Here is a 72,089-nt window from a genome sequence, read left to right as displayed (position 1 = left end):
GCTCATTAGAGACACTCCTAGAAACAGATCACTTGTGATCGCACAACTGAGGCAGAGGCACTGACTGCAGAAAAGAATAAATAAGTGCAAATAGTAGAAGGAGGATTGGAAAAAAATGTACAAGGACAGAGCATCATAGCGTGCCAGTCCCTTGGTAAGTGCACACCACACGACGGAGGCCCTCTGCAAACCCACCTCTTGAGGGGAAGCCCTCAAACATAAAATTCAAGTACCCAACCCTCCTCCTCCACATATGCACATACCTCCAGGCAGCCACTGAGCACAAGCACAGTTAGGAGTGGACACAAAACTCAGGAACATCCCAGTAGCTCCTTCTACACTATCTGACCTACTCTGGATCCCACCACCAAGCCTTAGACGTGGCATGAGCACCTGTGTTCTCTCTGTGGAAAAGATACAGCAAAGTGGTGTATTTTTTTTTAAGTAAGACTCATTTAATTACTGGAAGCAATTAGTTTTATGAATTCATTCAAGGGCTGTGCTTGGGCACCTGACAAATGCTTAAATGAAACAGCCAAAAAGGGACTTGTCTTGCACATCTGCTGACACTTTTTTCCCCTATGAATTGCTGAGGGCCATGCAGGTGAATCAACTCTGATTCCAAGCACACTGCTCTCAGAAGAGGTATTATCAGCCCTACATTATTATTCAAGCCAGGCTAGCTAAGCTCACATTTTACGACCAACAGAATTAAAGCCCAAAGCTAGGAGAAGGCCTCTCCTCTCTCAGACACACCCCAAACCCAGACTCCTCAGGAGACAGTCCATGGCTGGTCATGTTCTCCTTACAAAGGTGAATCCCAAGCAGTCTAAAATTTACTTTTCATTTTTACATTATGTTTCCTTCACCAGGAGCACGCCTCAGCTCTGGGAAGTCTTGTTCATTAAGGGATTCCCTATTGCCATCACTACACTCCAGTCTCACCTGCCATCTTCTACCTGCACTACAGCCTCCTTCCTCCTGCCCACCCATTACTGAGGTAGTTAGCCACAGTGGGCAGCAAGTGCCCTGGCTGCTAGCCCGTTGGCAACCAGAGCATAGAGCGCTAATCCTGTGCACTACCTGTGCAAAAGTGACAAGATACAGAGCACTGTATGATGCAGACAGACCACAGTGCTGGCTAGCTGCTTCCCACATCTCATGGACTCCTTTTTGATAGACTCCCTGGACCACCTTGCCCCAGTGGGCATTGGTCCTTTCTGCTACAAGGATACGAGTGCTTCTTGGTTACAGCTACAGGAGGAGCTTCAGCTACTTGGCAAGTATAGCAAAGGAAAGCAAGACAAGATATTCTAGAGTCCAAACAACCAGCAGTGATTACCTGAACCCACAAAGAAGAAAGAAATGGTACAAAGAAGAGCTGCTGGACCTCTTCTGCATCTCTCATTGTAGATTTATAGAGCAAATCAGCTCCAGGACCACAGCAGAAAAGGCCTGAGCAGGAAAGCCATGGGGTGCCTACTGCAGCCCTCTATACTATCAGTCTGCTTTAATTCTGTCAGTATCACTCAAGCAAGAGCCATCCAAGCTAGACATAGGCTGATGTCCTGGGGAGGGGGTACAGATCAGGCTTTCTGTGAGCCCAGGCAGCAGATTCACAGCAACAGGGACCACTCCTCATAAACACCTATACCCCATGGCCCACCTGGGGACCCAGAGTAGATCCTGGTTGATCATAGCCAGTAGGCACTTTGCTCTATCACTTCTCTTCTGAGGCAGAGACTTGGCAGTACTGTCTTAACTTCCTGTAGTTCTACTGTTTTCATCCCCCCCCCCCCCGCCTTGTATGTGCATGTAAAACCCCACCTTCTGTGGCAGCACCATGGGAACAGAAGTTGAATCTGGGTTCCCTATTGTGCAATACAGCTTTTGTGCCCAGTCTGCAAAAGCTAACTGATCCTCCCGGGTTCACAGAGTTACTGCAACACTTCTTCCTCCATTTATGCTTGGAGAAAACCCCTGAAATCCTTGGTTTGATTTCACGATAAACTCACAAAAGTTGATCTGCAAGCATCCATCAGCATCTTCAAGCATCATTCACCACCCTCTTCACCTCTGCTTCCAGCCAAACTGAGCAACCATTTCCAAGTGAATTCTCTGTTTCTTCACTTGCAGTCTCTTCCTAGGTATATAATTATTTTGACAAGTTTGTTTAAATGTGCAGCTTGCTGTTCCAAATCATAACTTGCTGTACTGGGTTTGGCTGGGATGGAGTTAGTCTTTTTCATAGCAGGCAGCATAGTGCTGCATTTCAGATTACTGACCAAAAGAGTGCTGGTAACACATAGATGGTTCAGCTATCGCTGAGCAGTGCTTGCACAGCGTCAAGGACTTCTCTGCTTCTTATGCTGTACCCCCAGCAAGTGGGCTGGTGGTGGGCAAGAGACTGGGAAGGGACACGGCCAGGACAGCTGACTCAAACTGACCAAAGGGATGTTCAAGGACATATGATACCTTGCTCAGCAATAAAACTGGGGGCAGTTTTTCCAAAGTAGCCATTGCTCAGGGACTGGCCAGGCTGGTGTTGAGTGATTGCTTTTGCTTCCCTGTTTTTCTTTCTTTCTTTCTTTCTTTTTTTACCCTTCACTTATTAAACTGTCTTTATCTCACCCTGGAAAGGGTTTTTTTGCTTGCTTTTTGCCCTTCCCATTCTCTCCCTCATCCCACCGGGGCAGGGTGAGCAAGTGACTGGGTGGGAGCTTAGCTGCCAGCTGGGGTCAACCTGCCACAGTCACATTCACTGCAATCCATCACCAACAGTGGGATACTGCCTCTGTTCCTTGAGTGGCTGCATTTAGCAGACAAACCTGATTGCAATAGCCAACTCCAAGAAAAAAAAAAAAAAAGAAAAAAAACCCAATTACTTTTCCTGATGTACTGAGCACGTGAACAAATATCCTAAGGGCATTCACGCTACCAAAATGCAATCACATGGTGCTGGCATGAAAGCACAAAGATATACACTAACATGGATAAGCCAACTCGAACAGTGACCCGAGTGGTGCTCCTGAAGCATTTTCTGCAGCATTAAGTACTCCCTGATTCAACAGACTAGTAGTGTTGGCATTTCTCTGCCTCTTGAGGGTTCAGTGCCTGGAACAGCATCAAAGTCGTCACTGACACCAGTGATTCTTGGCATTCAAGTATTTGTGCATCAAACCCCAGAAAGCCAAAAGATTGTAGAAAATTATAGAACTGGTAAAGACTGTTGTCTTCGGATTTGTGGATTTTATAGTTCACATTTATGTCTCACTGACCATTTTAAAAGGGCTTACAGCAAGCTTTTGTGGTTTTTCTTGCTTTTGAGCAGAGATTCCCAAACCGCAAGAGGCAAGGCGTTAAGGGAAATATGCTGTCACAGGTCTTAGAGCAAAAGCTATCCAAAGCAACTAATTCTATACAAGTACAGTTCCAGCAAGGTAGGAATGCTTAGTGTGTTCAAGTTTCCCTGAAGATGACATTTGTGGGAGTCAGCTATGAAGTGTTCCCAATCTAAGCCCATCGGCAAGTATTTACAAAGTTACACTCTAGGATAAGCATCAAGACCCCATCAGCACACACATACAAGCCAAGTACAAAACACTGCACAAAACATCCTGAATACTTCATAGCTCAAATTCTACACTAATAGCAGTCACAAAACAAAACAAAAAAACATTTCTAATATCCAAACAAAAACCTCTTAGAAATAATGTCTATTTGCTCGCTATTTTGTGAGCAGAAAAGGAAAGATGAAGTTTGTGAATAAGTTATTCATTACAAATTAGCCCTTTCTTTTAGCAACTGGGTGCACTCCAGCCAAAATGGGGCATGCTGTAGAAACCAAGAAACACTTCACCTCTAGCAGTTCTGCTGCACTCAGTAGAGCCACGTGGTTACAACCTCATTCTGCATTTTTGCTCCTGCTGAAACCATCCTGTATTTATGAATCCTAGATTTAACAGAAAGCAAATTTATTCCAATCAAGATTTAATTATGGCCCATGATTAATTTCTATATTACATAAATCCTTTTTCACAATACCTGCATACCAGCTACCAGCCTAGGCAAGCAGAATGCTTTCAACCTTCACTTCCCCATATATCCTTGCTTGAGCCAATATTTTTAACCGTATGTCATTTTAGTGTCTCCCAGACCAAGCCCACACTGCAGATAAGACAGTGTTTTTCAGCTATTTACCATGAAGAGCAAATCTACATCTTTTAAGCAAATACCTCTTAAAAAAAAAAAAGCATTTTATATGATCCTGTTAATATTCCTTTTCACAAGAAAGATTTCCTGATAGCAGAAAACTCATATCATAAATTAACAGGGAGATTATTAGATTTACATATTTCTTAGATGACAGTTTTACAATGTTGTTATTGGAAATACATTAACATCCTACACAAAAAAAATAATAGGAATGGCATAAAGCAAGAGGTACTACCCACTTATACTGGGGCTGCAGGAAAATAACTCAACACAAAGTTGCCTTGAGACAGTATCATATCAATGTTTTAAATCAAATTAATAATGGAAAAGCAGGAGACAGCCAGGGGCAAAAACATGTAAGCCACCTTCTCTGTGAGGAAACACAGACTGGCTTATTTACAACACCCAGGCACTGCTCTCATGCCGAGATTCCTATGGCAGGCTCCAGCGTCCCTCCTGACCAAGGGGCACAGCCACAGGCATTGCCTGCTCCTCCAGCAGCCTCGAATTATCAGCAGTGGGCCATGATGCATTCTCCCGTCCCTGCGGTTCTCCAGCCCCTGCCAGGGCCCCCACCCCTGAAGACAGACGTAGGACATTTCTGCAGGAAAACAACTTGTACCACAAGATGTGGATGGCATCCATCGGGTTAGGGGAGACCCAGCAGAACGGGTATATCCTGAAGGACAACTGAAGGAACATCATTGTGCTTGACACGTAGGTACCCATGCAAGCTTAAAATCAGCTGCCTCAATTTCCAGGACAGCCCAGTCTTGACCAGCATCCACCTGCGGATAGAGGACTGCTAGGAGGTTTTGCTGGGACCCAGGGTGACAGGACTGTCTGTCTAAAGCACAATCTGCGTACACGTAGTACCCCCTCGCATATCCACAACAGTCTAGCGTCATCCTGAAACCAGACACACTCTCATATGTCAACAGAGAAGAGCAAACAACATTCAGCTCCTTTCAGGATGTCTAAGCTGTGCTTGTTTAAGAATGTGCCCCAATTTTAAGGTCTGCTAATGCCCAGCGGTAACAGCTGCCAAAAATGCCTACCTCATTCTCTTCAAGAAGCACAGAAAGGGCCAATTAGCAGGAAGCTTTGGGAGCCAAACCTTCCAACCCTTTCCTGAGGCCAGGGACACATCAAGATCAGCTGGTGCCATGCAGAGAAGGACTCTCCAGGGTGCATGGCCCATGCATCTCAGCTCTGTGCTGGCTCCGGGCCAGAGCAGCTTCCACCAAGGAAGAGGCTGTGACAAACCCTCCATCTGTCTGCAACCATCTTCATCTGCACAGAAGAGGTGGCACAGGCCTAGAGAGATCAGGCACAAGAATATCATGACACTAAATTCATGTATCCCCAGTTTAGATTAGCGTGTAATGGAAGTAAAAAGCAGGACGGATCCATCACCTCCTGGGTCACAGCAGCAAAGCCAGGCAAATGCATATTACCTAAAAAAAGCCTAAATAGATGTGTGTAAGCGTGTGGGTAAAGGCCTTTTAATTCACAGCTCTCACTGCTGTACTGAACTGACCATGTCCCAGGAGCTAGACAGCCACCATGACAGTGTATTTAATGTTGAATAATTCACTGACAGCAAAGCAGTCATTTCACCCGGCAGGAACCTTTTGGGAAGCAACCCCCATTCCTCCAAAGGGATTGACCCAAATCAATAGTTTTCTTGGGGAAAACAAACATACACTTAAGAAACCCTTGCAAGACTGAATTACTTAGTCCTTTCAGAACAGGCATTCTAGCTCTTACTTCTCCAAGTGTGTTTCCAGGTGTAGGTTCAGACTTAAAGCCCCAGGCCCCCTGCAAACACAAGCTGGCTGCTGTCTTCTTCACATGTCTGAACTCCTGCCTCCAGTCATGAGAGCAAAACCAGTCTGTTCTCAGTGAGAGACCAGATGCCAGTTCCCACAAGATGCTCTTTTAAGCAACATCCAGGATTCTCTGCTGTGCATATGGCATTTTTCATGCTTGCTCTGAACAGTCTTTGGACAATAGAGCACAACCTGGCTCAGATCTGGTGTCAGCAACCCCCAAATACTGGTAGAGGAAGAAGCAGCAGCTGTTTTGCAGTAATGTCCAAGACAGACTAGAAGGGTCCCCTACCTCTGGTCTCATTTTGTTTGATTTCTGACTATGGCTTATGCAGGGGCTGGGGTTCTTGAATTGTGGGGTCCAGAACTGGACACAGTACTCCAGGTGCTGCCTGACAAGCGCTAAACAGAGAGGGACGGTCATGCATCTGTCCCTGCTAGTAATGTCCCTGCAGATGCAGCCCCGGATCCGATTTGCCCGCTGTTGCAGCAGCGCACTGCTGACTCCCATTCAGTTTGTTGTCCACCAGGACCCCCAGGTCCCCTTCAGCAAGGCCACGCAGATCCTAGCCTGTCCTGGGCTCTTCTGTTATTCTGTCCTCAGTACCAGACTTCGCACTTGTCTTTGTTCAACTTCATACTGTTCTTGCTAGCTCACTCTTCCAGCCTGCCCAGGTGTCTCCATAAGACAGCTCTCCCTTCTGACATATTCACCTCACCACCCAGTTTGGTGGCATCAGCAAACTTGGTGAGAGTGCTTTCAATCCCATCATCCACGATGTTGAACGGCATGGGGCCCAGTATCTATCCCTGGGGACCCCACTTGTGACAGGCTGCCAGCCTGAGTAAAAAAAACATTGATTTTCACCCTCTGAGTGTGACCTCTTAGCCAATTTCCTACTCATCTCACAGATCACCCATCCAATCTGTTTCTTGCCAGTTTGTCCAGGAGAAGGCTGTGGGAAACACTGTTAAACACTTCGATGAACTCCAGGTAAACAACATCCACTGCTCTCCCCATGTCAACAGATGTTATTTTGTTGTAGAAAGTGATCAGGGTAGTCTGGCACGGTTTGCCCTTGGCAAATCCATGTGGGCTTTTCCCAGTCACCTGCTTCATTTGGTTAGTAAAGGTTTCTAGGAGGACTTGTTCAGTTATTTTCCCAGGGACTGAAGTACGACTAATGGGCCCTTCTTGTAGATGGGTATGACATTTGCCCTCTTCCAGACATCAGGGACATTCCCTGATCTCCACCGCTTTTCAAATATTATAGATAATAGCCTTGCAACAATGTCAGCCACTTCTCTTAAAACCCTGGCGTGGATTTCGTCCAGGCCCATAGATTTATATGGGTTGAGCCCTTGCAAGACCCCACAGACCAGCCCTTCCTCCACTACTGGTGGGTCAACACACGCGTTATATGTGTCAACATAGCTACTTGATCTTGTGATTTGCAGTCCAGCTACGCTGGTAAAGACAGAGGCAAAGAAGGCATTGGGAATGTCTGCCTTGTCAGCATTATTAGTGGCTAACTTCCCTGCTGTGTTTAGTAATGGGTCTATGTCTTTCCTGTGTTTCTGTTTACTGCTCATATATCTGAAGAACCCTCTCTTGTACTTGACATCTTTAGCCAATTTTCTAGCTGAGCCTTAGCCTTCCTGACTGCATCTCTGCATGCCCTAGCAAGGTTCTTGTAGTCCTCAATAGCTATCTGGCTGCCTTTTCACAGCTAGGATGCTTTTTTTTGCTTTTAAGCACACTCAAAACTCATTGTTAAGGCAGGGTGGTCTCTTGTTCTGTCTTCTTCCTTTCCCTTTGTAGGGGATGGACTGTTCCTGTGCTTTCAGGAGGCTGTTCTTGAATAACTCCCAGCATTCACAAGGTACTTTGTCCTCTGTGGATGCTTCCCATGGAATCCCTTGCAACTGGGCTCTGAGCATATTGAAGTTGGCTCTTCTAAAATCCAGGCTATTTGTCCTACTACTGGTCTTCAGTGTGTTCAGCAAGATCTTAAACTCCACAATGTTGTGGTCAGTGTATCCAAGGATAATGTTGGTAGTTATGTTGTCAAGTAAGTCTTCTTGATTTGTGAGCAGTAAATCTAACAATGCCCTGCTCCTAGTCAGCATGTCCAGCATTTGTAGCAGGACACAGTCCTCAATGCATTCCAGGAACCTGATGGATGGCTTGTACACAGCTGTATTGTTTTCCCAGCAAATGTCCAAGTAACTGAAGTCACCTGGAAAGACCAGGTTCTGTTGGCCCACACAGAAAAAGAAGTAGGGAACAGTAGTCGGCGCTTTTTTACCAGTTGTGGCAGTCTCTCTGTGACATCCCAGATCTTGGCTCCTGACAAGCAGCAAACTTCCCCTGACTGTATATCAGGCCGGCAGATGGGTGCCTCAGTGCCTCTCAGCAGAGAGTCACCCACTAGTAGCATTGGATGCTTCTTCCTTTTGCAGCTTTTAGTATGTGCTGCTGGTGCAGTTTCTTTCTGTGAATCTTGCTCATTGGTTTTGTCCACTGCCAAGGCTTCACATCTGTTTCTGGCTGGTACATATGAGGAAGGGGAGTGAAACGATATCCTGGTCCCACAGGTCATTAGAGACCTTGGCACCTTCTTCTCCAAGGTGCTGTCTGTTTGCTGTTCAAGCTCTTTGCCTGGTGGTCCTTGGATGTCAGTGAAAAAAGGGCCCTAGTATTTCTTCTCGCAAAGCCTTGAGTAATACTCTGTTTCTTGTTCACCCTCCCTAATACAGCATAGCCTGCTAATTTCCTTCTGCAGCTCCTCCACCCACTGCCTGAGTGACCCCACCAGAGCACACCTTGCACAGGTGGAGCTTCCACCCTCCTCCACCCAGGAGGCCAGGTGCAGTCTCTGCAGCCCTCCACCTGGGCAGCAGCTTCCCAGACAGAAAGGTCTGCCAGGGTGGCCACCTCCACTCACCCCAGGCTATCCTGGCCAGGTAGCTGATTCCTGGCTGCTGCAGAGCACAGCCCTCACCTGGTCTCTACTGCCATGCTTCCAAAAACATTAAAGCACTGCCTAACAAGCTTTTCTAATTCCCTGGAGACCTTAAGCTTCTGGGTAGGCTTGTACAGCCACCAACTTGTGGACACATATTTAGCTAACAGTCGCAAGAGCATTTCAGATGCCTTTAGAAGACCTTGAACAGAATAAACAAGAAGACAAAAAAAGAAAGATGCCAATTAGAACACAGGTGCGCATTCCACAATAAAGGGAACTTGGCACAAAGAACCTCAATTCGGTAGTTTATCTTGACCAATTAGACTGAGACAAGTTTCGCATGTTTTAGTTGGTATAACCAATTATGTCCTATGTTTATGTGCGTGTACAGAGTTGGTATAACCAATCATATTTTACGCTTGTGCACATGTACAGTGACTTTGCAGAATACGTGATTATAAATATGTGTGTGTTTTAGCAATAAACATCGTCTGCTTTCAACTTTACAGGCGACCATTTATTTCTACCTCCTGCACCAACTAGCCGGGGAGCCCATCGACACCTGCAGAAGAACCTGCCGCATAAGGAAAGATTGAAGGAGTTAGGTCTTTTCTCCTTGGAGAAGAGAAGGGTCGGGGGGACATGCATCATCACAGTACTTAAAGGGTAGCTGCAAAGAGGATGCAGGCCCTCTCTTCACAAGGAGCCACATGGAGAAGACAAGAGGCAAAGGGTACAACTTGTATTGGGAGAGGTTTCATCTCTGTGGTCCTGCCCTGGGGAGCTGGGGTAGCCACTGCTCAGGGGGAGGTTCTGTCTCCTGAGAATTGTCCTTGGCTGGTGGAGGGGTGGGCAGGAGATGAAATAGTCATTCTCAGCAATGAACACCTAGGAAATATGCAGGGAATAGCAGGAATAAAACTCCAGGACTTCCTTCTCCAATGCCAGCATTCCCTTGCTCAGCACCCCAACCCATCTGCCCCTTTGTGGAGAAGGCCATTCTCCTAAAATCCACTGCCAGCTTTCTCCTCTGCAGTTTTGAGATCCAGGCCAGATGGAGAAAGATCCTCTTGCATCTGTGAAGATGACATGACATTCAGAACAGGGGCTGACCCTACTGGAGGACCCTTCTGCTATGAATTGCCCTTGTTCCTCTCCATCTCTGCACATAGCACATGGGGCAAAAGAAAGGCAGGACCAGGGCCTGTGTGCCTCAGGGCCCAAGTTTTGCACCATTTCATTTCCAGAAAGAAAAGACACACAGATAAGGTGAAGAAGCCGGACTGTTTATTCGCAGAAGGCCGAGTGGAGGGATGAGCTGGGAGCAGATGAAGGGGACAGGCAGGGCCATAGGGCTAGAGCTGTCCCATGGGCAGGGAGAGGCCAGGAGCCACCCAGCCTTCCATGCACGCTCAGCTGTGCCGAGGATCAGCTCTGCACAGAGCTCCAGCAGCACAGAAAGCTGGTGCACGGGAGAGAAGGTCTTTTCGTCCTCCATGTCCTCCAGAGCTGTTCTTGGAGCACTGATAGTCTGAATCTGGAAGACGACTTTCTCTCTGGAGCTCTTAGCAGGAATAGGGTTTGAGACAGAGAGGCTGATGTCTTTTGTCATGCCTTGAAGGGCTGGGACAGAGAGGAAGAGAGACGAGGTCAGAACCTGGATCTGCGGGGACCCCAGGAACGCCTCCTGCCAGGGCCGCCCCACCCAGCTCCTCCCATGGCCAGGAGGGAGCAGGGGCCAACAGGATCAGCCGGAAGGTGCTGGCCACGAACGCCACGTGCCCCTGAAAGCTCTCTCTGCTCTGCCCACACTGCCCCTCATCCGTGCAAGGAGCAGAGCTCTCCCCAGCTGGGGCAGAGATCACAGCTCCCAGCCCAGGGTCTTTCCTCCTCCCTGCCAGTCCCCACTGACACCCACCCTGCTGCCCTCACTCACCCTCGTAGATGACCTGGAGCTTCACCTGCTGATGCGCCACGTGCCGCCCGGCAAGCCCTAGGAACACGCAGCCCGTCACAAATCCTGCTGGCCCCAGCAGCACTCCTCCCCTTGGCAGGGCTGAGCCTGGGGTCCTCCCAGAGCATGACGCCCAAGGGCAGGGGTGGGAGAGGGCAGCAGGGAGCCCTGTGGGTGCCCTGGCCCTGCATTGGGTAGTCGGGGCTCCACAGCCACAGGGCCAATTCCTGCTGCCAGTGCAGCAGCCGGGGCTGGGGCCAAGCTGCGGTGGGGCAGGGAGGGACCCCGGGGGAGTTGTGGCTCACCAAGGAACATGATGGCCGCCGCTCGCATGGATGCCTGTGGGCTCTGCAGGTACAGCAGGCACTGCTGCAGGTACTCGTCCACTCTGCTGCTGTACTCTGCCAGCTGGAGAGAGCACAAGGGGATGGAGGGAAGGGTTGGTGCAGACTCTGCCCCCAGGTCGGGCGCTCCCTGCACCCTGCCTTTCCTGCCAGGACAGCCCTGACGCCCAGCCAGCAGCCGGCCGGTGCCGGGGTTTGGAGGGAGCAGAGGGCTGGGTGCTCCCCAGGGAGCCGCGGTGCCACCCTGCTGCCAAAGCCCAGCTGGGCTGGGGCTCCGTCGACAGCACCCGGGGCTCGAGGAGGGAGAGGAGCCTGGAGAAGGGTCCACGGGGCCACACGCCCGAGGGAAGGGAGCGTGTGTTGGGGGGCAGGCTGGTGGCGATGGGCTGCAGCAGCGGGCAGGGGCACACTCTGGGGTTTTGAGTTTTCAGAACATGGTTCAAAGTTACATTCACCATTTTACAAAAGAACAGATCACTAGAGCTACTGGCAAGTACACTGCAGGTTTTATATATGAAAGGAATCAACTAAAAGCACAATTTTCACATTCAAAGCATACAAATGACGTAAGAAAAAATAATTTCTAGAAAGGAAACTTATCTCATTAATTTATGATGCAAGCTAACTGCCACAGAAGTCAATGAAAGCCTGAGTCCTTTATAAACTTTTTAACAAAAAAAACACAAGTATTTCCATATGTAAACAAGTAATGCTGCTATTGGTAGTGCTATATCCCCCAGATTCATGTAATGCACGGCATACAGTGAAGTTAGGTCATGTGAAGCAGGAAGAAAAAAGCGATAGCCTTTCTGATTTCACCTCATCACAGTCTTCCCTGTAAAACTATTCCATTTTCAGCTACAAAGACAAGCAGAGCAGCAGGTCCAGTAAACGATGCATGCATGTGCTGGCCTCCTCAGTCAGTAAGCTGCACCTCTATCAGCTGCATCCTAAAGTAGAAACATTCCCCATGTACAACAGCACTTCATATCCTTGTACTGCAGCAAACACCAAAACACACAAAACCAGTCTTGTCTTCCCCATATTGGACCAACATGTTTTCACAGCAGACGTGGACTGGAACATGCTCTTGTGCACAGAGGCAGGCCTGCACACAGGCTTTGGTTTCTAGCCAGGCAGCAGATGGCTGTATTCGCACTGGTCAAGGCAACTCACCTGGGGAGTGTTCTGCTTTAGCAGAAATTCCCTCTTCACCTACCTAACAACTCATCTGGAGACATCATGTCATTGTAAAGTGTATGGACTATGATAGCCATTGCCAGGCAAAAGGAAAATACCTAAACCTTCAAAATCAAACATCTTGGGAGATTGTTCCTAGACACAGGGGATGGAGACAGATACAATGCTTTGCAAGGTAAATAAATGCCATTTGTAGTGGTTTCCCTTCAGTTGGTAGTGCACCCAATTATACCACACAAAATTCGGCTGCTATTTTGGACGGAACGCAGAAAAAGCAACCTCACCATAGCAAGCATCACAATATTTAAAGCTGGCCAACAATCTCTTCTCCATTTCAAAATGCAAACATCTGCAAACAGATGTTTGAAAAAGTTAAATGAATTGCAATGCTCCCACTATACAAATTATCACTAAAGAAAGAAGCAATGATTGCACACAAGGCCTTTGGAAACACTTTTTAGATGAATTAAGTCTCCCATGCAGGGTTGTAATAGCTGAGCTTCAGCATTGCTGCACAGTTCCAGGTAGAGTGGAAAGAAGTCCACACTGTTCATGCAGGGTCTGAGATGTGGGTGCAGGGTTGGACCAAAGGCTGTCTTTCCTCCGGGGGATGATGCTGAAATACATCATATACTGGCATGCCGGCATTACAGACCTCAGCAGGTCTGACAGACAGACCATGCAAGTAACAAGCTCTATCTGGCTACTACATGAAGGAAAGGGAGATTGATTCATTAAGACAAGCAATTAGTGGCTAAAGGAAACCCATGAACAGGCCCCTTTGAGTGAAATTGAAAAGCAAAGTGATTTTGGCAGCAGCAGCAGAACTGTTGGAATTAGGAGTGCTTTTTAACAGCAGCTGACAAGGTCTAATTGCTGCCATTGAACATCAGGGGAGATGAGGAAAAAGAAGAGCTTGGGTAACACGGGAGTCCTGCCAGGAGATAAACAGTCATCTTAATGTTTTACCATCATCTTGCAACAAGCAGAAAGGGCTGTTTTATTGAAAAAATAAAAACCGAAAAAAATCCTAGTAACTCCTGCTGAGACATTGACACTCTGGTGGATCAGTTACCGTTTGCTTGGTGGTTACTGCCAGCTCAGAGAAATTACTCTTGATGAATCAGTACCTGTGTGAGCAAAAGAAAAAGATTTATTATAGAGCTCCTAGCCTGCCTCAACATTTTGCTTTCCTTTTGCATCCTCATGACATCAGCTTGGAAAATTGGATGTCTTGTGCAACACTTGGGATCAAGGAATTCTTTGCAGCACCCAGCCAGAACATGGTGTCTTAGCGGAGTAGCAGAGATACTCGTTGTCAGGAAGTGAAAGCAAAAGAGACACCTGCATGCAAAGTACCTGGAATGGCCAATCCGGCATCTCATATTGAAGATGGTCAGCACAGATCCAAGTACTCCCTTTCAGATGAGATAGCATAATGCACACATCTGCATCCTGTGAGACACTAACCTCTCTGTTCACACTATGATGTTAGTACTGTGGACTGCCAAGGGCTCAGCTTTAGAGTCAGGACAGCTCACAGGCAAAACCGTTTGATCACAGCTGGGATGTCATCTAGATAGTTTACCAAGCATAAACTGGAAAGGGACTCCATCTTTTCAAGGCACTTATTATCTATAAGGAGAGGCTGTTTCCACAAGCTCCATCATATTTAGGTATCTTCTTTCCCAGGTAGGCTAACCATAATTCATTCACTCCTTTCTACAGATTATTTGTTAAGACTTCCAGTTCCTCGTCACTGTTCTGAACACTCTCCAGCCACTCTGTCGTCTTCCTGGAAGGTTAATGCGAACACTGGGTGCTGTACCCAACAGAGGATTCACCACACTATAAGCAGCAGGAGGATTATTTCATACGTCTCACAGACAAAACATAAGCTATTTAATATTCCATTTCAGACACTTTTCTGCAGAACTGTTGTCTCATCAGATTTTCTGCCATTTTGTGCCTATGTAGCCAGTAATTCCCAGGTAGCTATAAAATTTGCATTTGTTCTTACTGAATTGCAACCTATTTTTCAGCCAAACTGCAGCTACCTTTGATCTGAACCAGTGTTGTTTTGAGTGGGGTTGGCCTAGATGACCTTCAGAGTTCCATTATTCTACAGCCTATTTTCTAGGTGACTTGGAGTTTACTGCATCCAAGAAAATGCCCAGGAACTGCTGATCCTTGTAGATTTTATTAGGTGGTTGCAAGTCATTCATAACTAAACTGAACTTCAGGTCAAGTGAATATGAAGTTGTCCCTGAAAAATGGGGAGACAACTGATTCAGGAACATTTGGCACAAGTATAAGCTACCTTGCAGAAAAACCCTCTATGGGAAAAGAGGCCAGGCTCTAATGTTCAGGCTGATCAATTTGTTCCAGATTATCCTTGTCAACAGCTACACTTCTTAACCTCCTGTCTTTAAAGAATGCATCCATCAGTATTCTGTCTGGCTTTCACATCCCACTAGAACCTGTGGCTCCAACCTAGTTCTTTGCAGAACTCGATGAAAAAGGACACAAGGCTCATGACCAGATGCTGAACTGCAGCTCTGGAGACTTTGGGTTAACTCTTCACTCTGCAGTTTATCATATAGGACGCAGGAAGGCTATAGTGATCTGTCATAATGCCCCACTTTGACAGTGGGAAAATAAACCATATTCCTAACCACAATTCTGTCTTTTCTATTTGGTTATGTTCCTCAGAGTTAAAATGAACCAACTGTAAAGGATCCAGCACAGCAGCTCCTAATTTTCCAGGGGGCCTCCAGCACAAAGACAACTAAAATAACCTTGGGTTATTCACAGTTTTTCAAAGGCAAAGGCGAGGGAGAAAAACAAGATATTTTAAACCGTGCCAAAAATGGAAAATTGTATTTTTCAGAAAAAAATAAACAAGGAAAAGAATTTAGCTCTTATTTCTTTTCTAATATTAGACAACATCAATACAAGCATCAATAATTAATACTAACTCTTCTTCCAGAGACATACAGATTTAACATCCCAAATGCTGATAACTTATTCAAGTCAGAGAATGGGTTTAAAGAAGGCTTACCCTACTCAGGTAGCTGTTCTTGGATTTCAGATATGTTCATTTGATTTTGCTGGAAATCTCTTTCAGAAGGCCTTTCAAATCAGAGAGCTTAAAAATTAAAAAAAAAAAAAGAAAGAAAGAAAGAAAGAAAAATTGTTTATGTAAAGTCAATCTAACTCATTCCAACAGATGATCACAGCTTGGGATGAAAGGAAAGGAAAAGAAAAAAAACAAGCAAGCAGTAGTAAGTACCTTGAAATACCCTAGAACATACATATCCTAGAAAATACCATACAAGATCAGCAACAACAGGCATAAAACACATCTGGCCTCCTGCCTCCCTGGCTACCCTGTGGACACCAACCACTACTTCAAAAGCAATAACTGACTGCTTTTTGTATTCAGTAGTCACACTGTGGTGGCAAATGAAGCAGTGTTAATATTGCTTTTCACAGGAAAGCAATAGTAATAAGTAATATGAGTAACGAGTAATTGCCTCTCCAAATATTACACCAAATGCAACAGTGCTTGAAAGGACACTCCCAATTACAGTTTTCATCAATGCAATTAATGCAGTGAGCCCTAATGCATATGTATTTCACCTAGTTAACAAGCAGGTATCATGACAGCTACAAGCTCCCAACTATAATGCACTTCCTTGTGCTCCTTTAAAGCAGAGACTGCAGATCACTGGAGTTTTGTGGAGCATTCATTCTGGCACACAGAGCTACCTTCAAAACCTCCCTGTGCCATAACTGAAGGCCATTATTCCCTGGGACATCCGCATCAAGTTTAAAGAAAAGTTTACCCCATGATCAAGGCTCATGCCTAGGAGTCAGTTACATCCTCAGACTTGTTTTTAGGACATCATCTGAAGTGAGAGCCAGTGAGATATCTCTGGAGTGCCTTGGTCTCAAGGGCACTACTCCTAAGCACTGGCCTCGGTATGTTTCTGTCACTAAAGCTGAAGGCACGAATAGACAAAACAGCTTGCTGTGAGGTATTCCCTCACAGAATAAGAGGCACAATTTGGGTATTACTTTTCAGTATAGAATTATCGTTATCGTATTTCCTTTCAGTTTCACAAGAAGCATCACTAGACACATACTCGGTCACTCACAATTTCCATTTCAGTCTTGAAAGCAAGCTATCATTTTACAATCTACATTATTTGACAGCAATCAAAAGAAGTATTTTGAAGTATATGTGGGCCTTTTCACCCTTGGACTTCTAAAAAGTCTGTTCTTCACATCAAAGCAATGCCCCACTTCAGAGGCAAAATACATCATTCAATCAAGCCTCAAAAAATACCCATTGTGAAGGTCTTTTCAGTATCACAGTCATAAAAAGTATACTTGTATGACAATTCTAATAATGATGTGCTCTCTAGTAGGTTGGTAGCTTTGTATTGCTTCAACACAGGATGTTTCTGTGAATCAGATGAGAATTGGTTATTTTAATTGTAATTAAAGGTATTCCTATCCTGCAATATGTATGGAGCATCCTTTGTTTACCTAGCAGGTGTTGCCTGTGCTATCTGAAGCACCACCAGGCTTGCCACAATGTATGTGAACTGCTACTTCATTTTATAAGCAGAGGTTAAACAACAACAACGAAGTAGGATCAATTACTCATGCCTTCAGCACTAGAAGCTAAACTTGACACAACATGTGTTTGAGAATGGTATACTCTAAGCATGTAATGCCCTTTCTTCCCATTAGTGTCTCATGGGCCTGTTACACAACACTTCTTCAGTGCTAAGCAAGTATCTTTCTACTTAATTTTCCAACAAAGTATGAAGCTACACATGGAATCAAAGATGCAAAGGAGCACATTAAAAAAGCCCAATTAAAACGTGGTCCTGGCAATAGTAACAAAGACTGCGCATGACTCTCAGTGATGCTCATTTTCCTTGTGGACCACTACTTGCTTTACCAGATAGAAGCACATCCCTCAGAGCAGTCTGAAACACAAGTACCTTTGCATCCAGTTGTCTAAATCGATGCACCATCCTGAAAACAGAAAGAAGACACAGAAGAAAGGGCTGAGTCCAGGTATTAGAGAAGCCTTGGCTAACTGCCCTCCCCCCTTTGCAAAACTGGGCAGAACTGCTTTGCAGAAGTCTCTCTGGAGCTCACAGATCTAGTTCTCATCTTTGGCCAAAGAGCAGAGCTAAGGCGATTAGAGTCTGAAGTTGTCAGAAGACTGCCCTCTTTGCATGTAGTCAGAGGGCAGTTACAGATTGCCTGCAGATGCCCCTGCTTGGGAACACCAGTGTTTCATCCTTCCAAGAAGGCAGGGCTGCAGGTGGTTTGGCATTTTTTTATTACAAGTAGATTATTACTGTTAGTGCCGTGCTACTCCATTTTCCCTGCCAACACTCCTGCTTCCAGCATAAAAGCTATTTTTTTTTTAATTTGTTTGGCTTCTTATCCATGCTGAGTGACTCTGGGTAGTCTTAACATAAACACTGACTTGTGGACAGCAATGTCCACAGCAGGGGCAGAGGGGCATGGAAGAGTCTGGTCTTTCCTATCCATTCTTATCAGCTCTTCCCTTACGTTTGACTTAGGGAAATACTAAAGCTGCTGGAAGTTAGCTACAAAATTATGCCATCATACAAAGCAGGTCAGTGTTGTCGTTTTCTAGCTTTCTTTATATTTCCTTTTCCTTGTATACTATTACTCTGAAAACACTGAGACAGATCCCAAACATAAAGTGTCATGATCTGGCAGTCAAAGAAGAATACTCCAAGTCATCAACCTTCAAATACAATCATTCCAAATAAGAGGTCTTTCCTACTTATGCTATAAAGTACAGACCTCTGTACAGATTGATGCCATGGGAATGCTTGATATTCCAGGTCTAACACTAAATAGTCTCTGCTAACTGCATAATGTTACAAAACTAGTCAGCTATACAACTGCTTTCCACAGTGAGACCTCAAAACACTATAGAAAGACAACATTTTCTCCTCTGGTGGTAAAATAGAAAGCCTCAAGTACAGAAAGGTGAAATAATTTGAGAAATACTGTGACACACATTTGGAACAAGTGTGTTTAATACATCTACCCAGCTGTGTGCATAACATGCTATTATAAGCCTTGCAATATTGTCATTAGTATTCTACAAGACCAATCAATTATTTCTGAAGACAGCCTGCAGCAGCTGACAAAAACCCGCACCATTTTACTTAAAAAGAAAATGCACATTTATGCTGAGTTTATTTATCTACTCATTAGTTTGTAAACATTTAGAGCTGCTGAAAACTTGCCTTCACTAAAAATATTCAACAGAAAGTTAAGAGAGTGAAGACAAAGAAGGGCAGACATACTCTTCTGATGAATCATTTGCTTTGGTATTGATTTTGACAAGGTAATTCTCCTTCATGACTGCTTCCCATGCCAGAATTTCATTGTCCTCATTTTTTGAGCCTGGAAAATGTATGTGAAGAAAAACAACACTAGATTCAGTTAATTTGTCTTTCCAATGCTAAGATGCAAAAAGGCTGGGTTAGTGCTTGCATTCAGAGGCTAATGATTCCCTTCTCTGCATCCAAAGCATTCGCAGCCCCACCTTCCCTCCACCTGTGACACAGCTCTGATAAATGTGACATTAATCCATTTTACTATATGCTCCTGGCAACCACAGTTGGTTAAAAAAAGAAAATATGAACAAAAAAACCCTAACAAGCTCCAAAACTCTTTCTGGAATTTTTTGAGCCTTGGTTAACACGAGTGTTTTGTGAAATGGCAGCCGCTTCAACAGGCATAGCACATTCCAGAAAGTTCCTATCTGGGTTTGAGCTTTCCATTTGTTTCTACATTATCCCATATTGAATCATTGAGAGTAACACATATTAAGAACCATGTTGTATGACTTATCATTGAACTAAAACTTTTCAAAATTATGAAGCATTGTCTTCTCTAAAAAACACCTCCTGTTGATGCTGTAAATTAGAGAGTGACACAAAGCAAACCACTGCGAGGCATCAAAGTCCTCCAGGATAATACTTCTGCATTTTATCCTGTTCCAACAGGACAGCACAAACCACATGGGTTTTAATTTTAAAAAGTTAGCTGAGACAAAAGAAGCCCACAGCTGGCAAATGACTGAAGTCCCATTTCCTCCACCTAGTGCTCCTCTGACCTCACACAGCCTCAGTTGTTCTCCCACATACCAATAAGCATTTAAGCACCCAAAATCCCAACCATTTCCATAAGAGGTAAGTGGGGAAGCCAGGATTTTGCAATAGTCAATACATTAGTGTGCTTTCTCCATGCAGTTCTCAGTTCCTGTCAGCAGCTCAACCACGGTGATATTCCAGCTCTAGTTAATCCTTCCATTTGCTTTTAGAACTGCAACATCAACTGTGCATTACTTGGGCAGAAATATCTGCTGTTAAACAACCTTCCCAGCAAGGAAGCCAAACAGTGATTTGGACAGCCAAAACAATTTAGTCAGCACTAAGGAATTTTATACACCAAAGCAGGCATCTTTCTGCTGAACTAGTAACAAATCCAGCCTGTGCTGCAGGGCAACTGCCAGGTTGCTGATGGATGGGAGTAAGACTGTCAATTAACTCAACTTATCCTCTCTCATCTGCTTCTGAATGGGACTTAAAAAAAAGAGAAAACACTCCGTTTGTTGGGGGGAAAAGCTTGTTAAAACAATTCATATCTGTGCCTTCTGACAGAGTAAATAAGGGGGAAATAGCTAGAGGATTGACTCGGCCACTGCTGCATTTTTGAGGCAGGGTCAGGAGACTCTCTATTCTCTTTCAGTCACTTACCAGCAGGCAGAAGAGCCTCTGAAGATGATTGTCCTCTACTAGGCTGCCATAGCAGCTCCTAGCTGTATTAGCTGGGAGATTGTAACTGGAGGACAAAAAGAAATGCAACTCCAGAAGGTAGAGTGGCAAGTAGAGACTAAGACCACCTCTTGTACTAGTTACCTAAACACTCAGAGCATGCAACATCAGGGATCTCTGCCACTGGGTAACAGTGCAGGAAGGGTGCGCTACAAGATGTTAATGACAAATGGGATGGTTTACATTTTTCATGCAGAGCATGAAGATGAATTTCAGCTGCTGCAGGGTCTGGATGAATTTATTCAGTGCTCTAACACACAAAAAAAACCCCTTTCAAAGCTAGGAAGAAGCATAGGCAGCCCTAAACTGATAGGATTAATTTGAAGACTTAATTGATTTACATACATGAAGTAATTCTGCCTTGAAATGGCTTGGACAAGAAAGCACTGGATAACTCTGCACAGTACTCAAGTAGACCAGGTCTCAGTAGAACACAAAAGCTCTCTAACCAGACCAAAACCAAAGCTACTGAGGGGCAGGGATCACAATAATGCTCAATTAGAGTTTTAGCATAAGGAGTTAGAAGTATAATTCCCCATATCCCAGAGAGAGCACACCTTGAGTACTGAAGGAAGATTATGGCTGAGAAGCAGCCAGGGACTTTGATTCGAATCTTACTGAAGAGATTTCCAGCAATATAGTGGATTTGCATTTGACAACATGAATGAGCTGCTCCTCTTTTCCACTACACAACCACCTCCTCCAAGGTCTACATTGCCCATGAAAATTTCCCACCAAAATACTAGCTGCCTGGTTTAAGCACACCATGCCATGGAAGAGTTGCAATGCATCTGCACCAGAGCTGACTTTTACGCAGCAAGGAATAATCCAACTCACAACAAATAGATGGCTCTTTACTTTCTTTCTTACAGCAGCATTTGAAACATTTCCTCATCACCATGTATATGTAGGCAAAGATGACGAAAGGGAAGGGGATAGTCAAGCGACTGCAATATTCTTGGACCAAGAAGTAACGCTGGAACTTCCACACCTGGTCGTTGTTCTCTTGTACTGATCCAACAGTGTAACTAACAGGTAAAGAAACAGAAAATACATACAGCATTAGTTATTCACTCCATCAGAGCCAAGTAACACAGTGTTTCTTTTTATTATACTAGGGCACGTTTTTGTAAAGTCATCCTGGAGCTGTTACTTTTTAATGATTAGGAGGTTATTGAGTTTGTCCTTTTTAGAGAGAAATTTGAAAATGAGAAGAACTAAGGCAGTAGAAAAAAAAACCACCATGAAGTTACAAATAAACTGGAAAAATGGGGAACAGGGAGAAAATACTCCACATACTTTCACTACCTTAGCTCTAGGCAATTTTCTTCCAGCCTAGACACATGGGAACGGGATGCTTCTTTGCAAGATACTGTCTCATTAATTCATCAGCTAACTTCTTTCTACGCAAAAAAAACCCAAAAAATAAAAATAGAACATTTACAAAAAATGAAAAGCTCCTGAGATTTTTAGTGGAAGCATTAAGAACACTCCAGGCATGGATTAAACCTACTGTACGAACCCAGCAAAGCAACAACCACAAGGGCAAACAGCTCCCAGACTGCCTGACCTTTCATTGCTGACATTAAATGGCAGACAGATGCTTCCAAAATATCTGTGTTGAGATCCTAACGGACCCTTACATGAGATAAGCTAAAACCTTCACCTGGTGGAAATTATCTATTGTTTTAGAAGATAATACAATCCTGAATATCAGAAGTATCTAAAATGTAATATTCACACTTTTCAGCTAATGCATACCAGATGCAAAGAAATAGTTGGATTCTCTGTTGTTAAAATTAATATATAATTGTAATTACAACATATAGAGACACTGATTGGACTGGTGTCTAACAGACATCAGCATTATTAAAGATTGACAGGCACTATGAACACACTGGTCATAGGAGGAGTCATCACAGATTTCACACATTTCCAACTGCATCAAGAAAAAAAACATCTGGGATTGCTGTTTGCCCACTGGGCTTCCTGACTTCAGTACAATCCAGCACTCCTCCTTAAATTGTGCAGTCTATTGTTAAAATGAACTATGCAAAGCTCTGAGAGTGTCATTAGAGAATTCATGTGGGTCCTTCCACAAAATAAGCTGAACTGGCAAAAGCTAGGTTTTTACTGGCATAACTGTATAAACCAGAGCATTTACCATTAGGTGCTGTTAAAATAAGTGTTCTAACAAATATCAAAGGCTTCTAGGGTAGAGTGGCTTACTGCTGTACTTTCCTTGATTAATGTGAATTGCTTTCACCCTTTCTAGTGAGTACAAGCATTGTCTTCTGTCCCCAGGTCCTGTGCAGGTTAGGAAAACTAGGTACAATAAATAGATATGCTGCACCGGTCCTAGCTGCCTTGTCAAAAATCACATTACTGACTGTCTTTGGAGTCCAGCTCAGCATGGGAAGAAAGGTTCAGGGCAGAGGGGTGAGCAGGTCCCAAAGCTGAGGCGTTCTCAACTCATCACACTAATACATCTCATCTCAGGACAGTAAACATTGGCATTGGCATTCGGAAGGGAGATCTTTTTGAGGCAAACCAAGAGTCCTTAGCAGTTCCTGTAAATACTCTTGTTGCCAAAGCAAATTCCCGCCTAGTCTGTCACTGCCAAAGCACCATCAAACACACAAAAATAAACATCACGGACCTCAAGAATGATGCCCAGGTGTTCTAAGTATTTTTGTTAGGCTGCAAGGGAGTGTAAAGCAGAAAAGTAGTAGGATTTCTGGAAGAAACTGAGGAAACTTTTCCCTGAGGGCCAGTTATGGTTTGCTCTTGCTGGTCCCAATGCAGTCAATATATATTTGATAATGTGCACAACAGCAACCATTTTTATTTGGCAAATCAGTGCTAGCTATGTGATACAGTCAGCAGTTACCAGCACCAAATTTTTGGTGTCTCATCCATCTGCATGATGTAATACTTCACAAGATGTCAGAATAGGCCTCCTGACTGGTAGACCCACAGAAAAATTACCATATAAAATACAGAGGTGATGGCATTTTTCAAGACAAAGTCCTTTTATATGTCCCAAGGAGATGTGGCCCATTGCCTGTGCTATAAGTCAGAACAATAAATAGCAGGTTCACCAGAGCAGTAACACACCCATCATTACCACACAGCAGTTCTGGTTAATAAAACCTGAGCGTCACAGAAAGACTGCAATAATAACTTGTTTATTCTGTCTAGCACAGTCAGTTGTGCAGCAACTCACACTTGGTAAAGCACTGACCCAGCAGCTATCGCCCCCTGTGTGAACCACAGGCATTTGTGCTAAGCCCAGTGTGCAAAGGATGCCTAGAGAAGTAGTAGAAGGACAGGCAGCAAGCCATCCCCAGGACATTGTATCAGTTTTGATTAGACTGCTGTGAGAAACACTGAATAACCTTGCCTTTGTTCACCTTCCCATGCCACACCCTTCACTTGAGAGGTCTGTTTCAAGTTGGGAACCCCATCCAGACTACTCCCAGCAAAGGACACAGGCAGAGTCCAAGGCCTGGCTTCATGCCGTTTTCCAGGACTTCATTCCCTTTCTCCAAGCAATATTGATACAGAGATCACAAGCAAGTGATCATTCCTTTATTACATACCCAAACATAGCCACGAGCAGGTTCACAAGGAGGATGTTAGTTGAGAGCATGTAAATGCAGACAAGGGGAATGGTAATCCACTCTGGGAAGCGGGGTTGGTTGTTGGCATCCAGCTCCACGCACAAGGGCTTGGACTCATTGCCAGAAAATGTGCAGCGGTCAAAGTTATATGTGGTACCTCAGAGGGTGAGAGAGGAGAACAAACAGTGAGCCTTCTCCCCCTCTTTCTGTTGGGTCCAGCCCCAGGTACTGCCATTGACCCCAATATGTGTGGCCTCTTCCTTCCCCACCTCCCCATCAGACATAAAACCTTGCCTTGCTGCTGCTTGGAGGAAAGGGTTCAACACGGGACTGGACAACCACTGAAAGGACAGAGCCTTCCACCCGCCCAGTAGAGCTTCCCACAGAAAACAGGTACCGTCAACATCATCGGGGTACTGGCCAAACATAGCCAGGTACGGCTCATAGATGACAGATCGAAATATCCACTCCCAGCGGTGCTCATTCTTCCTCAGGATGCCTTGCCTGGCCACACCAAAGGCCACCATCCACACAGCAAAGAGGAAGAGGAAGAAGAAGACATCTATCATCTAGAAAAGGACAACAAGCAAATGCAGCAGTGACACACCGCATGCCTGTCACAAGCCACACATGGCTTTTTTCTCCCCAATTTTATATTTGGGAGGAGAACAAATATTAGAAAAGCTACACAGCACCATTTTAATGCATGTTTTCACATCACTGCTTCCTAAATTTACAGTCACCAACACAAACACACGCATGCAAATAATTAACCATTCCCGCTCAGGGAACTTCAAAAATGTTTACGCAACCAGAAAAGCAAGGCACGTTTCAGAATGTAGGATATCCCCCTGGCATCAGACAGGGTCCACCCACAAAAGCAAGATCCACATATAAAGACTACTCATGCAACAACTGTAGCTTGCAACCCTCCAGCCAAGTGTCAGGTGAAAGCAGCCACCAGTTCTGAAAATGCTACCCTGGATGGCTTCAAACCAGCATTTATAGTCCAGACACTCTGGCTAGCAGTTTCATGAATTTCTGTCTCTTAATAATATACAGATAACTGAAGACTGGCAGTATCCCAGTTGAGCTTTCCCATTTGTTGCAGATCCACCTCCACTGATGTGTGCCCTTCCAGATGCGCAAGCATCTTTATTATTACACTTACTCAAAAACTTATCCCTTTTGAAGAAGGCTAAACAAGAGAAAGTTGTACAGGAAACAATCCTGTGTTGTTGCTTCCATATCATAAGGCACTCTAGGACTAGGTAATCTCTAGACTTCAGCTTTGCAGCAGTGATACATGGCAAAATAAAGGCTTTCTGGGTAAGCTGCAGACCACACTGTTACTCCCATTGTCACCACACAGCTGGTTTTTAAATTCCATATACAAGATCGGCTCCAGGTGACATGCACAAATTCAGGCATACTCCAGCTCTCCAATGCTCCTCATTCCCACACCTGAAGTAAAGCCACATCCGTATTATGGAATGCCACTTTCTTCCTGTTACCTTTCCCAGTCTGCTAGCAAACATGCCCTCCAGCTACAAAGGACGGAATTAGCCTGGCCACTCCATAAGAGGCTCTTCATCACCAGCTTCTCCAATTATTTGTGTGATGGATGCAGTGGAAGACAGAAATCCTCCTCCTGTACCATTTATCATCACTGTCTTGTTTAGTGAATGCTCATGTGAGCAACAAGAGTGATGGAATATACCACTGAAACATGGGACACGTAAGACAAATCTACCAGGAAACAAATTTCCTCTTCTGTTCTTCAGCCTGATCTTTATTCTCTCCTTGTGCAGAGGGAGAGAAAAAGGCCCTGCTCTTAATTAGGTCCTATTTGAATCTTAATTAATCCTGTTTAGCAGATTTAAGAGAAGGAGAGAACTTGCTGCCATCATCAGAACAGTGGTGATTTTTCACTCTTGAAGAAAAAAAAACGGTGTCACATCATTTATTTAGACTTCCTTGAACAGCTGCCAGAACCTTACCATCCTCTGCAGCATAATAATTTTGGGTCCTAGATTCCTGCTAACTGTGAAAATATGGATCAGCCTCAGAGTAAAAACTATGTAGTCCAAACAGAAAATGACTCTCCCAGCATACCAAGAGCTTTCATCAGATGAGTGAAGCCTGATGGAGACAGTAAAAAAAAAATGAAGACAAGCATTGGGTAAAGCATGCAGAAATCAGGTGAAAATACAGTTAAACACTGAAATGGGGAGTGGAAAGTGAGTAACTGGGAAACAGAGCACAGCTATCCAGAGCCCCATACCCTCTCCCACCAATCCATACCTGATGACAGGTGGTAAAACTGGTCAATGCACACCTTGTTTACACCCTTCCTATCTTAGCTACATCATCGCTGTGTCTCCTCTTAGCCTCTAAAACTATTAACAGCAAAGAAATCTTGTACTTTTAGCTAGTCCCACAGCCCTCCAAAAAGATCACAGTGCAATGACCGCTCTGCTGCACTGAGGCAACAACAACTAAGTTACAGTTGACTGAACAGTAACACTGTAAAATGTGTTTCCATCATTTCTTTGTCATGGTTGTTAACTCACCCATTCACATAAAATAGCTTATGTGAGCTAATGACATTCGGTTAGACTATTGTAGGTACAATTACGGTCCCCTTAAATACAATACACTAAAGCTCAAAGAGTCCAGATTACCATATTAAATAGTCAATAATAGGAGCCAGGGAAAATCCCAAAGAACTTCTGACTCTCTGAGATATTAACCATCTTACCCTGCAACTTTGATATGCTCTATATAGCCAGTCTTGAAGGCGTTGTCATGAAACCTAAGCCTATTTCAATCATCATCTTCTAAACATGCTCATCCAAACCTAAGCATTAAGAAGGGCTGTCCTGGTGGCCCAGAAAGATCTGAGTTTAGGAAAGCCGCTTCTGACTCCAAGGATAGACTCAACTTCCATTAAACAAAAAAGAGAAAATAATTGCATGCAGATATTCCCTAATCACTATATTTTATTTCTTTATTTGCTTTTACAGATTTAGAGTCAAGACTTGGCAGTATTTGGGGCCTTCATAAAGAACAGGGAGTTTCACGAACACATCATTTCCCAAAATCTCATTACAGGTTGTAGTCAAAACCCAGAAAGGAAGCAAAGCCATAACATGGCCACAAGAAAAGATACTACTCACCTGAACACAATCCCTGCTATGAAGTAGAAGATTGCTAGTGTATCCATAACATTCCACAGATCTGAGAAATACTTACTGCCATTCATGTACCACTGGGAAGGAAAAAGAGCAGAAAGTAACCACCACAGAGCACTGACCAGTGACATGGGGAGCTCATCCATCTTCCCCTTCTCTCTCCCCACCGGATGTCCTCATGGGTAAATATTCCACCCACTGCAATAGAGTAAGGATTGTTTCCTTGCCCAATTAATTTTTTGTCACACATAATGGGTATACCAGAGCTCAGATTGCTTTTAATTTCCCCCCAAAAAGGGTTTTTAATATATCCACCAATGCCAGAAATAACTGACAACATGTTTTTACTGTAACTTCCAATAGGACTACAGGTCAAGATTTTCTATGTTTAGAGCTCCTTAATACATCTTCTCCTGCAGCTCAGATGTCCTAACCTAATGCTCTTGCACTAGGACCAGTCAAGCACATCAGCAACACAAACACTGCACCACAGTGTGGGTTACTGCACTCAGAGGACATAACCCAACCACACTGGTGCTTGTGCATGGGGAGAGGAGGGAACAGTCCTGACAAGAGCTGAGATTGATGGACTTAGTGCTCACATGTGTATACACATGCTGCCAGGGGACCTCAGGGTAGATCACGCTATGCTCCAGCAGACTGCTGCCAAATGGGTCAATGGAGTCTTGGTGTGACACACTAAGAGCAGATGAAACACTGCAGGGAGGCAGGAGGGTCACTGTTTCAGGGCAGTTGAACTATTCCAGCTTCTCTTTCTTCACAGAGCCTTTCAGTAATCTGTCCCTGGCTACACACACATGCTTTTGATCAAAGATGTAGGCTTAATTTATTCTTTTAATTACCTGGCGCTCTATTTCTGAATTGCAAGTCTAGTGAGAATCTGCCCATTCCCAGACTGACTGGTACTGCACCCTTGATCCAAAGTTTGTGCAAGAACCAACTTCTGGACCCAATTCACAGGTGACTCATTAGGACAAGTAGCTTAGCCAGGAGAAACCTCCGCCAGGACTGAAGAAATAGACTGAGTCCCTGATCATAATTCTTTTTTAATTTTCTTGAAATAATTAAAGCTTAGTACAGTACTGATCAGTGAATCTCTCTATAACTGGCATACCCAAGGAAGGCAATTCTGCTCTCAGTACTTTTATGGGAAACAGAGATTGAGGGGAGTTTTCTTCTAAATGCAGAAGCAGCTATAAGTAGAGACCACCACTTAGCTATTCCAGTTGCACAACTGTTGCATTTTCTTCACATGATGGGACTCATTGCTAAAGATGGACAGTTGTGGCAGCTACCAGGGTGTCAGGCTCAAAATATTACCAGACACTATTTCAGCATCTTGGGACCCAAACACACCTTTCTTACTGTTTAAGGTACCAAAGGTTGGGCACTGAGTGGGGATGGCATGTCTGACACCTATGACATAGGGCTGCCTCTGCCTAGTAACTCCCTAGATCAAACATAAGTTGTCTTGCTACACATGACAGTGAAGCGGGGTTTTATGTGAACGGCTAGACACACATGATCCAAATGTCTTTCACAAAGCAATAGCATATCACTGCACTACAGCTGTATTAAATGCAGCAGGTTTAAGCCTGATGCCTCTTCTATTAAGGGCACAACTGTGGATGGAGGAAAGGAAACAGGTTTTCGTCTAAAGCAGAAACAGAGAGAAAACAGAGGCAGATGCTTGTAAACAAGTGAGAACAACTGAGACTGCAGTGCAGTCAAGTCCTTCAAATATCAAGCAATTCCCACTGCTAAGAGTTAACGTGCATGGAGATTCTGTCCAGGTTCCTTCCCCATTTGAGAAAATGGGGCTTTCCTGCACACCCCACAAGTCTACCCACTCACCTGGCTGTAGGCTACATCCATGTGGCTAAGAAGATAGCAGGAAAAAGGCATCTCCGATTTCACTATTGCCATGACAGCTCTAAACAGGATATGAGAAAGTAGCTCTGGCTAGTTAAAAATCTCTAGGACCATCAGAAGTGAAAACAAGGCAGAGCCAGTGGCTTACAGTTCAGATACAGTTCCGTTCTCCCGAACAGTGAAATAATCTCCTTTAAATTTGGAACAATGTCTAGTAGTTGTCACTGCCACAGACACACCACTCTCTAATCAGAGGGCTGATTTCTCCCCAGAACTAGTTATCTGACTGCAGCAGGTACAGTGGGACCTCAGGCAACGTTATTCTTACTTTTCCTTTGATGCAAAAGCAAAATCTGAGACATCCCTCTTTTTTTAAATATTAAGGACACAGATACTATTTTGACTGCAGAGTTAGACCAATGCATGCATAATCTATCTTGGAGGAAGCCAGAGAGAAAGTTTCCTGAGAAGCTTAGAGGTTTGGGACACTGCTCTGCGTTCTGCTCTTTAGCAAAATAGGTTTGAAGCCAGAACACTGGCTTAAGATAACTCCAAATCTTCAATAACGTCTCTGTTTTAGCTGCCTCCACTCCCGCAATCAAATTGGTACAGTCCGGCCACCAGCTATCAATGGGATTACTGGGATCTGAAGCTGTTCTACCTGCTCAGGGTAGCAAGAAATAGCGACATTGGTAGGAAAAAAGGTTTCTATCCCTAAGGCTTTCCCCAGGACTTTTGCTGGGTACACACGGGAAGTGCAAGGACAGGTCCAGAGACACCAGAACCTAAATCAGCAGAAACAAACACTCCATTAGTGTTCTCATTGCAACAGTCTTTTACTTTTCCCCCATTTTCCTTAGCAAGTAAAGTTGCCTTAAACAGGGTACCACCTTGACTATTAAAAAGGAAAAAAGACCACACAGCAAGTTAAGCATAGTGACATCAACACTCAGCCATGTCATTTGAGCTCATGTAAGAAATGTTATTGCAGGGTGGTCTGATCCAGCAGATCACCCACAAACACCCATGTAGAGACTAATGCCTTACAGGACAATCAAAAAGCAGCACTGCACAGAAACCACACACCCATTTCTCTTCCAATTTCCCCAGCATCTTCCCACCATTCTGAACACTGATAGAAATCAGCTTGCCTGAAAACCAACATATTTCATACGTGCCCTTACATAGGAAGTAAGAAGAATATCAACTATGTGGCTGGCTATAAAGGCAGTCCCACACACTCTTCCCACACCACACCACACCAGCACAAGCAGCGTAGGCAGTCCAAAGCTGGTCCTTGGGACTACATGAAACTAGCAAAACCTGTATTTATGATTAAAAGATAAACAGAAATACATAACAATAAGTTGCTCATTGGTCAAAAAAAAAAAAAAAAGGGGGGGGGGGGGATGTGGAGAAGAGAGGCAGGAATCACTTGATCTAGAGATATGCACCCAGATAGATGTGTTAAATCTAACCTCCTATTCTCAACTGCTTTGGCAAACCAAGCCAAGCATTCCTGAGAAATATCTCCATCAGCATCAGCTTATCCACAGAGCCTCAAGGTCAATACACATTCCTCTTGGTGCATGCTATTGGGGCACAAGTAGGAATTAAACATCAGGGAAAAAAAAAAATATTCATTGTGCCTTGAGTTGCCTGAACATATCTCCCAAGAAGTGGTTCCCCTGTAACTTAGAAGCTGCCTGCACTGTCTTATGCTACTAGGAGGGGAAAAAACACAAGGCTTTTAATCTAGCACTAAACATTTTTGGTTTGCAAGCGCTGCCTACTTGTCTCACTTCATCACAAAGCAGAATGAAGACCAGCACGTAAAGGATCATCTCCAGGATGGTAGGTTCCTTCTGGAAATCCATAAGCAACACGTAGGCGAAGAGCAACAGGAAAGCGATGTAGAAGATGACATTCCAGGAGAAGACCACAAAGGGGGAGGTGAAGAAAGACACATAATACAAGAAGAGTTTCTTACTCTTCTCCACAGGCTTTTTCCTGAGGAATTAAAAGAGGAAAAAGGTCTCAAAGCATAGCTTTTGTGCCTGGAAACATTTGTGTTCTTCATCAAAGTGAAAATGAGAAAGGTGCAAAGTCTAGCACAGGACATTACTTTAAAGGTAAGGCCATTCTGCATCCACTGACTTCAGGCATGCAAGTAAATTGGCACATCTTAACTCTGGATCAGAGTGAGGACACGATCTGTCAGCTCATTCAGCCATTAAATATCTTTATTTCTGAGTGATTGAACACTGGAACAGGTTCCCCAGAGTGGCTGGGGAGTCTCCACCCTTGGAGATACTCAAAACCCAACTGGACACAGTCCTGGGCAACCTGCTCCAGCTGACCCTCCTTTGAGAGGGCGTTGGACTGGATGATCTCCAGAGGTCCCTTCTGGCCTGAACTGTCCTATGATTAACTGACTTGCTTTGCTTCTGCTAATGAGAAGCCAGTTAATTACCTGAATGAGATGAAACCACAGCCTATTAAAGGAAAAAAGAACAGACACAGTATAATCTTCCAGTTCTTAGTATCTCTTGAAATCTCTCCATACCACTGCTTGGAAAGGAAATTCTGCAGGGAAGAAGAAAATATCCTTATTTGTTCTAACAGCAACAAAATAATCTAGGAATGCTATTAGAGGACATCTGATGTAGTAAAAAAAAAAACCAAAACTTTGAGATTTCAATCAAAATAACTGGGATTCCTGTTTCAACAATACAGAAAGCTTTCTGCATCAGTAACAGCATGCTGGTTCCTTAGTCCAGCCATCCTCCAGTCTACATGACAAGGAGTTCAAGTCCTCGTCAGCCTCATGTTGACCTGATTTATAAGGCACTTTACGCTGGGCAGTACATCCATACTGTGCATACACAGGAGATGTGCCAAGGGAGAAGTCACTTCTGGCAGTTTTTATCATCCAGCTCATCACGATTTACAGCTCTAAATCAAGTCTTCCCCTCCTGACTTAACATTTCTGGGCAAATCAGCCAGTTCCTGTTTCAAGAAGAGGAGCCACACACCCTGTACCCCACCAGCCACAGTCAGTGCTCTCTGGGATGCATTTCACAGCACTGCAGACACTGGTTCTGTAAGCACGTTGCAGGACACGGCCACGCTGCCGCCCTGCAAAGCTCAGTGTTCACAGGGCTAGGAAACCTTGCCTGGAGGCTCTCACTTCCATGAGGACAGTGTCTGAGCATTACCCTTTCACAGACTGTTTACGCGGATATAGCATTTTCACAGCAAGTATATTCACTTTTTTTTAAGCTACCCAGATCTCAAGAGTTACAGTAATCTGTGCATCTCCTTTTCACTGACATTACCTGCACCCCTGGCTGTGCAATGAACTGCTGGTCTCTAGCTTCCACTGCTAGTTCCAGACAATTGCTCCCTCCCCAGGCTTCACAGGAATAGGTCAGCAGCTGCTCAGCTAGATCCTCATCATTGCTGTAGCACTCGGTGAACAGCTCTGGAGGAAAGAAGCAGCCCCACACTGAGCTCCAACTTCAGACTCAATCTCCCACCAACTTGGGTGCAATTGTCTTCAGTGACTTCCAAAGTATAATATTTGTAATATTAAAGTATACAGACACAAGAACTCTTTACACATTTTCAGCATGGTAAAACAACACATGCATTGCTTTACAACCCCACTTGCATGTATTAAGCTTTCATAGAGAATTCATGTCTGGATGGAAAACTGTAATACTAAATCAGTTCACACAGAGATAGCATTAAGTTGAGTTCTGCACTAATTGAGTAAAAAATATGAACTTCTCCTACTCAAATGACTCAGTATATCTGCTTGTTTCATCGTCATTCATTTAGCATTGATCTAATGACTTATAGTCAGTCTCAGTAGTCATATATTAAGAGTAGGGTTGAACAACAAGGGCAGAATCTGATGCTTTTTCACTGGGAACTGCATTGCAAACATAGTTGTTTTAGAAGAGCCATGAGCATCTTATTCTGCCTATAGATTTTTGCCACTAACAATGCACATGGAGTGAAAAATTATTTCTCTTTCCAGCTCTGGACATTTCCCACTCAAAGGCAGTTCTGTTGGTGTATCTGTGACAGAGCATAACTGCCCTGAAGAGCGATCCAGCCTCTTATAAAACACACCAGCCTTCACTAGAAGCTCTTCTCTCCAAGAGTGCATTTTCTCAGGCATTTCACAAACAGCTGTTACCGTAATTGCGAGGATGCATGCATACAGCAATACTTTTGGCTGGTCTTGCCACATACACCGCAACATGGAGAAAGATCTTGATAGACAGACTTCAATGGGACATGTTCACTTCTCAGTGTCCTGCTAAATAGTCAGGCCTGAAGGATGTAGAAACCTTTAAGAAAGCCTGTTTAAGCTGTCTTCACCTTGTGAAGTAGGAGATACTTTCTGGTAAGAAGCAAGGTATTTTCAGTGTGGCCTCGTGCCACTCCTTAGCAGCTAGTGAAATAGCTTTGGTGATATATACACAAATAAAATAAGGCTCAAGTTCAACAGGTCAATCGAGTCTCCATTAGTCTCAGAAAAGGAACAAACATGATCTGCTTTTAGGAGCAATAAAATAATATCCATCTGTGGAGATTTTTAAGATTTAGCTAGAAGAAGCCATGACTGAACTTATTTAGTCCTGGTGGTAACACCACCTCAACGAGAAGACCGGACTAGAGGCCTCCAGAAGGCCTTTCCAGCAACATTTCTATGGTTTCCTATTCAATCTGCAGGGCTATTACACTTTACCTGTCACTTAATCTGACTTGGTGGTGACATCAAATTGCTGGGCAGCAATGCAGTTAGAGATCCACTGTTTTCTGCGCCAGGCAAGAGAACAAGGCCATAACCCATAATAAAGCCCCAGAGGCACCACTGTGTTGTATCTCCCTCCAAGTTTAGAAACCAAGGTCCTGCACCACAGAGCATACCACAGATAAGCTTGAGTTTGTAAGTCGTGGGTGCTACAAATTAATCCCTGCTCTGGTATCTACCAACTGTGCTGGCTTTCATTTGCATGTTTCTCTGAATAATTTGCAGAATAACTAGACACTGAGGAAACATCAGCATTGCTGCTTCAGAAAAGGGAAGTCCTAAAAAAAAAAAAAAACAACAACATTCCCCTGTTCTCCTGCCACCCATTACCCTCATTAAACAAGAAACTATTAGTCACTCCAGCCCATGAGAGGCAGAGCTCAATTCTGAACCATTCACAATCCCTGCAAATGAAGAAACTGAAGGTCATACAAAAGAAAAAAGAAAAAAAAACCAAGCTAGATCTGCATTCTTAATGAGTGACAGTATTGCTTGTCATCTTAGAATAAGGAAGGTATATGATTTTGCAGTTCAGAATTCGGGAATTCAATCCACTTTTTAGTTACAATTTATTCTCACTCCCCAAAAGTACTCCTGCAAATTTGAAGGGTGGCTTTTCTCAACCTGAATATTACCAGCACTCATGCAGAAATCTTCTCTTACTCTATATTCTCCTTCCTATTTCTGGGCACCCTTCTTTTTCAGCCTTGCCATTAGAGCTAGGTAGCTTTTCTTCCCAACAAAAGGAATTATCTACCCCGCAAAAATCCTACAACACCCTCTTTTGGAGGCAAGCTGTTCAGACAGGGGACACAGTTTCTACTGGGAACAGATGGTGTGGAAGATATTTCTAAGCAGTAAAAACACATTTTGACATTAAAGGGAAGCATTTAACGTTGGATATCTAGTTTTCTAAATAAAGCTTTCTTTCTACTTCCTTTTGAGATGTCATTTCTGTTCTTTAAAATTCAGGCTGGATTTCTGGGCAGCATTTCAGGCAAATTGAATGAATTATCTTGCCTTGCATTTTGCTGAACAAAACCACCAGGGTTATCAGTTTTGCTTTGCACAAAATAAAAACATCACTATGCAATCATTGGTGCACACTAGACCTGGAGACCATTAAAACAAGTAATATTCCAAGAAAGGAAACAATTTACTGATCTCTCACCCCTCTCATTAAATTTCTAAAGGACTTAAAGAAGGCACTTACCTACCGCTCTTGTCTCATACTCATTAGCGAGTTCCTCAGACTCACCAGCAGCATTTATATCATTCTTCACCTTTGCCATGCTTTTCAGGAGCTTACTGGCCCCAAGGGCTGCCAAAGTGCAACCTCTGGTCTATGGAGAGATAGTTAAGTCATGCCCTCTGCGAAGGGAATGTGATACATCCTTTAAAAATTATCCCCCTTTTTTTGCAGCTGCTCAGTTCCCAGTCAGGACTGGCAAATGAAAATCCAGTTCCACAAAACAAATGGTAACTGTCAGTGTACTGGTTTGATAACAACTTTGTGACCAGTCTGAAAAGTTCTTGTGTTTAATAGTTATATATCAGCTTTGCATCTCTGGCTGAGGATTCACCAAAGATGGTCTGCTCTGCCATGAGCTACACTACCATTTTCACTGTCCACCAGTCTGGACCAGTTGGGTGTACCCAGAACTGCCCAGACTATGTTAGTCCATTCCATTCGAATGGAATCTATACGCACAAGGAAGAAGCACTCAGTTTCAGACATGAAGACCAACATGAACAGGAGCATCCATTAGCTTTGCTTGCATTAGCCTCACATTTACAGCCTGTGAATTATGTATTTGATACAATCATCACTAAATGTACTGTCTAATTAAAATTAGAAATGGATTTCAATCAAATACCTGGGATCAGAACACATCCATATTGCGGAATGGGTGGGAACTCAGCATCCAAGCTTGAACATAGATGAGAACATACAACTACAGGTACATGTTAGTTTGGACTGGCTGACTCACACGTGACATTAGGAAAGGAAAGTATGAAATCCACACCCGAACACAAAATGGGTAATTAAACCTACTTACTGAATCACCTAGCAATTATCTCTTGTGGTTTTGTGCTTGAAGATGGATCCAGAGCCTTCAAAGGCCCACAAAACAAAGACAAGGAACACCAATGTACTGTTTGCAGAGAGAAATAAAGGAGAATTCAACTTACTTGCTCCCAAATTACTTTAGACAACTCTTTCTTGTTCTGAAGAACTGACCAAATAAACAGAGTTTGCAACGGGTGCCTTGTGATAGGACACTCATCCTGAAAGAAAGAGCAACAACTCCTCAGACCTGAGCTCATCAAACTGTTTTCAACTGGAATAAATCCTAGCCTGCCACTCTCCTGTTTTCATATTTTCTTTCTTTTACAGCCAACCCACTGATCCTCTCTGTCAGCTACCTGGCACTTGTCATGCACTACTGTAAGTTAGGTTATATTTTATATTTACATGTATTGGTTTTATGTGGCAAGGTTTTGGTAGCGGGGGGGGTTACAGGGGTGGCTCCTGTAAGAAGCTGCTGGAAGCTTCCCCTGTGTTCGAGAGAGAGCGAGCCCATACCAGCTGGCTCTAAGACGGACCCGCCGCCGGCCAAGGCCGAGCCAATCAGCGATAGTGGTAACGCCTCTGTGATAACATTTTTAAGAAGGAAAAAAAAGTTGGGACGGGGAGAAAACAGCCACCTGAGAGAGGAGTGAGAACATATAAGAGAAACAAGCCTGCGGACACCAAGGTCAGTGCAGAAGGAGGGGGAGGAGATGCTCCAGGCGCCGGAGCGAAGATTCCCCTGCAGCCTGTGGTGAAGACCCTGGTGAGGCAGGCTGTCCCCCTGCAGTCCAGGGAGGTCCACGGTGGGGCAGATATCCACCTGCAGCCCGGGGAGGACCCCACGCCGGAGCAGGTGGGTTCCCGAAGGAGGCTGTGACCCCGTGGGAACCCTGCGCTGGAGCAGGCTCCTGGCAGGACCTGCGGATCTGTGGAGAGAGGAGCCCATGGAGCAGGTTTTCTGGCAGGACTTGTGACCCCATGGGGGACCCACGCTGGAGCAGTGTGCTCCTGAAGGAATGCACACCGTGGAAAGGACCCATGCTGGAGCAGTTCGTGAAGAACTGCAGCCCGTGGGAATGGCCCACATTGGAGAAAGTTCATGGAGGACTGTCTCCCGTGGGTGGGACCCCACGCTGGAGCAGGGGAATAGTGTGATGAGCCCTCCCCCTGAGGAGGTGAAGCGGCAGAAAATAACGTGTGATGACCGTAAACCCCATCCCTGTCCCCCTTGTGCCGCTGGGGGGGCTTGGTGGAGAAATCTGGGAGTGAAGTTGTGCCTGGGAAGAAGGGAGGGGTGGAGGGAAGGTGTTCTGAGATTTCGTTTTATTTCTCATTTACCTTACTCTGGTTGATTTGTAATAAATTGAGCTAATTTTCCCTAAGCTGAGTCTGTTTTGCCCGTGACGGTAATTAGTGAATGATCTCTCCTGTCCTTATCTCAGCCCGCAAGCTTTTTGTTATATTTTTCTCTCCCCTGTCCAGCTGAGGATGGGGGAGTGATAGAACGGCTTTGGTGGGCACCTGGCGTCCAGCCAGGGTCAACCCATCACATTACATTAAAGCCTTGTATTTTCCTATTTGATGTGGAAGAATCAGCCTCCCTGTTTTTCCTGAAGTTGGCATGAAAGGACATTTGGGTCACAGTCGCTTTCTGCCTTAACCCATGCAGTTCAGATAGCCTCATTCACAGCTTGACTTTGTGTTTAGAGAACACAGATTAACATCCTCTAAAAGGAATACTGACTTTATACCAATATGCCTTTTGTGTTTAAGCAAGACCCTGAACTTTACAAAAACTTAAACAAAGAGGAATTTCTATACCACCATCTTTGCATTAGAGCAATTAGCACTGGCAATGGCAAAGCCATCACAAAATGTCTTCTGAGCAACAAAACTTTTAAGAACCACAAGCTTTGGTGGAAACTCTCAGAGCTAACCAGAATTTTTAAACCAAGCTTCCCCCAAATGTCTCATGTGTTGCATTGCATCTCTGAAGTCTACAACTGATTTCAGAGGTTTCCTATCTGATGCCCAAGCTTCAGTTTTGAAATTCAGATCTGGATCTGATGTTTGGACCTACTGTGCTGTGATAACTATTTCTGCTTCTACCTGACAGTGAAATAAAGTCCAGAAGATGCTTGACACCCTTGCAACAAGCAAGGTTTAAGATACAAGAGTCTGTACCAAAATGTAAGAGTCCAAATTCCTCATGCCCAGCTGGCACCTCTGTACCAGACTCTGAATTTATATTGGTATAAATTACAAGCATAACTAGAGCATTGATTGCTCTAATAGAAAATATTTTAACTCACACCCAAACTCACCCATTTTTCTTGTAGTTAAATGACCGTTACATGCATTTGTAAAATGGGGCAATACGTTAATCGTAAAACAAGGCTGAGGCTGTTAAAGCAAATCCTGCTATACCAGAAACAAAACTTAACTTTTGTTTTTTCCTTTCAGGGGACACACAGTGGAATCAAACTGTTCAACCCTTACCGAAAGAGGTATCTCCATCTCATCCTTGCTATTTTTGTCATCTCTTTTAAGACCTCTTCGGAAGTCTTCAACCATCTTCCACACAAATGTGAGGAGTGCATCGTTATAGGAGTTTTTTGCAATCTGCAGGTTCTTGAACACCAGGCTGCTGAAGTTGTTTGTGTACAGCTCTCTGAGGACCTCTGTGGTAAGGAACTTCCTCAGATTCAAGCCATTTTCCAGGAAGAGACGGACAAATTTGGGCCTGTCTTTCACTAGGGCTGTGAACATGACATCCTGTAGGTCAGCAGACTAGGAAGAAAAGCAAATATTAGGGAGCACATGAGACATGTAAAGCTTACCTAAAGGCCTGACACATGTGGCTAACTGCCACATTTTCAACAGAATCAGTTTTTTCTGTATGCAGTTAACTTTGTTGGATGGCCTAGAGTCCTGGCAGAGGCAGATAACCTTTGCAATTAGTGATGTCAGTGCAAGGAGGACTAGACACTCTTTCTGATCATCACAGAGGTTGGGGTACAGAGCTAGTGGCTGCTGTTACAACATCTCTCTTCCCACTGCTCCCCTGTCCCATGTCACTGTACTCAGACACAAGTGGTCTGTACCTCCCAGTTTCGGTCGTTGGTGAAGATCTCGTCACTGGCCAGGTCCAGCTGGTTCCACTCCAGCAGCAGCTTCAGCTGCCCATTCCAGTTATCTCTGTCATGTTCATTGGTGCTGAAAGCTGCAGAGAAGGAACAATCCTCTAGGTAAAAGACCAGAGACAAAAGAGCTTCTTGGCATAGTTATTCATCTCTGCTTTTCACACTCTACCTGACAAGACCCCTATCAAGTGTCTTTCCCCAGACTCACGTGCATATTCCTGATAGAGTTTTAGAGGATGCTGGAGGCTTAGAGACATGTTTATGGTCCAAAATAGGCACCAAACAAGATGCTAGGAGCATGTCATCAACCAAAATCAGCACAATTCCTTCCGGCTCCTCAGTGTCCTGCATCCTCTACACAAAACAAATTCTGCAGGATTCCCAATGGGGCCCTACACAAGAAGTGTCATGACGAGCTGTAACGTTCATAAGCTTTCTCTATGCACAGACAGGAAAATGAGGTCAGCCCAACAACTTTCACTGGGTACCAGTTCTGCTCTGCTGCAGTAGCAGAGAGCCCAGGTCCGAGTTACTCACAGTAGCGAGTCACTGGGATTTGAAAGAGTTAGGAAGCAGCCCTGCACATTGACTGTTAATTAACTGGATACTTGTCTCCCTGCTGCCAGTCAAACCTCTTCAATCCACATATATAACAAAAGACACTTGATTTTATATTGCAGGATGCAGAGTAATCCACTTCTGCAGTATAACCAGAAAAGATCCTTTGCTTGGCTTCCTGACTCCCTGTTGTGTTGCATACTTGTGTGCTGCTACTCAGAGATGCTATCCCAGCATCCACAAACCTCTGCTAAATACCTTCTCAATTATCTGGACTGGGTTTCAATCTCACCCACACTAACAGATCCCATAATGCTGCTGTAGCCTGTCCATACCACTTGAGATGAAGACAAGCTCCACACCGTGGCAGGAGCTTAACTCTAGAGAGATGGCACTGCTCTAAGGAAGGCTGCTCTAGAAAATAAATAGCCATCTTTTCCCATCTATTAAAAAAACAATCAAACAAACAAACCCAAAAACTCCAACAAAAACCACCAAACAACCAAAAAAAACCCCCAAAAAACACCAAAACAGAAAAACAAATACTTGCCTTTGTACAGAGCAAAAGAAATAGCATTGCTCACAATTTCATCTCCAGCTTCTTCTATTTTGATAACTGTCAGTAAATGGGGGTTCTCAAGGACTTCTTTGATCTACAAAAAGGAAAAGTTCCATTTCAAAGCAATCTAGGCTGTTTAGTAGTTGATCTCCTAGAGCACCTTTAAAAGAAATTTCCCATCACATCATAGCAAAACTGCTTCTCATCAGTCCTACTTCCACATACAGTTAAAAATTAATCAAGTCCAGATCAAAGTAGATAATGAGATTTATTTTAAAGCCACCAAAGTACAAGATTAATTATCCTCTGAGCATACAGCAACTATAATTCCCCTATGCAGAATATCATAACCAAAAAGATATAATCTCAGTAATCAGAAACTACTCAGAAAGAAAAAACAGACTGTGACAGCGCAACTTCCAATAAATGTCTAGCAGTTCATCAGAGAACAGTTTCTACCTTCCTATGCTTTGTCAAAACCAGAGACCATTTCTCACATAACCAAGCCTTATAAAGTTACTTTCATTCTAGCACATACAAAACAAATAATCTTAGCCATTCTTGACTGCAGGAGGTGGTACACTCCAAGGCAGCTCAGCAGAAGCTGTGAGGAGTGTGGTCAGGTGACCAAACAGGGAAAACTGCCTTCAGCAGCTCCACACTCCCCAGTGCAGAGCTCCTTCTAGAAACCAGAGGGTCATGGTCTGCTCAGAGGGCAGTTCTTCCTCTTCAGGTTTGGATGTCACAGTCCCCAGGCTCAAAGTGCAAGTTCAGACACAGTTTCTGCAGGACTGCCTCTGCAAAAGACCATGCCCTATTCCTGCCCTTTTTCCTGTAAGCTTCTTATTACAGAAGCAGAAAATTGTTGAGGTTGGAAGATAGGTCTGGAGATCCCGCTGCTCAAACAGGGTCAAGTGGAGCAGGTTGTCCAGTGGAACTTGCAGGTTGATCCATGGACTCACTCTGCCAAGCTCCAACCAAGAGATTTGAGTCAGGCCTTGCCAGAAACAATAGCTGCTTAAACTTCACAAGCTTTGCTTGGTTTATATCATAGAAAATACACACAAAAGTTTGAGTGTCTGAATTCCTCCCTGGGGCCTGCAAACAACTTGCAATGGTACATTCATTTTAAAAAAAATTTTTTAAAAAAAAAAAAAAAAAAAAAAAGTTAAGGGCAGGGCATGGAAAGCTGAGAGAAGAGGCCTTAAGCGTACAGGAAGCAATATAACATTTTCCATCCCCCATTATGAATTTTGACTGAAGTTTGAGTATGCAATCACTCCCCACTCCCTGCTCCCCACTGTGAGCGTGGGTAGGAAATAATTAACCAAGAGAGCAAAACAGAATCAGAATCCAGGATAAAGTATTGGGCAGTTAATTGAGAAAGTCAATTAGCTCAAGTTAATGGATTGTTCACTGAGCTGAAGCATTCTTGGAACTAAGACTTCTGAAAAATAACAGAACAGTAAGACTTTTCTGGAGCTACATTTTTTTCTGTCCCAAATAAGGAGAGCAGACGTATACCAAAAACAGGTCCACCCAAAGTCAGGTAACCAAAGAGTTACAACAGTTTCCCAAGACTGGCCCAAACAACCCAACCTAAATGATTCTATGATTCTAAGATAGCAGATGCTCTCCTTACTTCTCCAGTTTTCCCAGTCTCCAAAAACCACTCTTGTAATAAACAGTTACATATGGGATCACAATGGTGGCTACATCCTGAAGGCTCTACCTCTGGTCAAAGAGGCAAACAAAACCAAAAGAAGAATTTGCTGGTGTTATGTACAGTGTTGTACCTTCAACTGCATCCCAGGTACACAGTACACACACTAACAGAGTCCCAGTGGAGATGGTGTAGGGATGCTGCTGTGGCAAAATACTGACCGAGTAAGCCTCTAGTCCTAAATGTCCCCCTCCTAGTCTGTAAGGGAAATCTGTCCTGCCCAATATCTTAAGGGATGCAGGAAGACAGACAATAAGAGAATCCTGAAGTAGAATTGCTGCAGTTTGGAAGTCCATGGTCGCTACAGTGATAACCCTTTGTCTCTGAGCAATTCAGCAGGATTTAGCAGTGTGAGGCTTGATTCAGTAAATATCCAATTTCTCCACATTCACAAAGCACATAAAGGAATTGCAACACCAATCAGCACATCAGCCAAGAGACACATCCAGCAGCCAGTGCTCCAGAGGAACTGCAAGCATCCAGGGAGCAGACAGTTGCAAAACATTTGGTCTTAGCTCTCTTGTGCCTAGACATGTGCTGCCTTTCCAAAAGACTGCAATCCCCCACTCCTGTTCCAATTCCTCTAAGTTACAAGAGTTTGGAATTCTTCTTTTTTAAATCCCCCCGGATACATCATGGCAAGGAGCCCCACACATCCTATAGGTATCACCAGATAGCAAGATCCCTGATTTGGAAGTCACTAGCCGCTCCTGACCTTCTGTTTCCTCTACCCTTCTCCCACTTTCAGCCTTGCTAGCTCCCTGCAGTAGCATGCACTTACCCATTTGATCCAGCTTTCAGTCTCCTCTTCTGAGAGCCTTGAAATGGTGCGAGGCAGATACCTGAGCAAGCTCTCCTTGACACATGAAGAAGCAAGAGTGCCTTCTGCCTCCATCAAGCTAGCAATAACATCAGCGATCCGGCCAGAGCCTTCCACCACAACACAGGGAATCTTACTCTTGATGGCCACATTGATAGACTAGGGAGCCAGAGAGGAAGAGGTGATCACTTGAAGCATGACTGTGTTATTAGAGCCTACCATTCAGTAAGAAAGCCTAGCGCTTGTAGGTTTGACTTAGGCGAGAAAAACAGAAACCCACGGTCCACAGCAGTATTTTTATTACTACCCACTGATACCCTTAGATGACAACTCTTTAAAACAGAGGGCTGTGAAGAGTCCCATAAAAACTGAGGGACAGAAATCATCATCTGCCAAATTTTAGAGCTGATTAGCAGATCAGGAAAATTGCTGAGTGGAAATGGCATTCAGGACACATTACAACATTGCCTAGCTACAGTCACTGCTGTTTTATGGTGCAGCATTGCTCAAGTAACACCACAGCTGAGTACAAGGGCTCTGGCTTTATTTGCTGGAGATACAAGCAGCAGTCTTACATAGAGATCACTTCTGTAGCATCATGAGAACACTGAACTCCAATGTTACTGAATGTCTCCAAGTAGCTGCTTATGTGATTTCTCAAACAGCAATGTTGTACACAGCTCATCGGCAAGGGGGAAAAAAAAAAAAAAAAAAAAGATGTGAAATAATGATGGAAGGACCATTAGACCTCCTGTTGCAAAGACCACAACTGGAGACATTTATTTCATTTGCATCACTACCATTTAGAACACTGTCATGAGAATATAAGCTGTCTGCCAGCAAACCGTACAAAAGGAGTCAGTGCAAGTTATCATCAACCACTGGAAAGACAGAATATCTATTAGCTATCTGAAGATGCAGTTTCATGAGAACAAAAAAAAAATCAACTTGGAGTCATCAAAACTGTGAGGACGTTACTCCTGTTAATTGGATAGCGGGTCCATGATAAATGCAAGATGTTTTTTCTTACCAACTAGATCAAAGTGGTTTTCTTAAGAAGGGTCCAGCTAAAGTGCATGTTTTACATCACAGGGAGTTTAAAACAGAAGCCTGAAACAGTTTTACTTCTCCTCTGCTAAAGCTGATTCCTGTCATCATTGACCTGTCACAAGCTGAGAAAGAGGGAGTCTTTCCTGGCCAACACTGCTAAGACCAAGGTATGGCAAGGACAGACATCCACAGCACGGAACCTGCTGTGTCACTTTGGACTGATCAGAGACTCAATTTACTCCTTGAGAAAAGGGCTTCACCTACAAATGAGCAAGAAGGCAGACACAGATGTCTCTGTGTACTAGTAACACTGATAAATAGCCAGGAGACTGGCCTGAACCCTTAATTGGACTATCATCCAGTTACTTTTCAGAGGAAGCTCTTGCTAGGAATTATGCATTTGTTTTAACAAGGCTTTTATTCATTCTGATTAGATAGCTAGTAAGTCCGTGTTATGTATCATTTCTTTACAGTGGGTTTGAGATCTCTCCATAATATACATGTAACCACAAGGCTGCCCAACTAACTACACTGCATGGCATATAGAAACAGCTTCTTCAGCGATGGCCAAATCCTCTCTTAAATGTTGGCAGTTTGGAGCTAAAAGGAGATGGGCGTATTCAACACGTCCTTTTCAGCAAAGCTTTGCTCTAGAACCTGAATGGATGCTTCATTTCAACTTAAGCCCTCTCATTAACACATTGAACTCTGCATCTGTATTTGCCCACAATCTACCCGTGGGAAAAGCTAAAATTAATCATGTGAATGGAACAAAAACACACAGGAAACATACAGGGAGGCTGGGATAATGATCTGAAATTTCAGAGCGGTTCAGACTAATTGATTAATGTTAGCAATGAAGTGGTGACAGAGGCTGTGCTTTGAATTCACGTTGTTTATCATCCTGACAAGCAAAATAGTTTGATTAGCCTTAATATTAACAGCATAGCTCTGGTCAGAACAGGTAGTACTAAGATCACCTCTTCAAAAGAAATAATTAGGAATACCACCCTGCTTCAGTTTTACTGACTCAAACACTGACACATTCTTTTCATTGTATCCTACCCTCTTGCAAAATCCAGCTCCTTTTCTAGCTCTTTCTCAAGGTCCTTCAGCCCAGGCTACATCAGCTCTTCAGTCAGAACCATCTCTCCTCACTGTTACTGTTCCCTTCCCACACAGCCTGGTTGCACATCCCCTCACTTTAATTCCCGGGTGCCAGGTCCCTTTACTCCCTCAGTCACACCCTCCTCAGTCAGGCCTCTCATCTTCATTCTTGCAAGGTGGAGGGGGAAGTAACAACCCTGTTATTTAACACTAAGACAGATCTAGAAGTCATCTCTTTTTTCCCCTTCCCTAAGCGTCAGTTAGACATCCTGTTTCAAGAAACTTCTTTCTGCCTTCTTTGTTCTGTTCATCCTCCTCCTACCTGTCATCTATCTGAAGGTGATGCCTGGTCCCTCCCCTTCTAGGCTTAGAAGGGGCAGAGTCAGCTGAGCCCTCCTGCCTTGCTCAGCTGCCTAGATTTAAAGTAGGTGCAGCCCACAGTTCTCAGGAGCAGCAATCACAAGTCAGTTCAAGCAAGCTCTGAGCTGTAGTATCTCCAGCACAGCTGATCTTCCCTGTATGTTACAAGAAAGCACTAATCTCCACTGAGCATGGGCAAGCCAAGTTTTCCCAAACCAAAGTTTAGGCAAATTTGTATAAAAAAGATGAAGAGCTCCATGGTTGACAAAGACTCTTCTGATTGCTGCTCAAATAAACACAAGAAACAAACATTTTTGTGCTGCATTTGTTACGGAGGAACTGAGATAACTGAACTGTCCCAGCCAACAGTTTTCCAGGATGTCAGCTTGAGGTAGAAACTGCACAGAAAATTTTAACTGAAATAAACTTCATAAGCTTAAATGCAATTGCAAGCAAGGTCTTTCTATAGCAAGTACTAGGCAAGCTTCAGTAAATAATAGGACTGTATATCAAGTTGTTTGTGGAGTAATCTGTCTTAAATGTTAGAGCAATGTCCCTATTGTCACTCCTGGAAATAAGTAAAAGAAATAAACTTACTTTCAAAGTCTCTTTCCCTCCACCTTGGGCAAAACACACAATTGGAATCTTCCCACCATAATTAGATTCTGTGAAACATGCCAAAGGAAAAAAAAGGAAAAAGATTCAATCCAATGCAGTCTGAACAACTTATTTTTCACAAGTACAATGAAAGAATTTCCAAGCAGTTCATGCAAACACTCTGATACTAGTTTACTGCTGGTTTTGCCAAACCTAGTAACAGCTCTTCCTGTTTTTAATGAAAACTCAGTTTTGCCTAACATTCTGCATATCTGGCTTCAGACACCCTTCTCCAACAGATGCTTTTTTCCCTCCTAATAATCATAATTTTTACTAGCTCCGAGGTCCCTAAAACATGATTTTATTGTATTTACCTACTGCTTTGACCATTTTGAGTCTAGGTGCAAGGTTCTTATCACAAGCTGAAGATTCAGAACCTCTGACTTCACATTTTCAATTGTGAAGGAAAGCTAAGAATCCCATAACTCTAGAAGCTAGTGTTTAAGAGACATACCAAGTTTCATAATGACTCTGGGTGCTTCATCATGACTAACAGCAAGTATGCTTCAGCTGAGATACACAGTAAAAAAAACCAACAACAAAAATCCAAAAACTTCTTTAACTAAGAATTTCTTGTCAAGGCTTTTGATTTCTTTCTATTTCGGCAAAGAAGGGGCTGAAAGAAATTTTTTAGGAGCAGGCTGCAAATGGATCCATCACCATCACAAAACAATATTTTGGGAAAAGCCTAATTTCAGCTCCTGTGTAGTTGTGCTTCAGCTACCTGGAATTCAGTGCCAGGTGGGAAGATGTAGAAGGGTCAGCTTCCAACTGATAGCCCATCAGGAAGGGAGGGAAGGGCTGTATGGCTGAAAGGGATCATTTGCTGTGTCCCACAAAGGACTATTGTCACATAAAGAAAGGAAGATAAGAGGAGAGGAACCAGCTCTGAAGAGGGCTGGTTGTTCCTGAAAGTGCTCAAGATGCAATGCAGTTAACACATCCCTTCCAGCTCAGCATCCAAGGGATGCTACCACTAGTCTTTTGTTCCCAAAAAAATCACTGTGCGTCAGCCCCAAAGCATGCAAGAACTAAGTAGAAGGAGATCTTCAACCTGGCACCCACACCTACCTGGGATAACTCGCTCCGAAATGTACTTTTCTAACTGAGTTCGTACTTTTGCTTCTATTGTCGGATGCCCATGGGTGCCATTATCAACCAGTAAGAGATGGGTGTGATTATTATCCAGGCAATAGAGGGGGTCTCTCTTGAGATCATCCATGATGTAGTGAGCCAAGTAGTACCCCTAGAAGCACAAGCACAAGCACAGCGTTTAACAGAGATCCAAGGGCAGAGCATGCACAAGCCTCCAAGGACAAGCCAGTGACAGCTGAACCCCTAGGCACCAACTATTCCTCATTATTTAGGAGTCTGAATTTCCTGACTCAAGACACTGCTCACTGGCAGTCTCAACAGCAGCAGAAGACAGTGAAAGAAATGCCATACAAGAGCACAGCATAAATATTTGCAGATAAAGGGGTTTTTTTTACAAGAGCAGCCTGATTTGCGATGATCATCTCATAACTTCACTTCAGCCAATGGAACAGTGGAAGTTATTTGCAACTGTTTAGCTCTTTCAGAGATCCTGTTAAGCAATGCATGCTTCCTTCAGCCACCAGTAACATTAAATCTGTGGCAATCTTACTTTCAACACCTCATAGAATCACAGAATTTTTTAGGTTGGAAGGGACCTCTTGAGATCACCTAGTTCAATCCTCAAACCTTCTTAGAGCCCGCAGTAAACTAAACTGCTTTTATTTATCTAGCAGGATGGTTTTTAGACATGTTCTAGAATGTCTAGTGGAAAAAAGACAAGAACAACTATGCCAGTGTATCTGACAGACAGGACAATACTATCAATAAGCAAGATCCTCAACAGCAGCAGCAGGCACAATGTGACTTAGTTCATGGGAATCCCCACTATGGGTGAGTGTGTAGGGATTTCGCAGCAGATAGAATAACCATGAAAGAGATTGTTCCCTAATGCAATGCCTGACATGAAATTAGAGCAGCTGAACTTCCACATGGACACGCTAAGCACACAGCTGAAATTCTCCCCACCAGGCCCGATGTGCGCAACCATCTTGAACATGAGAACGCTTTGGTTTCCTCCTGTTCTGGGTAGAGCACCTGATGTTTCATCTCACTGCTACGTACACTGAAGAAAAACTGGCCCCAGGTTGAATTGTTTAGGACACAGTAGGTGACACTAAGTAGGCAGATGTGCTTCTACACAAACGTTGCACTGGAAAGCATTCTGCTGAGGTCTGCTGTGCCGGACGTACAAGCAGAGCTTGACTGACCACTCAATTCGGTCATCACATAGCTGAGAGCAGCAGCCTCACACAGATACTGTTATTGCTGAGAGCAGCAGTCAGAGACATAATCTGTATAATTGACAGCCAAGCCTCCTCTTTGTTTCCCCACCAACCTGTACATGTTTCTTACATCATTATCACCACTGCGAATCAGACTTTCTCGGTTGGAAATCATGCCCCAGGCTGCTATGCCAATAGCCACCACATTCTCCTCTGAGCTCCGACTGATGGTGTTGTCTCTGACCACTTCCCCGATGTACTTCATCAGCCCATAATGTGTGCCTCCTGTGAAAATCCAGGCCCCTGGGGACAACATCCAATAAACTGGAGGAATGTAGCAGAACACCCACCCTGCCAATGCATTACCTTTAAGATACAACCACCCAATCCCCTCTCAAGACCTTACCTCAGAAGAGGCATTTATTCTTCAATTAAATACCAAAGATATGCTACACAACTTACCTTACATTATCATGGGCATCTGATGACTAGCTCTCAACCCCATTATTTCCAAACTGTGAGGTCACATTTGCCCCAAGTGCACCAGCCAAGCAGAAACAAACCGAATGCTCTGCTTCCCTGCTGACCCTTTGAGCTGCGACCTCTCCAACAGTATTATGCAGCAATAAAATAGTACAGACACATATGCAGGTCTTTACCTTTGGACTGGGCAATGTAGATCAGCCTGCTGAATATCTTGCGCATCCGAGGCTTGAGCGCAAAGTTCTTTGCGCCCCCAGTGACAGAGATGACAAGGTTAGGGGTTTTCAGGTGCCAATGCTGGGTCATGAGATCATAGAGTGTTTCAGAGTCTGTGTCGCATGACAAACGGATGTACTTGGGTGAGAGAAAAGAAGACAACAAATGTAGCAAGAGATGAATAGTGATAGCTGGCAACAGATTGGGAATTGCATTTTCCTTCTCTAATGTACAGTCTTATTCCAATAGCCAGTAGACAAAAGGTGAAGTGATGATGAGGTCTTTGTTTCTTCCTCTAAAGCATCTTTGTCCTCCCCCTACAACCAGGCACCCAACCCATCTTCCACTAGAGGAAGGCAAGAGCACTGACCTTGGGATTCAGAGGAACATTGGAAGGATGAACACAACACCCAGGAAGTTTATGGTATAACAATTTTAACTGTAACAATGTTATTTATAGCTTAGATAAAGGATTAGTGATAGCATTGTTGTAAGTGAACTAATAATAATCACAGTTGTATTTTGATTACACTATTAAAACCTTAATGAACTACAAATTCCAGGCTCCACGTGCATGGTGTCCCTATCATAACACATACCCATAACAGCATTTTAAGTATAACACGTAAGAACTTTATCAAATGTGTAGTAAAGCTTGAACACTGTATGAGGATGCCAAAAAGCACGCTAGATAGATAATCTGGCTTCAGATGGACCTATGTCTCCATTTACGTAAAAGGCTCTCTGGCTTTTTCTTGCTGTACTATTCCAGAGCCCCTTTGCAATTTCCTCACTGTTAGTAGTTTAGTATGATGGGCTTTTGGAAGACAGTCATGGCTATACAACCCATAGCAGGGGATGAAAAGGAGTAACTTGGACCTGGATCACAGGGGATTTTGTACAGATTGCCCAGTATTTGCAGGAGAGCAAAACCAAGGGATTAGTTTGAGGAATAAACGTCCATATCTTGAGAGGTATTTAACTTGAACAAAAGAACACATTCATCTATTCCAGGACAGGTTCCCAGGAGTAGTTATTGCATCTGGCTCAGATCAGCACATCACAGAGGAAGTCTAGCAGGCTTCAGCAGCTACACAGGATTGCTAAGGGACTCCCACAGCTTCTGTTCTAAGAAGCATCAGCCACATGAAGCCTTGCGTGTTTTTCAGGAGAGGGTCCCCCATAGGAGAGGGGGAGCCTGCCAGAAAAATTAACTGCTCCACAGAGCCAGTAAGCCATCCCCACAGCAAATCTTGTTAGCTCTGTAGTTAGAAGGCATTCATCCTAAACCCTATGATACACAAAGTACCTTGTAACTGTATGACTACCTTTGTTCCACCAACAGTTAAGGTTTCCAGTTGAATGACTTGTTGTTTTCATCTATATAAAGCAAGTACCAAGTAAAAGATGCTGAAGCTGAATTGCCTGTAGAGCCGATCTCGTTCTCTTATACACCAACACAGTATATAATTGCAAACACACTCCAGTTACAACTAAGTTTCATTCAATGTACCAGCAACTATACATCTGGCGCTTGACACCTCGAGTCCTTGGCAAGGCTCTACTCGAGCGGGTGAACCCCTCGGTTCAGACACTTTTTTCTCCGAGGTACAACGGTGCCATCTCCTGGTACAGCCGGCTGGTGCACCCCAACCATGACCGATCCAACCCTCAAACACAGGCGATGCCAAGTATTTCAGTAGCTAAACTCAGAAAGGTATTCAAGAGAAGCATTTTTCAGATTGATGGCTACCAGAAATTAAATACAGCAACTGCAGTGTTCTTGGATGTTACACGATCTGAGCAACACTGCAGAAAAAAAGAGTGCGCAAGCAGGACTTGTGAAGTGTAGAGATTTTATTGGTCTGTTCACATTTAATATTTCTGCTCAGAACTTTTTAGGACTCGTCTGTCCTAAAAAGCACGATGCAGGGTATAAAACTTCCCATCCTTCACTGATAATAATCAGAAATTCTTAGGTTACCTTGGGTTTGAAGTCCTCCCCGCTGCGCATGAGATCAAGAGAAATTATTTTGCAATGTTTAAGATCAGCAGGTGCCTTGCTGTATAGGGAATCAAAATGTGGAATAGAGATGTAACTCCAGCCAATGTGCTGATGGGGTGGATTAGGAGACTTACGTGCAGTATTAGAACAAAGTATGCTCTGAAACAGAGGCACAGTGGCCTTGAGAGTCCTCATGAAACAACTGTGGGCATGCAAACTGATTTCCAAGGTGGGAAAGGGGACACAACCTGAGGAAAAAACATTTAAGCTTTGAGAACTCAGAAATGTTGCAGTAAAGTGAACCGTTTCTTCTTTCAGTAAAGATACACAGCAGCTTACAACATAGTAGTATGAAGCTAAAATGTGCATATCAAGAAATATGTGAAGTACTTCAATCTGTTTAAGCGTGATTCAAAACCTTCAGTCTTATTTCCCAACAAAATGCCTCTTGTTTCTGCTACTTTGCATAAAACAAACCCAATTAATTTACATGGCATGCTCTGATTTTTCCTCATTTATTTTGATTGTCTCAAGCAAGCTGCACTGGTGGTAAATATCAGTCATTTAGAAGAGGAAGATGAGCTCAGCCACATATGACTCCTCACACAGTATCAGTATAAATCATCAGAAACAGCAACACCAGCTATTTTCTTCTTTCCTCCTCTCCATTGTCTCCACACCAAGGAAAAACACAGGAAAAAAAACCACCAAGCAGAATGAAACCTCTGAAGTTCCACTGATATATTACACCCCTCTTGAACCGACCGTCATTGTAGGATCTCCACCCTGAGAAATACTCAATATTCAATTGGTTATGGGCCTGAGCAAGCTCATCTATGTGGATATGCTTTGAGCAAGAGTTTTGGCTAGAAACCTCTGGAAAGCCCTTCCAAACAAAATTACTCTGTGAGGGTGTGGGACACAAGCATTCGAACATCCCACAATATCCTTCAGAGTGTCCACTCCAAGGCCTAAGATACGACTGCATGGAAAAGAGCACTGTACATCTGCACACTGCAATGATCTGCACATAGAACAGCCAGGGAGGAAGGGAATATAGGTCAGCAAGCTCTGTAGGCAGGTGTTGGATGACATGGAACTTTAAAGCCATTACAAAGCATGAGTGATGATTTTATGGAGTAGCAAGCAGGTACGTGCAGCTTCTGCACTGAAGAGTACAGGTCCGCTGAAGAAAGGTCTTACATCACTACAGATATGAAATCCCTATCATTATCACCTCATGGATCCTGCTGCACATGTTACACATGCTTCTGTCCCAAGAGCTGCACTGGTGCTCACCCTCACACTATTTTCTTTCTAAAGCATAAGTTAGTCCACACTGGAGAGGTGCAATGTTCCAAAAAACAGCTGTGTCTTGGTGTTAAAGTCAGACAGTCAGGAACAAAGCATCTTCATCAGGAGCTTGATCATCCAGGCACTTGAGTTTATCAGGTTAGATTCACCACTAAAGATGGGTAAAAGGGTACTAAGTGGCTCCTCAACACAATGACATTTCCCTATAAACAGGCACCACAAAACGGCCACTGTAATTCCACACTGATATAGCCAGGGTACAGAGTCCCAGTGAGAGACGTCACAGATCTAGTTTAAAATTATTTTCTCCCAGCCCAAGACCTTCAGAATGTATCACAGGCCAATTACAATAAAACTAGCTACATTAAAAAAGGGAAAATAATAATTGAGCATCACCCTCATTCACCCAATCTTCTGCCATGCCTGGAAACAGATAGCCTCTTTTCACTCCCATCATCAGCCTATGAAACAAATAATACAGAAGAAATTATTCTTTGTTATCTATTTTCAGGGCTTGAGAAACCAGCTTGTCTCCTTTGTAGCCTAACTCCTTCCACTCCCATTAGAATAAAATTAACTTTAGCTTCACCTTCCCTGCTTTCCAGGGGCTTCCACTGGCATTGGGTTCAGGACTCTGAATACAGTGAACCCAATGGGGGCCTGATGTATACCCTTAATACAATCACTTACCTTTCCTCTTTTTCCCATGTTTTCAAAGTGAATGTCCCCAAAGGCATCAGTAGGAAGTTCCTTAGTGTGTTTCTTGTAGTTCCATTTTTCATTGGTATTAATCTGAGTGCCCTCTATATGTTGATTTTCAGGGTATCCACATTTACATAAGTTACCCCTGAAAAGAGAATGAATAGACATGAAAACCCACAGTTATCATCCTGACGACAGGAGGAAAAAAAAAAAAAAAAAAACTCTGATACATTTATGAACAAGATAGAGAAATTTTTCATAGCTGACACTACCTTCAAAACTTCTGCTCAATCAGGACATTTCCAAGAAATGTTATTCTGCAACAAACCTGGAGCTTATAGCAAACAGGGTGCCTGCAGTAGCAGTCACATCAAGTGCAAAGTTTGGTAGCAGGGTTGTACTAAAACAACAAGGCAAGCAGCAGGTGGAGCTACGGAACCAGTTGTGCATGGGACTCTACTTGGATTTGCTACGTGACAAATTTAACAGCTAAGAGGAACCAACTCTCAGCTGCGACCAGCACCTAATCATGCTTCCTCCCCCTATAATCTGCTTCTCAGGAATCTCAGGAATCAGTCTGTGCTGAGAGATGAGCTGACACTTCTGGATGGGCCTTACCTATGTGACCTCTTTCATTATCACAAATGAAGTTAGGTCACCAGCATCTTAATTTGAAACTCTACAACTGTGCACAGAAATGAAGAAAATGAACCAGAACTCCGCATCAGACACCACCAGCAGTGACCTCATCTGCTGCTAACCCAATGCATAAAAATGGTTTCTTCCCCTTTTTGTGCTCTCAACCAGATATGAAGAGTTCACTAAGATGCTTACTAAGTGTAATCATTTTCCATGCAAACCCTGGGCCTGACTGGTGTCTAAGCAAGCCCAAGACATATTCACATCAAGCTGGAATGGGTGTCTCGTCTCTGAGCAGATTTTGCAAGCAGTTGCTGTGTTCCTAGCACATTTCCACCACCACCCCCCGTCTGCTGCATGGCGTGGTGGGTAGTCCCTACCAATGCCCTCCTCACCAACACTGAAATTGCATCAAGGGGAGGAAGAATCTGCACTTTGGTTGTGCAGGACTAGTTGGGAAAGCTAGGAGAACTCTTTTCCTAGGAAAAGCTGCAGCACAATCCAAGAAGTCTTCTGCATAGACAATAGCCCTGCTTCCTTAGAGGGCATGGAGAAGGGGTCATTGCTTATGAAAGAGAGGATCAACTCACAACTGCAGTCAGCCAAGTGTGGTAAGCAATGTCAACAGCAATAGGAGGGAGAAAGCATGGCCCCTACACTCTAAGTTAACAAGCAACATCAGGTAAACACTTGTCCAGTGTTACTTTTGCTAACAGCACAAAGAAGTAGATGGGGAGACAAAGCAAGAAGAACAACGCTATTAAAAGCACTGTGCAATTTGGCAATATACAGGATTAGAAAAATAATATCTATATATTAAAAAAAAGCACCTGCCCAAAAGAATTAAGATAAGAACATTAATTTGTGTGGTTACAGTGACATTTTTTAGCTAGCTTGCAGATTGCAAACATGAGATTGAGTAATGCCCTCCTGTGAAGATTGCTGTAAAGGTAAGTCACAGCATGCCTCTGAAGGAGAGAAAACTTATATGGTTTCTCCTACTCCACTGTAACTTGCAAATGAAACCAGCTTACCTTAAAAATAGATAAGACAAAAAAAGCCAGCAAGTATCCTTTCCCAGTGGGCTTGTAGGAAGAGAAGCTGCTAAGAACCAGCTCTACCATCCTTTGCTGGTCCTTTGCCAGACATCCCATTTTAGATGGCAGAAGAAGACCCTAAGTAAGACTTTCTGAAATGAGACTAATTTCCCTCCTTCTCTCTCTCTCTCCCCAAGGCATTTTTCCTCCCAGCTTCAGAGGAGAACAGGGTTACTGAGAGTCCTCAAAGCTCTATATTAGGACTTCTGCAGCTGCATTAGTTTGATTGCGTTTCTCCCGAGATTACCAAAAAACCAAAGGCAATGTTGTAGTCCTCAAACTTGCATTGCATAGGTACTTCTGCCTGAAAATGGAGCGAGTATAATATCCTATCTTAAGAGAACATCAGCCTGAGCAAAACCTAGCAACTGTCTGTCTCTGCTGTAAAGGCTTGTGCATGGAATTTGTGATTTGGGTTTAAAAGGAAAACTTAAATTACGCAAACCTCCGATACGTACATACACTGTTATACACCAGTACCAGTGCTGGTGCTGCATCCCTAAGAGCATATATATATTGCTACAATTGTGTTTCATATAGGGAATTTGATATTAAAGCCCTTTAACAGAGCTGCTGGAAGGCATGCTGACAGAGTCAGCATGAAGGTCAGGCCCCTAGTTTTGCATCAAGTTACTTGTGGAATAACGCAAACTGATATATTTCCAGTTTTTACACTAACTCCAGACAGTGTAGAGCAGTGGTCTCCAAAGTGAGTGATATGTTAAATAAACTTTAAAAAAAATAAAAATATTGTTTATTTCATCTTTATCTCATCCTTTTTAAATTACTATTTTTGTGTATGTTTCATAAAGTACATAATATTATTACAGTAGTAGATGTCTATAGTTTATAAATAAACATATATTGGGGGTGTATGCTCAAAAATTTCTTACTCATGGGGTATGGAATCAAAATAGTTTGGAGAGCACTGGTCTAGAACTAGGAGAAGCACTCCAGGCTGCCTGTCAGACCACAAGACTTCCAGGTTTTTTGACCACAACTGCAGAATACCCCAGGCATATGCAAATGAGCCAAACAAGCAGTGACAATGAAAGGAGTTGTACAAGCAAGACTGAGGTGAGGTTGCACTGCTAGATTCACACTCTTAACAAAAAAACAAAAAGTGTGCTCCCTGCCACATGGCTTAGCACACAGAAATACCCTCAGCTCCCAGCCCCCCATGCCTGTAAAACAAGAGAAAAACATCTGCTTACATTGACTTGGTGTCTTTTGTAAAAAAGACACATTCTCTCTTCTTAAAGTTTTCTTGGATGAAGTTGACCAAATCCTTGAAAATAATTTAAAAAAAAAGTTTACTTCTGATAACTCATAAAACAGAAGAAACCTCAGTACCAGCATAGTCAGTTTAAAACCAGAGAAAACTGGTGCAAATTCCTAATTCTCCTTTCTCAAAGTGGATGGTGGGGTGCAACTAGAAAGCACTGATGGGAGTTGACAGGACATGAAAGACTACCAAAAATCACAAATAGGCATTCCAAAAAACATGTGATATCAGTATTTTTATATCCATCAAGCACAATATATAATAAAGAGCCAAAAGGTATGGTTCCCCCCTCAAATAAAAAAAAAAATCTTGAAGAGCAAAACCGATTTGATGCCCTAAGAGTTCTTGGAGAACCTATTTTAATTTCAGTTTTTAATCAAAGTGACCCACATAGAAAACGTCTTACTTGAATTCAGTGGCACAATACAGGTAGCGGTAGACTACAGAGCATTTCCATTTGCATGCATTGCCGTGTTTCCAAATAACTGACAGCACTGACAATATTTTTCGAACAGTGGTTAGGTGGTCTACATACTGCTTAAAAGACTATAGCAAACACTGTTTCTTCCCAAGGGAAGAAGGAAAAAAAAATACATTAACATCCTCTTGGGTAGGGCCTGTTTTAATTCAACACAAAAAGACCCCAGCAGGACACCCGAATAACTTAAAGTCATGCTTTATGTGAGCTCAGTGGAATGCAAATTCTCTCCAGCTTGTTTAACCATTAACTCTCATATTAACCTTGAAACTCCACAAGCGCAGGGGAAGCTTTCAAACTTGGGAAATGCAAATTCATTCCTAATCTGCTTCTGCAAGCTAGGAAAGCAAAAAAAAAATCTCACTTGCTGATAAAGGTTTGGAGGTTTGAGGGTTTTGTTTGTTTTTAAGCACAGCTGGGATTTGCAAGCCAAGATTTAGCTTGGGATGAAAAGGGAACACATACTGCTATAGCTTAGTTTACCATTTTGACAGAACACTTGTAGTTAACAGCAGTTAGAGGAAGTTATTCCAAGTAGAAAAGCATAAAAAGTATAATATGCAAAACAAAGAAAATGCAAGGGAACATAATTAGCTAGTAAAAGCCACAATGATGCAAGACCAAGAAAAAAAAAGACCAAAAAAATAAAAGGGAGGGGGAACCACTTGCTGAAGACCTAAGAGCTAGTCATTAGGCCTCTTGCAAGCCCATCAGAAGCAAGAAATCTGCCAGACAATCGCTGTCATCAGCAAATCATTGCAGCTTGAAAGAGATGTTTAACATAATTATATGTTGTCTGCCTTTGCCATCAAGTTGTGGGAAGAGGTTGGGGTTCTTCTTTACAGAGACAGAGGATTTGTCTCTGAATTGTGAAGAAGGATTTAAAAACAGAAGTGAGTAAGAATGTACAATAACAAGTTACAGGGATCAAAAGGAATGCAATACATCCTTAGACTTTCACTATGTCAACAAAGCACCTTTACTGCTCGAAGGGTCACTGGCTCGGAAAACTTCTCCATAAAGGGAAAACTGACAAATCAGTCATCCTTGTGACATGACCTACTTCATAACCACTGTGGTCCACCCCCAAGACAACAGCCAAGTTTATCAAGGATGTACCAGATACTCACAGCGTCACTGCAAGACACATCTATGCTGCGAGACATGCTGGAATAGAGGAGTCTGGAACTCTCAAAATTGCCGTTTCTTCGGTGTCGCATGGTGCCCATAGAAACCTGAAAGAGCATGGCAAAGGAAGAGATGAAGGAGCAATGGTAATTTCTTTCACTAGATAAAAAACAGCCAGGACAATTAGTGCCCTAAGAAGGCAAGGGAAAGGTTATTCAAATCCAGCATAAAGAATTAGGAAGTGTCTTGATTCCTAAAATGTGAAACTAACATTCAGAGAAAATCTTCTCTCACTTCATATGAGAAAGGAGAAAGACACTTTCCTCTTTTTCTCCCCACTCCAAAAAGAACACCAAGTCAACATGCTTTGAGAAAGAAACATACCTCATATGCCATCCCATTCAATTCATTGCCATATCTTAACTCTCTTTCCCTTCCCATCTCTGATGGGCATGCTCAGAACTTGTGCTATTCAGCTTTTATATACAATGACCAGTCCCTAATCCAGTGTATTTACAAATTAAAGGGGATATTAAGAAGAAACATTTCAATCACAGAGAAGATGAACTGCAGTGTAAAAAGAAGTTGGTCTGGCAGTATGCCAGAAACTTAGAGTAGATGCAGCAATGTCCACTCCTGTAACAAGGGAAGTCAACAAGTGTGATCTGAAGAGTAAGTGGATTTAAAGTTTATTGAATCCAAAAAGTTAACAAGTCACCCTTGGAAACAAACACACTTCAGTTGCCCTCTGGAGCAGATACCTGTATTGACCTCTCTGTCTCTGAAGGAGCATCACTTCACTTGCACCAAAGCACAGAACAAAATTTTATTTAAGCTAACGGCAAGTACTTCAATTCCTTTTATGTTACTTTGCAAAATAATACTTGAAAAGGCAAAAAGCATCCCTCCCAGACATAGGAACATGCATTCTCCAGCTCTGATGAAACATCCCTGTGTAAATATATAATTTCTGAGATCCAAAAACTAGCAAGTGTGAAACAATTTACTTGGGCACTCGACAAAGTAGGAATGGCACAGGCAGCAGGAAGCTGCAGTCATAAATAGAATGACGGAGCATGATGTGCACAACCCCCAAAGCTGGAAAACAAAAAAGGCAAGTTTCCACAAAAACATGTATATTTATGCTTCACAGTTATTTTAAAAATGCTTTGAAAAACATTTCATGTTGAGGGGAAGCACAATTGACTCAGTGTTGTTTACTGTGCATGGTAGAAGTCCACAGCTACTTCCCCCAAATTCTTCAGCATGCCTGGGATCTCAATCACTCTCTGTATCACTCTCTGTTAAGTGACGGAAGAGCACAGAAAAAGCCGTCTTCCTCCTTCCCACCTTCTGCATGCAATAAGAATGATTTAAACCCAAGAAAAGGCAAATGTCTGGACGGCTGGGCACAGAGAGTGGTGGTGAATGAGGTTAAATCCAGCTGGTGGCCGGTCACAAGTGGTGTTCCTCAGGGCTCAGTATTGGGGCCAGTTCTGTTTAATATCTTTATCAATGATCTGGACGAGGGGATCAGCTGCACCCTCAGTAAATTTGCAGATGACACCAAGTTGGGAGGGAGGGTTGATCTGCTTGAGAGCGGGAAGGCTCTACAGAGGGATCTGGACAGGCTGGATCGATGGGCCGAGGGCAATTGTATGAGGTTCAACAAGGCTCAGTGCCGGGTCCTGCAACAACTCCATGCAACGCCACAGGCTTAGCAAAGAGTGACTGGAAAGCTGCCCAGCAGAAAAGGACCTGGGGGTGCTGGTCGACAGCTGGCTGAATATGAGCCAGCAGTGTGCCCAGGCAGCCAAGAAGGCCAACGGCATCCTGGCCTGTATCAGAAATAGTGTGGCCAGCAGGAGCAGGGAGGTGATTGTTCCCCTGTACGTGGCACTAGTGAGGCCGCACCTGGAGCACTGTGTTCAGTTTTGGGCCCCTCACTGCAGGAAAGACATTGAGTTGCTGGAGCGTGTCCAGAGAAGGGCAGCAAAGCTGGTGAAGGGCCTGGAGCACAAGATTTATGAGGAGCAGCCTGAGGGAGCTGGGGTTGTTTAGTCTGGAGAAAAGGAGGCTGAGGGGAGACCTTATCACTCTCTGCAACTACCTGAAAGGAGGTTGTAGGGAGGTGGGGGTCAGTCTCTTCTCTCAGGTAACAAGCAATAGGACAAGAGGAAACAGCCCCAAGTTGTGCCAGGGGAGGTTTAGATTGGATATTAGGAAAAATTTCTTCAGTGAAAGGGTTGTCAAGCATTGGAACAGGCTGCCCAGGGAGGCAGTTGAGTCACCGTCCCTGGAGGTATTTAAAAGACATGGTGCTTAGGGACATGGTTTAGTGGGACTTGGCAGTGTTAACAGTGGGACTTGGCAGCATTAACAGTTGGACTGGATGATCTTAAAGGTCTTTTCCAATATATGATCATATTGCAGCCTGAGTAACTGGCACAGTGCAGTTGTCCCCAACTTTTGATGTTGTTTAAATCTCATTTATTCTGCACTGATTTAGTGTTGTATGAAAGTAGGATGCCTGAAAAGGTACCTGCACTCAATTCAGGCACAGGTTTTAATTTGACCACTTAGAACCAGCACCTATGGAAAGCCAGTGTTCACCAAAAGCTTGGAAGAACAAGTGGGTGTTACAAGGGAACAGCAACTCTGTCTCTCAAAGAATGGCCAAGGCATTTCAAACAGAGCTGGCATTATTGTTCCTCAGAGAGAAAAGCCTATTCCAAATTCATGGCTCCCTGCAGAAAAAGAAGAAAGGAAGGCTATATACCCCTGCAAAACATAAAACCAGAACAAACAGCTAAAATCTCATCTCAGACCTCCCAAGACAACACTGAGCTAGCTTGTATGCCATGTGAGAATCATGTAATACTGTGACTCAGGCACAAACCTGAAAACCTGGTACATGATCTGGCCATTTGGTTACATTTCATGTGGACTTCACAGGCACCTGAGCTTCTAAGCAGCATACCACCTTCCACAGTTCCCCACTACAGGTATTAGGGATTTTTAGCCCAGAGGAATAACAACAAAAAAACTCTTTCCTTTGAAACCCAACAGCATATAATCTCTTCACTTCTCTTCATCTCCCATCACCATCTCTCCTTCAAATTTCAACTTGGAAATACTGATCCAAAAGTGACTTCTCAAAAGATGTGCCATTGAGAGCTACAGTTGTGCTGGCCTAAGCCCTCCACATGGGAACTCTTAGCAGCTGCAGGTAAGTGTCAGGCTATACACACTTGCTCAAGGTTTCAGACAGTGGATCTGCCTGAGACCAATTTATTTCCTCTTTCAGCACTGCAGAAAGGTGTTACGCTGTTTCTCAAGTAGAAGCTGCAGAAGAAAATAGAGCACACTCCTGCTTTGATGTTTGTAATCATAGAATCGTTTAGGTCAGAAAAGACCTTCAAGATCGAGTCCAACCACCAACCATGCCCACTAAACCATGTCCTGAAAAATCTGAAATCTCCTTTGCGTTAGTAACTCTAGCACTTCCCGTCTTCAGAGCAAGGATAGAAGTCTGGCAAGCTTTGCGCCAGAGTTGGGAAGAGACTTTGTAGCAAACTTATTGAAACAGCTGGTAACAACAAAACACTAGAACAAACTGGCCTCTGAAGAAGCCACCGGTCAGGTCATGCCCTGCTTCAGAGGGGTCTGTGGAAGGAGGGAGCATCTGTTCCTTTGAGGGTATCAGCTCAAGAGCCTTTTCAGTGCAAAAAGGGTTAAGAAAAGGCAGAGCACATAAACAAGAACGTGCAGAGAGGAAAACCTGACTGACAGACAATAAGGGAGGGAGTGATGAGACCCAAACCTGGTCAACCACACTAATTGATAAGGTTATGTGGAATGTGGCAATGTTTATTCCAGTGAGGTTACCTGATGGGGTGGGCTTGCCATGGGATACTAAGGAAAAATGGGAAGCCATACACAAAATATACAGAGGCTCAAACCTGGCAAGCAAGCATCCTGGAGACAAAGACAAGAAAAAACACCTTGTCAGTCACAGTAATTGATGGGTTAGCAAGAAAATTAAGGCAAGTTGGGACTGATAAGGTCCAAAGATGCTGGAGGGGGGCCAGTAGAATCCTGCCAGCTGAGGAGGGGAAGGCAGACAAGGAGGAACAAAGGCGGAATAGGCAGAAAGGGGTATAACAGGGAACCTTTGCATGTGAAATGGAGCCTGTGGGCTTCTCCGGCTGAGCCCTGCGCCTGATCACTGCAGTCTCTCCTATCTTCTTAATAAATTATTTCTTAACTATGTGGGGAGGGGTGCTGGGCAGACAGAGGGGCTGTGCCGGTGCTCGAGGGATCTGCAAATATGTGTGTGCTTGTGAACCCCGAGAGTGTGGGGTGCTAGTGACCTCCCGTCTCCCTGCCGGCCCAATGGGAAGGGCTCCATTAAAGGAACATGAAGCACTAGAAGCTTGCCAAGAGCAGCCAAACTACCATTTCTGTTCATTACTTTCCTAAGACCATTTCAGGGCCAGTGGAGCCTCGTGCATGAAGTGAGGTCCACAGAACCACTTGTGAATCATTTAGGGACTTGGCTACTAGCATCACTCATTCACTGACAGATGCAAGGCCAAACACAGTGGTTCTGGCTTTATAGTCTGTCTATACATTCTGGACAAATACAGTCTGGCTTTACCTTCCCTAAGTATGGGACCACCCGTTGCCAACTATAGGCCTGACTGGCTTTTCACAAACCCTCCAAACACCAAATGAGTCCAGGGTCCTGCAGGTAATGGCCCCCTTCCCTGCATGACCCTGACTTCAGAGCAGATCAAAAAGGTCCTGTTAAACAAGAAGCCCTCCACCAAAAGACTGGTAGCTCTCATACTGCATTTCCAACCAGGGCAAGCTACAAGACAACAGCTGACCTTGGTGTTGGGGTTATGACAGGTTTCACCCCAGCATCCCAAATATTTAGGATCCCTCCTTCCCTCCCCAGGCAGGACATGAGCTTTGCACATTTAACCTAGTGAAAGGATGGTTTCCAGGCATGAGCTAGAAGCTGAGAAGCAATTATCAAATCTCTAGCAGTTCCTCTTCTACAAAGACACGCTGCCAGAGGAATTCAGATGGCTACAGCCACAAAGCAATCATCCTGACCTTGTGAAGTGCTAACTTTGGTAACAACCAAGATGATGGCTGAAAGAGTATTGTCCCTAAAAACACCAGATTGTTTTAAACAAAGCAAAAACACACACACACACCCCACTCCACCATATCACTTATTTAACTGAATAAGATTGGCAACTGTGTATTGGGAGACATATTTCCTAATAACCCAAAAAGCAATTCTTATAATTTCCTACAATTGATGTTTGGTGTAAAGATGTTTTTAAAGCCGTAATTCCAGATAAAAGTTCCACAGGGGAAATACATTTTGGTCTGGATCTATGCAACTTATTTATTGACAGAGTTTTACTTCACTTGTTGATTTGTTTAATAAGTTAACACCAGAAAAGCGACTATGGACATAACTGTACAGAGAGAAAATTAAAAGGAAACAAGGGCATTAAATTATTCATTCAAAACACTAAAGGATTTCAAGTTTGCCTCACTGCTTTTGTAAATAATTGATAAGAATGAACGTGCTACAAACAAACTGAAAAAAAGTTAGTGAGAGTGCAAAGGAACCCTGAAAACCTTGGATTTATTTTTTAAATTTAAGTTCTGAACAGCTGCATTGATACCACAGTGTTTAGCTGATATTTGTGAGCAAAGCTCATTAACTCCATGAGTGTTAGAAATAACACAGCAATCATACATACTTTAAAAGATGTGACACAGCTGCAGTCTATGCAACAAGCAAACGCAGTTCATTTTCTATTGCATCTCCAACCCATTAAATATATATGAAGACATTTTTAAAGCACAGTCTGGTGCATTAATGCATAACTTTCTTAAACTAGTACATTTTGAGAGTGATAATTAGATAAACACCAGAATAATCTTGTGAAGTATAAGACTAATACTACGACTTCCAAAGCACTTGAAGGAGCATATTCCAAGGAAATCTTCAGCTTGGAGGTGACTAAAAAAAAAAAGTGACAAAAAATAACTAGTTCTAAAGATACTTTAAAAAAATAGGATTTTAAAAACTTGTCTGCAACTGAAAAAGCAATACCAGCTTCCATTCTCGGAAAGCTTTCAGATAAAGCTAACCACTATTTGCATTAACATAATTCTAGCAACTGGCTTTATATGAAAGCTCTCAAAAAGAAAACAATGTTGCCAAACTTCAGATGCACAGCTACCTCAATTTCAGCATATTAAAAGTATACACTTTTACGTATAGAAAAATCAATGCCTAGTCATGTACCACTGTGATTAGCACTTACCAAAGTCTCCAGAATATGCCCCAGCAATCCTACTGAAATCATTACTCAGAGGAAGGTTTTGATATACTTCAGCTTGCAAAGCCCCACCTTTTTTATCTGTCATGCTTTCCTTTTAAGGGAGGACACGGAGGAAGAGATAATACACAGGAGGAAGCAACGGCAGGATTACTCACCAATTAATAATGAAGGCAGGCATAATTGCAGCAGGGCACAGGAAATAACAGTTGCAGGTTATTTGTAAGAGAACAGGAATGCTTCTGTCCCACCTGCTGCCAATGCACTGCAGAAACTGATAACAATACTGCTGCTAATTTATGCAATCAACTCCACTATTAAAAAGCCAGAAGTATAAGAAAATGTTTGTGGGAATAAATTATACATTTTAATGTATCAGAAGATAATGAAACAGTTCTAAAAGCAACACCTATTAATCTAATTTACTACAAGGTTGTTGAAACACTGGTGAGTACAACAGAGGATTTTGCAACGACTAATATTCTGACCCAACAAAAATCTTACTCTCAGTTCCTTCATTTTTTGTTTGACGCTCAGTGTAAAGTAATCTGGTTTTCTTCTATCTTTAACTTGAAGTTATTCACTTCAGTAAGAGTAACTTCTATTGCTGTGATACAGTGACTGCTTGGAGAGCCAGATTGTTCCCAGTCCACTCTCCTTGCAGAAAGCAGAGCTATCCAGTGTGTTGCTGGAGAACCTTCTACATCCTTTTAATCACCCACTTTGGACAGATGTCACCATCCCACCAGCTCAAGCACTCCCCCACAATCCTATTTTACTATGCACTGCAGTGGATGAGCATGCAGGGAGAAAATACATCCAGCTCTGGAGGGCAGAAGCTTCTAATCCATAAGCAATCCCAGAGCAGCAGAGGGGAAAGAACAAAGGCCACACTGTTCAAAAGACCCAAGACAAAACAAGTATGTGTTGTAATTAAAGACCTGCTGTTGAAAACACAACCATTAAAAACAAGCTGAGGTGTTCTGAGTTTCTGTTGATGGTCAAAAGCTCACAGTGCTATTTCCTGGTAATCAGGGGTGTCTCTAAACTGTTGAAATGCATTCTGAAGTGTGATCCCAGAGCATCCAGATTAAAGAACCTGGTGCCATGCACTGGGCTCCCTCTGCTCACTCAGCTCCCGGCTTTTCTGCCCTTGGAAACCAAATGGAGGGAATGATGCACATAGGAATCTGTTCCCAGCATGCAGTCAGTGGGCTAGGATGCATAAGTAGATAACCACCACTAAAGCTCACCAAAAGTACTTCTGTAGCTTTTGCAAGAGCAGGAGTGAGACGTCTCAGATGCAATTTTCTCTCCAGTCACTGTGAGGCAGGTACTGCTACTCTGCAAGGACCTGCAGTATGAAGAGGCTAATCCATTCGGACAAGTTATTCTGCCAAGAGGCACTGGCAGAAGAGGGAACAGAGCTGGATTTTTCCAGCCTGCAGCCTGCCCTCAGAGCAATCTTTCCTTCTATGATGGGGATACCTTTATTTACCTTAAATCTCACATTACCTTGGTATATACAGATCTGCATTTGCACGAGCTTTCACTTAGGGGCTTAACTTTACGCTGCAGCATCTAACAGCTCTGTGTCTGCCTTACAATACACACTGCATGCTAGCAATTAATGACTTACAAACAGGCAGCTGCCATGCACTTCATTGCTCCAATTTCTTTCCTTCTTGGCTTGGTTATCTGATTGGTTCAACTATGAAATAAAGTAGCAAATGGACTGGAGAAGCTTAGACATTAAATGTTACTAGGATCACAAAATGATAACCACACAAAAGTAAGTCTTAACTAAAGCCATAATGCCTGTATTTTCATACACGTCTCTCCACTTCCCCTGTCATGTCAGAGCTATTATCACATGAAGCTTACCTTAAGCTGATAGTAAAAAGTGGTTAAGTGTTTAAACTATTGGAGGCTATTGCAGTTTGCATTTTATTTGCTGTGCACTGATGAACTGATGCAAAAAGTTTTATCTCACTTCCTCACTCAACCCAGACCAAACAATGTAGGATGCAGGTTCACCATCCATGAGAGAATCTTTTCCTAGAACAGCATACACTAGGGACCTTTTATTTAAGTCAGGAGGGACCGTCATCCTGCCCGCCTCTACCACATGTATGTTCAACCCAAAGATGTAACTCATCCAAGTGATACTACTCCTAAAAAACATACAGAAACATATCAAAGACTTGCAGCTAATCCTGAGAGGGAGCTAAATCACTTCTGTACACCTTCTGCCAACATATTGCACAAGAACAGAGTTTTCAGGGGCAGACAGTAGCAATACGGTCAGGTATCAACATTGCTGAAGTACTGAACGTGAATCTTTATTGTGGTTTATACCTGCAGTAAGTCCCTTAGTCACTGCCCTGTGAAACCAGTCTGGCTGGTAACTCTCAAGAAGAGAAACTAATGAGTACATAAACGGGGAGCTCAATCATTCCTTTAAAAAAGCAGCTGCAGAGTTGGGGAACCAACCTTTCTGCCTGGTCCTATTACACATAGGAAACCTGCAGAGCAGACAGATTTTGGGGGCCACTTTATGGTTCTCAAGTGTACCAAATCCCCCCATACCTCAAGTAAGAAATTGGACACCTCAAGCGTAAGTCAGAGATGCTCTCTGAACATGTCAGGAAGGTTTTAGTCTACCTGGGCAATGATCAATATTTTCCAGAGACACGAGCTCTTCCACTGGCAATAATTCACACTTCCCAGCATTCCTGCATTCTTGGTCTGAGAATACACATGCAAGTATTCCAACCCTACAGTAATTATATCAAACGATAGCAAATACACTAAAATTTACTGTATTCAAGCAAAATCAGCTCAGTCTCTACTGGAGAGACTTCAGTGAGAGATTGCCAAACTGCACAGAATTTGCTGTCTTCCCTAATTCACAGAAAGTATATAACTCCAGTTTTGGCCTAAATAGAGGTGAATATTTGTGAACAATAGAAAAGGCGTTACTATGGATCCTGGCCAAAGAGCTATGTTTCTATGATCAATGAAGTAAGAGCCCTCATCCTCAGGATTCAGACCACCAGTGTCATCATCTATGCAGGAATCAAAATACAGCAAGCACTTGTATTACCAAGAAATGGAACTTCACATAGAAATGAAAACATTTTCCATGGTACTGAGAGCAGAGACAGCAAGGAAGAAAGATGCTTGTGCACACGAATAAACCTTATGATCCTTTAAAAAAAAAAGTATAAAGCAATAGAGCAGATTTAAGGCAAATGGTGCCTGAAGAGCAATAGGGATTTCTGAACCCTGCAGCCTCCACTGTGCAGAAAGCCAGGTACCATGGGATTCATTTCAGTGGTTGGCAGTAAATCACTTTCTAGCGCAGGACCTTTGAGAGCTTAAAAGGGGCTTTTTATTGGTGAAGGCAGAATTGACAGTGCACCCGTGAAGTTAACCAATATATTAATTCTCTCGTAAAGTTTGTTTTTTGTTTGTTTGGTTTTTTTAACTAAGTTAGTCTCACTTCACCACACCAAGCAAAATTTTTAATGCCAAGGAGACTGTCATGGGCTGACAGCATTAAAATCACCACTACTGGCCACAAAATCCTTTTTTAGGAAGAAGGTTGTTTCTGCTAAGCTTTGAGCCACACATTATTAGCAGACTGTTCAAAGACAATGTCTTACTGGAGGTTTCTATACGGGGTTTCACAGCATAGCCACCACAGAATTCAATGGCTGAAAGTATTCTTGGGTTACCTGTTCCTACCTGAAACTCAGAGAAGAGCCCAAGCAAAAATACAGATGGGTTTTGCAGCACTATCAAAGCATGATGGATCAAATGGGCCAAAAGGTGAAATATGTGTTCTGTTGAGTGCTAATCACCATCCTTCCTAAATTCTCCCCATGGATCACCAGAGAGAACAAAATGCCAAATACTGTCATAGAACAGCCAGGGTACTTACTAATTACAGAAGCTAAACCAAAGTGTTACATGGAGACAGAAAGAACACTTCTATCACAGAAACCCCTCTGGATTTATTTTGCTTTGGCCACAAGCTGTTAACACTGTTCCTGTTTCTGAGCAGGAAATAGTGATGCAGCTGCCCACAGAAGTTCATTTATTGTATATGACCTGCCTTCTGTACTCCCTTCAGTTGCTTGCTATAACAACCCACTTTTTCCCTTTTTATCCAAACTGCAGAAACTCCCCTTGAGCAGGGGTAACAGCTTGTGTGGCTCTGTATCCTTTTCATGTTGTGATTTTGGATTCATAACCACTGGGGAGAACAAAACTGTTTAATTATGTTTCCAGCTTAGATACTGCATTTCTCAACAGCGTTAGAAGAGGAGGGGGAGAAAGCAATGAAAATTATTAATGGGAATTATGATGTAATACTTTAGCACTTCTCATCCTCAAAAGCACCTTGAGCATAATTAGCATGAACACAACAAACCTGCGGAGAAATAATTATCTGCCATTTCAACTCCATGCCCTTTGTGTCTCTACCTCACCTGGCTCCTTAAATGCCCAAGTGTTCTCACCAAAAGTGAGAAGTTCCCTGTTTGTGTCTTTTACATTTCTAAGCTCTGGCTAAGGAAAACATCTGAAGCTGCTACATGAATGGCAGGTCAATACTCTAGCAACAGGCACCCCACAAAAGCACTGAGATAAAGCAGAGCAAACTCTTCAAATCAAGCAAAAGGACAAGGATAGACTCTCCACTCCCACCCCCTTTTTTTTGGGGGGGTTGGGCAAAGAGAGATCCGACTCCTATTTCTCTGTGTGTGGATGCACCTACCACCCACTATAATAAGTCTCTTTCAGATAATACAGGCAACTTGTTGGCTTAACTTCTGGTTTATATTAAAGCTCAGTAAAATGAGGAGCTGCAGAAGGTATTCTTTATTGCAAGAAAGGTCAACAAAACTATTCAAACTATGCCAGAGTCCTACCTGAAGCATAGGTATGATAAGTCCCATTACAGAACAACTTCGGCAACAAAAACATGGATAGCAGGACTTCTTTGGGGCTTGGGTCTTTAAGAATCTTGGAAAAGTCTTAAGACCACTTCTCTGTGGAGACAACTGCTCAGGAGGCATGGTTCTGTGAACAGGCAACATTTTCTGGTTACTCATTTCTTCCTATATTCAGGAAGGCAGGTGCACTGCTGGAGATAAATGAAGTTTCATAAACGATATCCAGCTCCAGTGATTCTTACTCATTTTGAATGGTAAAGCCTTGTAGAATGGCATATTTCAGGCTGACTGCTCAAGTCACAAGGATTTAATATTAATTACCGAAAGCAATTTTGTTATTTTTAGCCATTTGCCTTTCCAAAGTATGTAACAATGTTCTATCAAGTCTGCAATGACACACTAAATGGCACACTACAGAGAACATAGCCTAGTGCAAAATGGCAGTATTTTGGCAATTACAGATGTTTGAACTGTTCAAAAAGGGATTACTGACAGGGTCCAAATCTATTAGACAACACTTATTAGTCTGAGTGTTCAGCTAGTCTCACTTAAAGAGGATAGTCTCCTAGACCAATGTAGGTGTGACCTCACAAGGTACAGCGACCTAGCGTTATGGGGCCTTGAAAGCTGGGTTACAACAGAGCAGAAAGCTGTGGTCCTACCCTCTCTTATCACCTATCCTGCTGTTTCACAAGCATTTAAAATCCTTTTTAACAATTTAGATTCCCAAATGCAGACTCTTGTATTTACTTTAAGTGTGAGAGTGCATTGCATTTGGAGAACAATGGGTGAAATCATTCTGATATGCATGTTAGACCAGAAAGCTTTAAAAGCGCACTTTGGTGTGAAATATTAATAGGTATGAACAGAACATTGTCAAATTCTTTCTGTAAAAGCCTTAAAAATAAAAGAAATCCACCAAAAATAATTATGTAATTTTCAGCTTATGAATGTTGAGAGTGAGTAGCAATTGTGCACCTCAGGCTTTTATGCACTTAATTTGATGGAAATGTTCAGAGAAAGTATTCATCAAGCTTCAAAAATGAGGAGAGGAGAGAGCAGAAGAGAGGGAAGAGGAGATGAAAAGCTTAGGATACTTTAGATCAGCTAAAAAAAAAGAAAAAAGAAACAAGCAAGCCTCAAACACACTAGTCAATTGAAGATTCACTCCCACCAGTTTCAGTGCAGTAGGCTCACAAGCTTAGCTTTGCTACAGCTACATGGATTTCTTTGAATTTGACTATGACCAAAATAAAAACATGCATTAGCCCAGACTAATCAGGTTGATGACTATCACAGGGAATTCTACTGCATTTACCTGGCAGTTCTTTAAGATATGGACTTAGCAATGAAAGCTTTCAAAATGAAAAAAAAAAAAAAAAAAAAGAAAAAGAAAAAAAAAAATTGAAAGTAATAAATTCTCTTCACATTTGCATCAAAACTAAACTTAATTAAAATCACCATCTTTAAAAGGAAGCACATATACATCAATAATAAAGTATATTTGAATAAACCCAGAAGGTTTAAGAAAAATAATCAAGTTAATTCATTTTTTAAGGCTCATTGTAACATTGTTGCAAGATTCAGAAAATTATCCTTAGCAATAACTGGTATCACTCACTATTGTAAAGTTCATAACCAAGACATGCTAAACAATATCGTTTTCTACTTTGAGGGTTTTTTTTAATACATAATATTCATATGCCTATTTTGCATGCACTGAGATCATAGACATAAATCAAAGCCATATGGCACAAAGACAAGTGGTAACACTGAAGAAAAAGCTTCCACAAATTTTAATTTAATCAAAAGAAACTGCTCCAGTGAAGAAGTACATCTGTTTTTACAGAGACAAATTACTAAAATATGCTGTCAAATTGATCTAATCATATTCAGATGAAATGAACATATGTTTGTGACTATTTCAGTCTCCATTCTCTGGAAACTGGATGTAATATGCAAACCTTGTACATCTATTGAAATTTCACACCCCTATGTGGATAATAGTGTGTGTCAGCAGCAGACATTTGATTATTCCCCCCTCTCCCTCCCCGCCAAGGTGCACTTAATCAAATATCCACACAGAATCAGAGTCATGTAAGTGGGAGGGCACCTCTACCGGTCCAGGTAAATCAGAACTGAACTACACATGGCTCAATATCTCAAAGAACATAAATCCCACAACCTCTCAAGACCCTTTTTCTAGTGTTTGACCACTCAGGTTGATTTTTTCTTTTTCCTCTACTATCTACTTGCGATATCCTTTGTTCCAACTTGTGTCCATTGCCCTATTACTGCACATCTCTGAGAAGTCTGGATCCACTTTCTCTACACCCTCCCATGTTAGACAGTTGCAGATACCATTAAGATCCCCCAGCACCTTCTCATCTCAAACTCTCCTCATGCATTATGTGCTCCAGCCCCAGCCACCTTGGTGGCCTCTGCTTTGACTCACTGCAGTACATCCAGGTCTTTGTTGGACTGATGAGACTCAAACTGGACACAGTGCTCCAGAGGTGATCTCAGAAATGCTGAATAAAGAGGAAGGATCACTTTGCTGGACCTTCTGGCCATACTCTTGTCAATACAGCCCAGGATATCATCGGCCTCTTTTGCTGCTAGGGAACACCGCCAACCCATATTCAACATATTGGCCCACAGATCCTTTCACCTCCAGATGCAGCTAAGGACATTTTTATTAACCTAGGACAGGATTTACTAGGGAGGGGACCAAAAGCATGCGGTCAGGCAATTACATACCCCCAGCTAACCTATGTACAAACTTGGCAGCTTTTAGGAACATGCTGCCTATTACCAATCCCTGACCAGGTGACAGGTGGACAAGAGGTAACTTGTCCAAGTCCTGTTGCTTTCTGTTTCTGTTTTCCTGCTGTCACAGAACAAAAAAGGACAGCATTTCTCAATCCCATGGAGGTAATATGAAAAGAGTACCAGGAGAATGGTTCAGCTGAGAAGTGTGGTTGGAAACGCAGGTCATCCAGAGTGAGAAATTTAGGCTGCGCCGAATTTGTGAAAACTGCACTTCTGGCAGCAGATACTGTACTATTGCTCCAAC

At 43.2% G+C, this 72,089-nt stretch overlaps 1 protein-coding gene across 2 annotated transcripts; it reads right to left on the bottom strand.

Moving 5' to 3' along the window:
* Positions 1–15,611: 15,611 nt before the first annotated feature.
* On the bottom strand, positions 15,612–57,797 carry TRPM8 (transient receptor potential cation channel, subfamily M, member 8). 2 transcript variants are annotated; one of them, XM_010577897.1, is made up of 24 exons: positions 57,681–57,797; positions 56,002–56,075; positions 53,040–53,196; positions 48,991–49,168; positions 48,462–48,634; positions 47,085–47,259; positions 45,954–46,021; positions 42,801–42,998; positions 40,288–40,390; positions 39,141–39,259; positions 38,536–38,826; positions 36,156–36,251; positions 35,176–35,305; positions 32,473–32,618; positions 31,608–31,720; positions 30,928–31,144; positions 27,227–27,318; positions 26,048–26,189; positions 24,445–24,616; positions 24,027–24,204; positions 21,262–21,452; positions 18,889–18,988; positions 17,533–17,566; positions 15,612–15,662 (listed from the first exon to the last, which is right to left on the bottom strand). In XM_010577897.1, the coding sequence occupies exons 1-24, from the start codon at positions 57,795–57,797 to the stop codon at positions 15,612–15,614; spliced, it is 3,315 nt and encodes a 1,104-aa protein (XP_010576199.1). The 2 variants fall into 2 exon arrangements, with proteins under 2 accessions (XP_010576199.1, XP_010576200.1); XM_010577898.1 differs by having other exon boundaries at positions 57,684–57,770.
* Positions 57,798–72,089: the final 14,292 nt, after the last annotated feature.

This window comes from Haliaeetus leucocephalus, unplaced genomic scaffold (genome assembly GCF_000737465.1).
Source record: "Haliaeetus leucocephalus isolate CR32 unplaced genomic scaffold, Haliaeetus_leucocephalus-4.0 Scaffold587, whole genome shotgun sequence".
Classification (NCBI taxonomy): domain Eukaryota; kingdom Metazoa; phylum Chordata; class Aves; order Accipitriformes; family Accipitridae; genus Haliaeetus; species Haliaeetus leucocephalus.
This window is presented reverse-complemented; position numbering and strand designations above follow the sequence as displayed.

What these genes read in the sequence shown, in the direction of transcription:
- TRPM8 (XM_010577897.1), bottom strand. Translation starts at nt 57,797, where the DNA reads ATGCTCTTTCAGGTTTCTATGGGCACCATGCGACACCGAAGAAACGGC. An exon ending in CCAACGACCGAAACTGGGAG is followed by an intron (nt 38,827 to 39,140) that starts GTACAGACCACT and finishes TTTTCTTCCTAG; the next exon opens with TCTGCTGACCTACAGGATGT. An exon ending in TTGCACAGCCAGGGGTGCAG is followed by an intron (nt 31,721 to 32,472) that starts GTAATGTCAGTG and finishes TCTTCCCTGCAG; the next exon opens with AATTTCCTTTCCAAGCAGTG.